This window comes from Podarcis erhardii (genome assembly GCF_964252035.2).
Source record: "Podarcis erhardii genome assembly, chromosome: 6".
NCBI lineage: Eukaryota > Metazoa > Chordata > Lepidosauria > Squamata > Lacertidae > Podarcis > Podarcis erhardii.
Window position 1 is genome coordinate 6,832,054 of NC_138510.1, and position 72,089 is coordinate 6,904,142.

The 72,089-nt window shown below is 46.4% G+C and overlaps 1 protein-coding gene across 1 annotated transcript; it reads right to left on the reverse strand.

The window, feature by feature from the left end:
- Window positions 1-28,038: 28,038 nt before the first annotated feature.
- SOX18 (SRY-box transcription factor 18) lies at window positions 28,039-37,400 on the reverse strand. Its single transcript, XM_081866454.1, has 2 exons — window positions 36,581-37,400; window positions 28,039-32,889 (listed from the first exon to the last, which is right to left on the reverse strand). The coding sequence occupies exons 1-2, from the start codon at window positions 37,080-37,082 to the stop codon at window positions 32,006-32,008; spliced, it is 1,386 nt and encodes a 461-aa protein (XP_081722580.1). The 5' UTR covers window positions 37,083-37,400; the 3' UTR covers window positions 28,039-32,005.
- Between the last annotated feature and the right edge of the window lie 34,689 nt (window positions 37,401-72,089).

The window sequence follows — 72,089 nt, forward strand, 5'->3', positions numbered from 1 at the left end:
ATCCAAACTACAAGAAAGAAGATTCCACCTAAACATTAGGAAGAACTTCCTGACAGTAAGAGCTGTTTGACAGTGGAATTTGCTGCCAAGGAGTGTGGTGGAGTCTCCTTCTTTGGAGGTCTTTAAGCAGAGGCTTGACAACCATATGTCAGGAGTGCTCTGATGGTGTTTCCTGCTTGGCAGGGGGTTGGACTCGATGGCCCTTGTGGTCTCTTCCAACTCTATGATTCTATTCTATGATTCTAGGCTCGCTGATCTTTCAGACAAGCCTAAGCTGAATTCTCTCCTCTTAGGCAAAGATCGTAAGACGACCTGGCTGGTAGCCAGATTCTGCGCCCAGATTTGTAGGCACAGATCATCCTCTAGAATAAAATAGCTTACTAGGGAAATGCTGAGGTTGCCTTTTGGGGCGCCTCAGGGTCAATTTTTTATGGTAGCCCAAATCTCAGTTGTACGGGTGTATGTATATATCTCAATTTTAACTCATGAGCTATTGCTGCAATCTGCTCCGATTGTATATTTTATCTTTATGAACGCTGTTTTTATTGTGTTATGTTATGTGATCTGGTCTTTGACCATAATAAATTATCTATCTAAGGAGGAAGAATACGCTGCAACATTTTGTTGCAGACCCCCCTCGCACTGATCTGTTTCTAAAGCACCCTGTCCTGTGGAGTGGGGCCAAGTGACGTCACTCCCATAGAACCCTGAAACACATGCTGATGCTTTCATAGAAGCGGGGCTTGGAATACGATGGGTTCCACATAAATGTTTCATCATTGTAATAATGCTAATGAATGAGTGTGGTGAGGTTGCATTCCCTTCATGTCTTATTTAAGAATGCCTGCAGCTCATAAGAGCCGTGGAGAGACTGAGCGAGCTGCATCCAGGGGGGTCCGAAGGATGCCTCCCCCCGTCTCCTGCTTTGAAGCTTTGACGTATGGCCCTCCCCATGGCAAACATGAGCTTCTCGCATTTGCCACCCCACATGTCTCAGTGGCCTGAGAAGGGATGCTGGAACATGGAGGGCAAAGTCCTTGGGGTAGACCATGGGTAGGCAATCTAAGGCCCGGGGGCTGGATCCAGCCCAATTGCCTTCTTAATCCGCCCCACAGATGGTCCGGGAATCAGCGTGTTTTTACATGAGTAGAAGTACTGTTCTTGGGGGACAGGGGGCGGGCAGGTGTGGAGGACTCCCTGGTCCTGAATGGGGTAACTGTGCCCCTGAAGGACCAGGTGCGCAGCCTGGGAGTCATTCTGGACTCACAGCTGTCCATGGAGGTGCAGGTCAATTCTGTGTCCAGGGCAGCTGTCTACCAGCTCCATCTGGTACGCAGGCTGAGACCCTACCTCCCCAAAGACTGTCTTGCCAGACTGGTGCATGCTCTGGTTATCTCCCGCTTGGACTACTGCAATGCGCTCTACGTGGGGCTACCTTTGAAGGTGACCCGGAAACTGCAATTAAACCAGAATGCAGCAGCTAGACTGGGGAGTGTGAGCGGCCACCGAGACCACATACCACCGGTCTTGAAAGACCTACACTGGCTCCAAACAAAGGTTGGAATGGACCCCTTTCAAAGTGCTTCTTCCCACTCATTTCACCCCTCTGTCCATTTAATTTTGCTGCCTTTGCACCCCTATTTTCTCCACACACCCCTGTCACCCACAGCTCACCCCTAGACTCACCGCATGGCAGATGCGTCCCCTTCTCTACCCTCCCACCCCCTCCTTACTTTCACAGAAACACACATGCACACAAAATTCGTAGAGGAAACAGTTTGCAGTGGGGCAGCTCAGAGAACATAAATGGGGCTGCCACGTCTGAATGGCTGCATGGAATTAGTCTGGGGACCTCAGGTTCTCCCCCACTATCAGAGTCAAGGATCACCGAGTTGTAAGGTACTCCAAGAGGTTATCCAGCCATCCCCAATCTCAGCAGTAACAGCAGCAAAAGAAGAAGTTGATGCTATTCTAGGCTGCATCAACAGAAGATCAAGGGAAGTAATAGTCCCACTCTAACTTGTGTTGGTCAGACTGGGGGATGTGAAACACAAGAGCAGTCAAGTACAACATTCCTAGAGTGAACATGTTTACACATGGGGAGGGATGTTTGTCCAGCCAGCAGGTAAACTTCCTGTTTCCTTCTGGGCTGGGACAGACTTCCTCTGCATGTGACTAGAGGTGGGCATGGCCTCACCTGTGCAGGTAACAACAAAAGCACAGGGCAGGATAGCCATCTCTCTCTGTTTGACTACATGCATTGAAGAAGCAACATCTGCTTAGCCAAAGATGCTTCCAGCCAAGAGAGGACAAAGGGACTGTCTCCTTATGAGATAGTTTCCAGGTGTATGTTACTTTTCTAAGCTAAGTCTGCCTTCTGGGATCTGATTGTGAACAGAATGTGAGTAAACTCTTTTTATACTTTAATAGAAGACATGTCATGTCTTATCTTTTATGAGGGAATAAGAGGGAAATATCAGAACAGTTATTATAGAGGCTTTAGCGAGCCTGAGCAAACGCATCCGCTGCGAGTTTATTTATTTTTTTTTATAATAATTTTTATTGATTTTACAACATAAACAAAAAACAAACAAACATAATGCGACTTCCCCAAACCTCCCCTTCACTGCATCCAAATTTCAAAATTTTTAGCAATTCTTCATCCCATTTTTATATTTAATTCTCTTTAAAAAGAGTTTCTACTTTATAAATTTCGATTTATAGCTGTAATTCTTTGTGTCCAATCCCCTGACATCTTAACATTCCGAAATTTTACAACAATTTTTAAGATAGATTTTAAATTTTTTCCAGTCCTCCTCCACTGTCTCTTTCCTCTGGTCACGGATTCTGCCGGTCATCTCTGCCAGTCCCATAAATTCAGTCACCTTGGTCTGCCATTCTTCCAGAGTAGGTAATTCTTTAGTCTTCCAATACTTCGCCAAAAGGATTCTTGCTGCGGTTGTTGCGTACATAAAAAAGGTCCTATCTTTCTTTGGTACCAATTGGCCGACCATGCCCAGGAGAAAAGCCTCCGGTTTCTTTACAAATGTCCACTTAAGGATTTTCTTAATTTCATTATAGATCATTTCCCAGTAGGCCTTAATCTTTGGGCAGGTCCACCAAAGGTGATAAAAGGTTCCTTCACATTCATTACACTTCCAGCAATTGTTATTGGGCAAATGATATATCTTTGCAAGCTTGACTGGGGTCATGTACCACCTATAGATCATTTTCATTATGTTCTCTTTCAGGGCACTACATGCCGTAAATTTAATACCTGTGGTCCATAACTGCTCCCAGTCAGCAAACATAATATCATGACCAATATCTTGTGCCCACTTAATCATGGCTGATTTAACCGTTTCATCTTGTGTATTCCATTTTAGCAGCAGATTATACATTCTAGACAAATTCTTAGTATTGGGTTCTAACAATTCTGTTTCTAACTTTGACCTCTCCTTCTGAAATCCTAGTTTTCTATCCTGCTTAAAAGTTTCATTAATCTGGTAGTAATGTAACCAATCTCGGACTTTAGGTTTCAATTTCTCAAAACTCTGTAGTTTCAACTTTTCACCATCATATTCTATAATTTCACAATATTTTGGCCAGTCTGTATCCATGTTCAATCTTTTTACCGCCTTAGCTTCCATTGGTGACAGCCACCTGGGGGTTTTACTTTCAAACAAATCTTTATATCGATTCCATACATTATACAATGCTTTCCTAATAATATGATTTTTAAAATTTCTGTGTACCTTTACCTTGTCATACCATAAATATGCATGCCAACCAAAACTATTATCATAACCTTCCAAGTCCAGAATATCTGTATTCTCAAGAAGTAGCCATGGTTTCAGCCAGCAAAAAGCTGCTGCTTCATAATAAAGTTTTAAGTCCGGCAGGGCAAAGCCCCCTCTATCCTTTGCATCAGTCAAAATCTTGAATTTAATTCTGGGTTTTTTGCCCTGCCAGACAAATTTAGATATATCTTTCTGCCACTTCTTGAAACAGTCCATCTTATCTAAAATTTGCAATGTCTGGAACAAAAACAACAATCTCGGCAATACATTCATCTTAATTACAGCAATTCGGCCTAACAAGGAAAGTCTCAATCTTGACCATATATCGAAATCTTTCTTCACTTCAGCCCAGCATTTCTCATAGTTATCTTTAAATAAGTTCACATTCTTAGATGTTAAATTCACCCCCAGATATTTTACCTTTTTAGTAATTTCCAAACCAGTTTCTCTTTGAAAACTATCTTTTTCCCCCACCGTAAGATTTTTTTCCAACACCTTTGTCTTGTGTTTATTCAATTTAAAACCTGCTACCTGACCAAATATTTCAATAAGTTCCAGAACTCTTTTTGTACTAGTTTCTGGCTGTTGTAATGTCAAAACTAAGTCATCTGCAAATGCTCTTAGCTTATAATGTTTAGTTCCGACCTGTATACCTTTAACCAGCTGGTCTCTTCTAATCATATTAAGGAAAACCTCCAGTACCGATATAAACAATAGAGGGGAAATTGGGCATCCCTGTCGTGTCCCTTTCTCTATTGGAATTTCATCCATAACCATACCATTTACAATAAGTTTGGCCTTTTGCTCGGAATAAATTGCACTTATACCATTTTCAAAGTTCTTGCCTACCCCCATTCCTTGGAGATTCCTCTTCATAAAGCTCCAACAAATATTGTCAAAGGCTTTCTCTGCGTCCACAAAAATCAAAACAGCTTTTCTATTTATATCAGTTTCCAAAAGTTCTAGAATATCTATAATATTCCTCACATTGTCTGACAATTGCCTGCCTGGTAGAAAGCCTGTTTGGTCCCTGTGAATCTCCTCTAACAAAACTTTTTTGAATCTTTTTGCTAGAATGTCTGCAAAAATTTTATAATCCACATTCAAAAGTGATATAGGGCGGTAATTCTTAACTTGATGTTTCTCAGTTTCTGTCTTTGGTATAAGTGAGATGAATGCTTCCTTCCACGATTCGGGAGCCTTTTTCCCCTCCAAAATTTGATTGCAGACTTCTTTCAGTGGTTGTATTAACCAGTCCTTCAATACTTTATAATATCTCGCAGTTAGTCCATCTGGTCCTGGTGATTTTCCCAGCTTGATATCCTGGATGGCACTCTCTATTTCTTGATCTGTAATTTTCTCATTTAAACTCCTTCTGTTGTTTTCAGAAATTTTTGATAGTCCGTATTTTCCAATAAATTCTTCTATCTCCTGTTCATTTTTTGGCCCTTGTTTGTATAATTTCTTAAAGAAACTTTGAAAACAATTACTTATCTCATTTGCTGCGAGTTTAAAAGGGGAATGTTACTCTGCTAAACTGTGAACTTGTTAACACAAGTTGGAAAGGCTATAATCAAATAATATATCCTCTCCTGCGTCCCTGAGCATTCCCACACAGACCACACCTGGAATACTGTGTCCAATTCTGGGCACCACAATTGAAGAAGGATATTGATAATCTGCAAAGGAGGGAAACCAAGATGATCATGGGTCTGGAAACCAAGCCTTATGAAGAATGGTTGAAGGAGCTGGGTATGTTTCATCTGGAGAAGACGAGACTGAGAGGAGATATGATAGCCATCTTCAGATATCTCAAGGGCTGTCAGGTGGAAGATGGAGCAAGCTTGTTTCTTCCTGCTCTGGAGGGTAGGACTCGAACCCATGGCTTCAAATTATAAGAAAGGATATTCTGACTAAACACCAGGAAGAACTTTTTGACAGGAAGAAGAAGAAGAAGAAGAAGAAGAAGAAGAAGAAGAAGAAGAAGAAGAATTTGGATTTGATATCCCACTTTCTCACAATCCGAAGGAGTCTCAAAGCGGCTAACATTCTCCTTTCCCTTCCTTCCCCACAACAAACACTCTGTGAGGTGAGTGGGGCTGAGAGACTTCAGAGAAGTGTGACTGGCCCAAGGTCACCCAGCAGCTGCATGTGGAGGAGTGGAGATGTGAACCTGGTTCACCAGATTAGAAGTCCACCCCTCTTTACCACTACACCACACTGGATCCCAGTGTAAGAGCTGTTCGACAGCAGAAAGGACTCCCTTGGGAGGTTGCAGAATCTCCTTCATTGGAGGTTTTAAGCAGAGGTTGGATGGCATCTGCCAGGGATGCTTTAGCTGAGATCCCTGCATTGTAGGGGGCTGGACTAGATGACCCTCGGGGTCCCTTCCAACTCTCAGAGTGGACCCCATGTCTGGCAACTGAGCAGATGCCAGGCCACGTCTGGTGTGGGCCTGTAGTGACCCGGCGCGCACAGCTGTTGCACGGCTAAACGGGGTAATGAATGTTTGTTTTTAATTGCTCTGTGCGTCGATGGTGCTATTGAAATGATTAATAATAGCAGAGTCCCAACTGCGAGAGCCTCAACTTCTGGCACATGTGTCATCATTTCCTTGTTCTTCCAGCCTTGGATCACACCCTTTTCTGTCTACACACATGCGTCTTGGCCCAGGACCGCCAAGTTCCTATCACTTCCCCCCTCCAGCTAGCGTTTGCCAAGACTCTCGAGCTGTGTGGTTATTGTGTAACGTGGACAAACATTTGCGACGAGTGAGGCCGGGACCACCAGATATGTCAAAACACTTCACATTTATTTGCTGCATACCATACGTCCGAGCACCTTGAATGCCAAAGACCGATCCCTTCTCTCTGACGGCCGCGACGCCTCCGCGATGAGTATCTCCTGCATCCGCATAGCACAAAATTGGTTTTCTTTTTTAATTTAATGAAAGGGGGATATTTCGAAAGCGCAAAAACGCACACACAAACAACGGGTGGAAAATGTACATGTGTTCCATATGGGAGGTTTGGCCAGTGGACAGCAGCCAAAGTGAGAAAGAGAGGGGGGGGTATTATTTTTTTTAAGCCACGTTCCTCAAAACTGTTGGCTGGATCTCTTCCCAGAATGGTCCCATTGTAGCCTCGACCAGCTTTCCTTGATGGGTTTCAGGCAGTCGGCAAGGTTTTGGCTCCAGCAGGAACATAAACCTTTGCCAGGGTTTATCCCCACAGCGCTCAAAGAAGAGAAGGTCATGTTGCCCCTGCCAGATCCCACATCCTCTCACGATCACCCCCAGGAGGGATGTGCCTAGGGCAAGGAGGGAGACACAGGCCCGCCAGGTGTCCCTCTTTTCCAGGGACTGTCCCAGATTTATAGAAGCCGTCCCAGTTTCTGATTTGATCCCAGAATGTCCTGCTTTCCCTTAGGACGTCCCTATTTTCACTGGAGAAATGTTGGAGGGTATGGAGTTATGTGACCTATGAGTCAAGGAAATAAGAAACTGTGCAACCTCTAGAGGACAACGGAAAGCAGCCCCGTATTGTTGTTGTTTAGTTGTGTCTAACTCTTCATGACCCCATGGACCAGAGCACGCCAGGCACTCCTGTCTTCCACTGCCTCCCGCAGGTTGGTCCCGCCCCTTGCTGTGGCGATGGGGCTTGAATAACTCAGAGAAGCTATGAGCTATGCCGTGCAGGGCCACCCAAGAAGGACAGGTCATAGTGGAGAGTTTTGACCAAACGTGATCCACCTGGAGCAGGAACCAGCAAGCCACTCCAATATCCCTGCCAAGAAAACTCCATGGACAAAGACAACAGCCCCGTATAGGGAAGTTTTTTTAAAAAAAGTTTAATGTTTTATTATGTTTTTGTATATGTTGGAAGCTTCCCAGAGTGGCTGCAGCAACCCAGTCAGATGGGTGGGGTTTAAATAAGAAAATGATGATGATGATGATGGAATAGCATGCCCGTATTTTCATCGGAGAAATGTTGGAGGGGATGGAGACATTGACCCTCAAAAGCACAATGCAAAATACCAGGGGGACTTGATTTGATTTAATATTTGCATGTTACTATTTCTTCTTGCAGGACGCGGGTGGCGCTGTGGGTTAAACCACAGAGCCTAGGACTTGCCGATCAGAAGGTCGGCAGTTTGAATCCCCGCGAGGGGGTGAGCTCCCGTTGCTCAGTCCCAGCTCCTGCCAACCTAGCAGTTCGAAAGCACGTCAAAGTGCAAGTAGATAAATAGGTACCACTCTGGCAGGAAGGTAAACGGCGTTTCCGTACGCTGCTCTGGTTCGCCAGAAGCGGCTTAGTCATGCTGGCCTCATGACCCGGATGCTGTCTGCGGACAAACGCCGGCTCCCTCGGCCAATAAAGGGAGATGAGTGCCGCAACCACGACTGGACCTAATGGTCCCTTTACCTTATTCCTTCTTAAAAATAATATTATTTATTTTTGATGGTTTTGAGTGACACTCATCTATATAATTTGGAAAGTGGTTTGTCTGTCTGTTCTCTATGAATTCAGATGCCTCTCAAGATATTGTTGCCAAGAAATTGGCATAAGGGTTCCAGGGATGAGGGTAGGGGTCTTACAGAGAAGCGGACACGGAGCAATGGTTCCAAACTACAAGAAAGAAAGAAGATTCCACCTAAACATTAGGAAGAACTTCCTGACAGTAAGAGCTGTTCGACAGTGGAATTTGCTGCCAAGGAGTGTGGTGGAGTCTCCTTCTTTGGAGGTCTTTAAGCAGAGGCTTGACAACCATATGTCAGGAGTGCTCTGATGGTGTTTCCTGCTTGGCAGGGGGTTGGACTCGATGGCCCTTGTGGTCTCTTCCAACTCTATGATTCTATGATTGTATGATAAAACTTTGAATGATACTTTTATGGGCCTGAACAACAATTTCTGCCTAAAGGAGTCCATTCTTATGCATCCAGTTGCTTCAAACTGCATGATATTAATATCTGCAATAGTGGCCAACCAGATGCCTGGGGAAAACCTGCAAGCGGAATTTGAGCTCAAGAGCCACTCTCCCATCCTGCATTTTGCCTCCCATCATAAAAGCAAAACATAGCCATCCAGGCAAGCAGCCATTGGCAGCCTTTTCTAGGGGTGTAGCCAAGCTGCTGAATGTGGGCGTGAAGGAAGCCCTAAAGGATGAGGAATGGAATTCCCTCTTCCTCCACAATGTTGACCTCATTCCCAAGAACGACCACAATCTCTACATCTGTGGCCCGTGGAGTCCCAAGCACGTCTCTGTCACCATGAACAAATTTGGCTACAACCTCCCATATTTGCAATACTTTGGCAGTGTGTCGGCCCTTACCCCGGACCAGTACCTAAAGATCAACGGCTTCCCCAATGTGTACTGGGGCTGGGGAGGTGAGGACGACGACATCACCACTAGGGTGCGCCTGGTCGGCATGAAGATCTCATGGCCTCCTGTCTCTGTCGGCCACTACAAGATGGTGAAGCATAAGGGAGATAAAGGCAACGAGGAGAATCCACACAGGTTTGACCTGCTGATCAGTACGCATCGGGGTGTAGCGTGAGGAGAGCCAGGGGGGCCATAGTCCTGGTTACATAATTTTGAGGGAGTGCAAGCTAGGTGCCCCCATGCAGGGATCTCTGCCCTGCCCACCGCCAGGGGTTTCTGGACCCTGGAGCCAGGTTGGTCTTGCCACTGCGCCACCAGCCCCCTCCCTGAATGGCCACCTGGCCAGCACTGGGGGGATGTGCCTGCAAAGGGCTGCGTCAGCTGGCCCAATCCAGAGCAAGGACAAAGCACCACTACCTAAAATTAGGTAGGGAGGGCGGGTGTTCGGCAGCCCGAAGCAAGTGCCCCCAATTACGTCGCACTGCCGCTTTTATAGGCGCCAGGAATCACACAATCCATCCTGAATGGCCCAAACAGCCTGGCGCGATCCCAGGGCCCGACTATTAAGGCTTGGGACAAGCCCATAAACAACATAAAGCATGGGTACCTTAGGGGCCTGTGCGCAACCAGGATCCTAATTAAGGAGGATCCAATTAAGGAGGATCCAGTTGGTTAAACCACAGAGCCTAGGACTTGCCGATCAGAAGGTCGGCGGTTCGAGTCCCCGCAACGGGGTGAGCTCCCGTTGCTCGGTCCCTGCTCCTGCCAACCGAGAAGTTCGAAAGCACGTCAAAGTGCAAGTAGATAAATCGGTACCGGTTCAGCGGGAAGATAAACAGAGTTTCCGTGCGCTGCTCTGGTTTGCCAGAAGTGGATTAGTCATGCTGGCCACATGACCCAGAAGCTGTACGCCGGCTCTGTCGGCCAGTAAAGTGAGATGACCCCAGAGTCATCCGCGACTGGACCTGACGGTCAGGGGTCCCTTTACCTTTATTTATACCCCACCCATCTGGCTGGGTTTCCCCAGCCACTCTGGGTGGCTCCCAACAGAATATTAAAAATGCGATAAAACATCAAACATTAAAAACTTCCCCAAACAGGGCTGTCTTCAGATGTCTTCTAAAAGTCTGCAACCCCAAAGTCGTCCGCGACTGGACGTAATGGTCAGGGGTCCCTTTACTTTTACATTTATCTACCCTGCACCTCCTGACGTTCAGTTTCACAATCTAGTGCAGGAACAGTTGGCAGGCAGCAAAGAGGGAGATCCCCGGCCGTGTCCTGCCTTAAGTATGGCAGGCCATACCCCCGAGCCAGCTGATTGGCTGGCCAGAGGGTAACACGGCCGGGAATCCCCCCAATTGCACGGGGCTGCAACCCCACCTCCTCCTTAGGCGGTAGCGGCTTTGCAGCCTCAGCTGATACCACCCTGCTCTCACCTACAGCCATTGTGCAGATGCAATGAAACCTCCCTGGCCCTCTGGAGAGGCAGGCAGGCAGGCAGGCACCCTCAGTCTCAGCAGACCCCATTAAAATCACCGCAGCTCCTCAAGGAATCCAACCCATGTGCACGCATGGATGTGCGTGCTTGCATTTTATTTTCAGACCCAGCGAAGTAGCTGGGAGGTCCCCATCAATACCGGAGTGTGCATTTCATGGGAAACCTTCCCTGCCAGATGCCAGAGTAATGGGCCTATAATAGACACGAGGACAGGGAGGAGAAGGGGGCCTTCTTGTGCAGTGGACTAATGAAAGCCCTCTCCTTTCCAAGAATCCACCAGATAAAAGATGGAGAGACCAGCACTTATTTGTTCCTACGGAAAGAGCAGACGATGTGACATCTCCACAACTAAGGTGCCTGAACTAAGGATGGATTGATCGGTAAATTTCAGTTTCTCTCATTGTCTCAGTTCTCCAACCTTTCATTCAGTTCTCCACATTTTTATATGACTTTGCAATATTGCTTTAAATATTCACTAGCCTTTTAATTTCTCATAATATATGCATTTTTCACATTTTTGTATGCAGTTTTTTTCTAAATTTGCAAATATATGCAAAGCTCTTTTCCCTAATATAATGCAATTTTGTATCCCCTCCCCCAATACATGCATTTTTTATATCAAGACTTTACCCTACTATAAGCATTTTTGGACGCTCTTCTTCAGGGGTCGACAACCTAAGGCCCATGGGGGGCATTTAACCAGCCCATGGACCTCTGCCACCCACTTGGGGACCCCCACCACCTGCTAGGTCGGCTCCTGTGCGCCGCGCTAAACCAGCATGGAGCAGAGCGGGGACCACCTTCTGCAATGCTGGCCGGCTTCCCACTGGCTGGTGAAGAGGAATGGGTGTCTCTCAGTCCTGCTGTGACAAGCTTTCCTCTCCCCTGGTCTCTCAGAACCAGGAGAGGTATGAAGAGGGCGTAGGAGACGTTAGTGTCACACAGGCATATTCTCAGATTCGTTGGGGGAAACCCTGGGCAAGGAGGGGACTTGGCAGAGACCTTCAATCTCAGCAACTGCTTCATGCAGGCAAGACCTGCTGAGGAAGTGTTGCCGTTCTCATTAGGCGTGACACTCCTGTGCCGATCTCGTTTTTGCCAATGAAGAGTTAACTCCGACTTGCTTGGAGTGATCTACTGCTGACTCGCTCCTGTCAACAGGGCCATTTCACCCAGATGACACTGACCTGCCCCACACCTGAAGCCAAGACACGGTAGCAAAGGGACATGTACTGAAATGCACTCCTGGTTGCTCTTTGGCAAGCAAGGTCAACAGCAAGCCCTGCTGGAATCGGCTGCCCTAACTCCATCTGTGAAGCTGACCTCTGCCGAAAGCAGGGCTTGCTGTAAGCGCAGATCAGTTGACCGATGCTTCCGGTGAGCCTCTCGGGGATCGGCTGCAGTTTGGAATTCCCAGGCGGAAGTGCGATGGTGCGAGCAATCCCTGTCCAAATCAGGGCTTGCTGGGTTTTTGCTAAGCCAATGTGCCAGCCCATTGGGTGAAAAGCACAGTGTTTGAGGTGCTTTGAAAGCGGGCATCAAGAGATGAAGCCAGGCAGATGTGGTCATCGTTTACGGAGAAAAGATAGCTCACCTTTTTGGATGCTCTTGCAAAGGCTTTCCGGGTTGTCAACAAGAAAGTTCTGAGAAGAACCAGATGCCTTTGAGCCAAATAGATTTCCATCCATCCACTCTTTTTAAGCCTGCGCCTTAGCCATCCCCTAAAACAGTTGACAGAATAGATCTGTGCTTTTTTTTTTTTTTTAAAGGCACCTGTCAAATACCTTCTCCATCTTTCCGCAGTAACGACCTGTTAAGAGCTGAATGCAGTCATACTGCCTGCATTAGCCCATCAGGTGCTCCGCTTCAGAGTACTCAAGTCATAAAACCAGGAGAGATTTTGTCCCATAACAGCTGCAGGTAGGACCGTAATGGCAGTTAAATCGCCTGCAAACTATTCTGCCCCATCCCTTTCCACCCTTCCCTGCTTTGCACCTGATCACCACTCAAGAGTTATTACAGAAAACAATAACAATAATAATACCAAAAAAGGCAGGCCTGTTCCCAGAATCCCAGGCACTGTCATAAAATGGGTTTTCCCCGCTTAACAGTCCCTCCTCCGCACCTGCCTGCCTGCTTTCTCCCTCCCTCCATCTATTTTCAGAAGGGACCCCCCCCCTTTCCAGTTGCCAACTTATCAGTGGGAGAAGTCCTCGCCTGCCCCGTGCTTTGATAGGCAGGAACCCAGTACGTTTCTGAGCTCAATTCAAAGTGTTGGTGCTGACCTTTAAAGTTCTAAACAGCCTTGGCCCACTATATCTGAAGAAGCGTCTCCACCTCCATCGTTCTGCCCGGACGCTGAGGTCCAGTGCCAAGGGCCTTCTGGTGGTTCCCTCACTGCGAGAAGCCAAGTTACAGGGAACCAGACAGAAGGCCTTCTTGGTGGTGACACCCGCCCTGTGGAATGCCCTCCCAGCAGATGTCAAGGAAACAAACAACTATCTGACTTTTAAAGACATCTGAAGGCAACCCTGTTTGGGGAAGTTTTTAATGTTTGATGTTTTATCGTGTTTTTAATATTTGCTTGGGAGCCGCCCAGAGTGGCTGGAGAAACCCAGCCAGATGGGTGGGGTATAAATAAACGTAAAGGGACCCCTGACCGTTAGGTCCTGTCATGGATGACTCTGGGGTTGTGACGCTCATCTCGCTTTATTGGCCGAGGCAGCCAGCGTACAGCTTCCGGGTCATGTGGCCAGCATGACTAAGCCGCTTCTGGTGAAACCAGAGCAGCGCATGGAAACGCCGTTTACCTTCCTGCCAGAGCAGTAGCTATTTATCTACTTGCACTTTGACGTGCTTTCAAACTGCTAGGTTGGCAGGAGCAGGAACCGAACAACAGGAGCTCACCCCGTCGCGGGGATTCAAACCGCCAACCTTCTGATCGGCAAGCCCTAGGCTCTGTGGTTTAACCCACAGTGCCACCCGCATCTCAGGGTATAAATAATAAACCATTAAACTAAACTATTAACCTGCCAATTCAGACCAGAGGTGGATTTTTTTGGGGGGGTGACCGGTTCGATCACACTGGGTGCAGAGCCTGAGAGGTGCCATAGGGGGCGCCACAACTATGATGAAGAATGGGAAGTGAGAGGTGTGGGATGGCATTAAATTTTGGTTTCAAGCAGAGGTGCCGCTGAAATTTGAGACCCCAAGGTATGCCACTGATTCTGACAGATCAAGCCACCTAGAGAAGGTTTTATCTCTAAGGGTGTAGGGATGGGTGGATTCCATTCACATTTAATAGAGAACCTACCCAACTTGCACCTTCCAAAACAACATGAGAACCAAAACACAGGTCGGTTTCAGAATTTACATTTCTTCAAATTTTGCAATGCAGTTCTCTGGCCAAGTAACATGTGCAAAAATGCATCTGTTTAGTGTGCATAAAAATGGAGAGATGGGTGAAAAGAACATAGAAAAATGCATTGCATTAGGGGGAAATGCTTGCAAAAATGTGAAGGTTAATTAAAACTGCATATAAAAATGGGTATATTTGGAGAAATTTGCACCAAAATCCTGGTGAGTTTTTACAATGATTTTTTTAAAACAAACAGGAAATTGCTGCAAAACATGGAAAACCGAATTTAACCCTGGGAAAATGAGAGATCAGTTCCTAGTCCAGAGACAGATCAATGATCTGGGAACAGGAAGAGTTGTTTGTGTTTCCGAAACATGAATTTATTGAGCTTTTGATCTTTCTTCAGTGGAAAGTAGTCACGAGAGAGAAATTTGGATCCCTTTCATTTACACTTCCTGAAACGACACATGAACTAAATCACAGCTAGCCTTCGAAAGGTGTACTGCTCCGAATATTGTGACGTAGCTCTCTGACCCAAAAAGGTGTAAGATCAGGGAAAGTCTGCGTAAGGTGCATGCGTTGGTGGAAACAGAATACAAAAATGCATTGCATTGGGGAAAATGTTTTGCAGACACGCATGTTTGGCAGAATTGCGTGGGGGGTTGTCTATTAGGGGAAAGCGGCAATTGGAAAACGAAATTGCAAACTGATGCTGGAATGTGGATAACTGGGAAAGATGAGAAACAGAGAGAAGCCAAAATGGAAAGATCCGTCCGTACCTAAGAAAAGTGAGAGATATTATCCAAAGCGGGGTAGGGGGGTGGGGAAGGGGGGGTCCCCCTCAACCCTAGTACAAAGCATGAGATCATTACATGAGACACGGCAGGGAGGGAAATGAAATTATTTTAGCAACTGGGAACAGCAGCCTCCACACAAAAGCCATTGCTGCAGCAGAACATCCTGTCCTCCAGGAAAACAGGAAGTGTTAAACCTCCATCCTGACATGGCATCCTTTATAGGTTAAGCAAACCCAAAAGGGAACTGACTCCGTCTCTAGGGGCAAATCAAACCGATTGGGGCTGTGATTGCAGAGGGCGCGATAAAAGGTCTCTGGAATGTTTTGTTCCTCCCATACCTTAGGTCCCACGTTAATGGAACCCCGTAGCAACATGCGGCGTGAGAGATCCATCTTGCACAGTGTCAAGACTCCATCTATGGGGTTTTTTTTGGGGGGGGAACTATAGCTCAGTGGCAAAGGGCGAGGTTTTGTGAGCCGAAGGTCCCAGGTTCAGTTCCCGGCATCTCTCGTTAAAAGGGTCAGGTAGCAGGTGGTGGGAAAAACCTCCTTTTTTCCCTCCCAGGCACTCCAGAGAGCCATTGCCAGCCAGAGTAGACAATATGGGGCCGGATGGAGAAACAGCAGGCTTTCCTATATTGCTCAGATCTCTGTTTCAAAAGCCTGCCAAAGTTGTTTGGACAGAGGGGACCTACAGAGGAACATTTGTGACTCTTCAGCCCTTGCCGGACTACAAATCCCATAGTCCCTGATTTAGGATGGACGCAATTCTGGTACTCTCAGCCAATCTGGTTCTCTCTTCCAATCTTGAATTCAGTGCTTCACATTTCTGCAACAATTTGTTTTTTTGTTTTTTTAATGTTTAAAATTTTTAATTTTTACCGACAACCAAAACACGAACAGTGAAACACCCCCCCAGGCGGCTGATACATTGGCTATACATAATCAATAATAACATATTCAAATCAACCATATGTACAATTTTATATACGTTAACACACCTCCATCCACAAGGTTTATTTGACTTTTAACATTTTAATTGCCCCAAATTGTTCAAACCTGCCCAAATAATTCAATATCTTCTCAAACCAATCCTCCTCTTTCTCGCTGACCTTAAACCCTTTCATTCTGTGTATCTTCACTGTTAGATATTCTAAAATTATAATATAATTCAGTTTTTTCCTCCATTGGTTCACCCCTAACTCTTCTGCATTTTTCCAATTACCTTGCTATAACAAGCCTGGCTGCAGTTACCATCAATTTTACCCATTTACATTCCTCTTTTGTTTTTAACTCTGTGCTACTCAGACTAATAAGAACCATTAATTTAGATATTCCCACCTTCCTACCCACAATTCCTGATATTTCTATACCAATCTGTTTCCAAAATTCATTAACTAGCGGACATTCCCACCACATATGACTGTACGTTCCCATCACTCCACATTTCCGCCAACAATTCTTACTTCCAGATTTCTGCAACAATTTGTGACTTTTTTTGGAAGTTTCAGGGGGTTGGACTAGATGACCCTTGAGGTCTCTTCCAACTCTACAATTCTGTGATTCCTACTCATGAAAATTCACCAGGGTTTTAGCGCTCATTTCGCCTAATAAACACATTTTGGTACTCACTTCTGACTAACAATACACACAATTTTGCAAGCAGTTTCCCCAGATATGTCTTTTGTATGCCTTTTTGTCACTAAGATATTCATTTTTATGCACACTTTCTCCCAATATAAAATATCTTTTGGTTGGAGAACTGCATTGTTAAATTCAGATGAGTGCAAATTTCAAAGGATAGCTTCGTTTCAGTAACGCATTGTTTCAGAAAGTGTGGATTTGATAGATTTGCCTTTGAATGGAAGCGAAATTGAATGCGTTACTGAAAATCAAGTTTTACATTGGTATTAAATTTGAATTAACTTGTTAATTTCTTTAAAATTTGGAAAACTAATAAAAAATAATTGCAAAAAAAGAGAGAGAAATTCCATCCAGAAGGTTTGTTGAAATAGGGGAGTTTTCCCACAGAGAGGCAGCATGGCACAGTGGTTAGAGTGTCAGACTAGGAAGATGGAGGACTTTTCGGAGCTAGCCGACCTGACCGGAAGAATCCATGACCAGAAGGAGGAGGAGCATCAGGAAGAATGGAAGAAATTCAAAGACTATTTATCTAAATATGCTAAAATAAATTAAATAGAAATAGTTGCAAAACAATAGTTAGGCTAAGGATCTGAATACGTGAAATTATAAAACAATATGTTTAAAGCTAAGATGAAAAGAGATGAAGATGTTAAGGGGATTAAGTAAATTTTATGAGATATTATTTTGGAAAACCGTTACAATGATATATAATGAAATTCAGTCAAGGGAATTTGAGGAAGTCATTTAACTATGATATTAATATTGGATCAAGTTCAGTTATGATTTGTGTTTGTTTGTTTAAAAATGTGGAAAACTAATAAAAAAAATTTGGGGGAAAATAGAGAGTCAGACTAGGGCCTGGGAGGTCAGGGTTCGAATCTCCACTTGGCCACAAAATTCACTGTGGGACCTTGGGCCAGTCACTGCCTCTCAGTTTAATCTCTACCTCACAGGGCTGCTGTGGGGATTAAATGAGGAGGGGGTAAATCATGTGTACCACCTTGCGATTCTTGTCCCAAGACTCTGCTTTCAGTCAATCCCACAGAGCTTTGATGGGCAACTGCAGGGGTGAGCAAGGCTTACTGGGCATGGGCCGGATCACACCCGCAGAGATCCTTCGTTGGCCAGGCCGGCGCAGCGCGACACCAGGAATTGCATCTGCGGCTGGGCTGGATGAGTCCCAAGCCTGAATTAAGATTGCCGGAAGAAATATCAACAACCTCAGATATGCAGATGACACAACCTTGATGGCAGAAAGTGAGGAGGAATGAAAGAACCTTTTAATGAGGGTGAAAGAGGAGAGCGCAAAATATGGTCTGAAGCTCTACATCGAAAAAACGAAGATCATGGCCACTGGGCCCATCACCTCCTGGCAAATAGAAGGGGAAGAAATGGAGGCAGTGAGAGATTTTACTTTCTTGGGCTCCATGATCACTGCAGATGGTGACAGCAGTCACAAAATTAAAAGACGCCTGCTTCTTGGGAGGAAAGCAATGACAAACCTAGACAGCATCTTAAAAAGCAGAGACATCACCTTGCCAACAAAGGTCCTTATAGTTAAAGCTATTGTTTTCCCAGTAGTGATGTATGGAAGTGAGAGCTAGACCATAAAGAAGGCTGAGTGCTCACTGGAAGGACAGATCCTGAAGCTGAGGCTCCAGTACTTCGAGAACACTGTCCAACCATCTTGTCCTCTGTCGTCCCCTTCTCCTTGTGCCCTCCATCTTTCCTAGCAATCAGGGTCTTTTCCAGGGAGTCTTCTCTTCTCATGAGGTGGCCAAAGTATTGGAGCCTCAGCTTCACGATCTGTCCTTCCAGTGAGCACTCAGGGCTGATTTCCTTAAGAATGGAGAGGTTTGATCTTCTTGCAGTCCATGGGACTCTCAAGAGTCTCCTCCAGCACCAGAATTCAAAAGCATCAATTCTTTGGCGATCAGCCTTCTTTATGGTCCAGCTCTCACTTCCATACATCACTACTGGGAAAACCATAGCTTTAACTATACGGACCTTTGTTGGCAAGGAGTTGTAGTCCCCAAACATCTGGAGGGTCGAGTTTGCCTATGCCCGTCCTGAACGTAATGCATTATTGCATGTTATCATCATCATCATCATCAATGACAAACCTAGACAGTATCTTAAAAAGCAGAGACATCACCTTGCCAACAAAGGTCCATATAGTAAAAGCTATGATTTTTTCAGTAGTGATGTATGGAAGTGAGAGCTGCAAGAAGATCAAACCTGCACGAAGACTCTGAAGGAAATCAGCCCTGAGTGCTCACTGGAAGGACAGATCCTGAAGCTGAGGCTCCAGTACTTTGGCCACCTCATGAGAAGAGAAGACTCCCTGGAAAAGACCCTGATGCTAGGAAAGATGGAGGGCACAAGGAGAAGGGGACGACAGAGGACAAGATGGTTGGACAGTGTTCTCGAAGGTACCAGCATGAGTCTGACCAAACTGTGGGAGGCAGTGGAAGACAGGAGTGCCTGGCGTGCTCTGGTCCAGGGGGTCACAAAGAGTCGGACACGACTAAACGACTAAACAACATGTACGTAGCCGAAAATCTTCTGCACATGCCCAGATGCCGGAAATCGCCCCTGCATAGAAGCAATTTTTTGTGTCTGTGCATGTGCAGAAGTGAGTTCCGGGGCCACGGAACAGAGTCCCTGTGCTGTGTTGCGCTCGCCAAGCAGGTGGCTCGGTTCAGGGGCAGCTCGTGGGCTGGTTAAACGGCCTCCAAGGGCCACGTCCGGGCCATGGGCCTTAGGTTGCTGGCCCCTGGGCAAATGGGACATCCTTTTCCCCCTACGGATTGTCTCTGCCACTTAGCCTGGAATTTCTGCTTTTCATGTGCATCGTGGGGGCTGGCGGTAAATGCAAAGACCAGTTAATTGCTTCACTTGCGAGAGCTGAAGGTCCCTGAGTTTGATACCTAAGTATTCTAGCAGGGGCTGTTGGCGTCCTAAACCTCAAGTGCCCATTAAAAGCGCAGGAGCACATGTTACGAGCAGTAATGCAATGCTGCAGAAATGGTTCACAAAGGCAGAGTCCCCCCGCCATCAAGCGATTAACTACAAAAGTGAGTCATTGCCAAGAAGCTATAAAAAGACCCAGGGTCAGAAGAACTGGAAGGGGGGGGGGTCTCAGAGGCTTACTTTAGTCTTGTCTGAAACATGCCTCTGTGTGAGCTGTTTTGGCCGTTCTTCTTCATCCCCCCCCCCCCATTTCCCGATCATAACAAGGAGAAGGGGACGACAGAGGACGAGATGGTGGGACAGTGTTCTCGAAGCTACCAGCGTGAGTTTGACCAAACTGCGGGAGGCAGTGGAAGATAGGAGTGCCTGGAGTGCTCTGGTCCAGGGAATCACGAAGAATTGGACACAACTAAATGACTAAACAACAACAACAATGTTTTCTGCGGCTAGAGCAGTGTGACCATTTTTCTTGTTGCCCTTTTCCTGCCCCAGTTGTTTTCATACAGATGTATTTTCATACAGATGTATTTGTTTTCATACAGATGTATGCTTTTATGGACACACAAAAACGTGGTTTCTGCACCTTTGCATTTTGCTCACAGCAACACACTGCACCATGGGTTTTGTATTCTTAAGGGACGGATTCACAAACAGAGTTTCCCATGCCTTTGTAATTTGCTGATCGTCACACGCTGCATCATGGACTTTGTAGTCCATATAGCATCAAGACTACAAAATCCAGCTTCTTGTTCTTGTTCCTGATGTTGCAATAAATCCTTTTTTTTAAAAAAAAAAAAAGACTACAAAATCCAATGTAACAATTCGTAAACAGCAGATCTTGTACATTTTATTGCAAGACGATGAGAGAAATTCCTGAAAGCATGAGTGACGGATGCCACAGAGGCAATGCCTATTTCAGCAAAAACTTTCTGTTTTTTTTTAAAACACTGTTCCACAACAGCAGAACTCTGTATCTTGTCTAGGGAGACATTGGTAAGGATTGCCTTCAGGCTCCTTGACATAGAAGAGCAGCGTCTGATTTGGGCTCAAGATAAGAGACTCTCAGAATTTGATCCACAGATCACCTGCCCCATCATGCGTGCAACACAAGATCTGGTGGTGGGTTTGCTAACGAGACAAGACTTAAAGGCAAAAACAGAGAGCGGGGCCTTTCCTCATCCGTCTATCAGTGGCGAGAGACTGGATGAAGAACATGAGTCCCCTGAATCCATGGTTGGTCAGAGAAGAATGGATGGAGGCAGGATCCTGTGGAAAAACAAGGCAGGTCTTTATTTTTCTGTTGCAAGGAGGTCAGAGAAGACCCAGAACAAAGATGTACAAGGCTCCTCTAAAGGCTTTTGACATTGTCCAACCCCTCACCCAAAGACCACCCTAAAAGCATCATCTATACATCACAAGATGTGGTCTAAATCAGAAATTTGAGTGTGGCTTCTCTACTGTCTGCCAAGATGCCTGATAATGTTTTACTGATTGCATTACCCGGGCAGTCTGGCCATTCTTTTGAGATGGTAAATACTTTAGTTCTTGGATATGGGTCCCAGGCCCACCCTGTTCAGACACAAATATGCCCTTAAGGCAGGATTTGAAGGATTTGTAAGTGAAAAGAATGACTGGGAAAGGTTTCTCCAAGATATCTCCTTCTGCAGAGGAAATATTTAGAAAATCTAAGGTTGCTTTCGGGATTGTTCTGTGTGCTAAAATAATGTGTAATTTTCTCAGGGAATGTTTCCCAAATCTTGAAAGGCGAAGGATTGATTTTCTGTGGAGTGTATGTCTGCTATGTGTGCGCACCCTAAGAATTTATGACAGAAGGGACCCCAGCCCCCTGCATAGCATCTACCAACTAGATGGCTTCAGGAAGCTAGTAGGTTTTAAAATTTTTATTTTTATTAGTTTTAAAATGACTATGAAACCACAGAGATCAGTAAACAATCACAAAAATTCAATAACATGTCCAATTGAAAGCAAGGCATGCAAAACCCAGTCGGTAGAGCATGAGATTCTTAATCTTAGGGTCATGGGTTCTTTTTTAAAAATAAGTTTTTTTATTGACTATTTTTACATAACAAATTATTTCAACAATGGTATTTCCCCCCCATTCTTCCCCTCCTATCTCCCCCACATACTCCCCTCCCCCCTCCGACTTCCCTCAGTTCCTCTTTCTGATTTATTAACACATATTATTCTCTGCATGTTATAAAAATGTAAAAATCTCTAAGTTATCCGTCTATTATATTAACAAATAAATTTGTGTCCATTTATTCAAAGCCTGCCAAGGAGTCCAGTTCATTTTGTTGTTTCTTTAAGCACTTTGTAAAAGGTTCCCATTCTTCTTTGAAGTCACAGTTGTCCTTATCGCGCAATTTGTACGTCAACTTTGCCAGTTCCACATAGTCCATCAATTTCTCTTGCCACAGTTCTTTTGTCAGGATTTCTCCATTCTTCCATTCTTGTGCTATTAAGACTTGCCCCCATTGTTGCATACATAAATATGTTCTTCACTTTCCTTGGCAGGTCTTTTCCTACAATCCCTAACAAAAATGCTTCTGGCTTTTTTACAAATGTTAATTTGAACATTGTCTTCAACTCATTATATATCATTTTCCTTTTTTGAAAAAAATTTCTCTGCAATCCCACCACATATGATAAAAAGTCCCTTCTTTTCCCTTGCATTTCCAACATATATTTGAACCAGTTTTATACATTTTTGCTATCTGTACTGGTGTTATGTACCATCTATACATCATTTTCATGTAATTTTCTTTCAATAAAGAACAGTCTGTAAAATTTAAATCGGTTTTCCACAGTCTTTCCCAATCTTCAAACAATATATTATGACCTATATCTTGTGCCCATTTAATCATGACTGGTTTCACCTCTTCATCTTTTGTTTCCCATTCTAAAGGTAAAGGTAAAGTACCCCTGCCCGTACGGGCCAGTCTTGCCAGACTCTAGGGTTGTGCGCTCATCTCACTCTATAGGCCAGGGGCCAGCGCTGTCCGCAGACACTTCCGGGTCACATGGCCAGCGTGACAAGCTGCATCTGGGGAGCCAGCGCAGCACACGGAACGCCGTTTACCTTCCCGCTGGTAAGCGGTCCCTATTTATCTACTTGCACCTAAGGGTGCTTTCGAACTGCTAGGTTGGCAGGCGCTGGGACCGAACGACGGGAGCGCACCCCGCCGCGGGGATTCGAACCGCCGACCATGCGATCGGCAAGTCCTAGGCGCTGAGGTTTTACCCACAGCGCCACCCGCGTCCCATGTTTCCCATTCTAGCAGAATACAATCTCCGCCCTTCAGCAGCTTTGCCTTCCAGGGTTCTGGGTTCGAGCCCCACGTTGGGCAAAAGATTCCTGCATTGCAGGGGGTTGGACTAGATGACCCTCGTGGTCCCTTCAAAAATCTACAATCCTATGAACCTATTAAATTTCTGTAGGTGTCGTGGGGAGAGATACTTGTAAATTCGAAACTATGCTGTATGAAATAAAATCCCACTAGAATGAATAGGAGGGACACGGGTGGCACTGTGGGTTAAACCACAGAGCCTAGGATTTGCCAATCAGGAGGTCGGCGGTTCAAATCCCCGCGACGGGGTGAGCTCCCATTGCTCGGTCCATGCTCCTGCCAACCTAGCAGTTCAAAAGCACGGCAAAGTGCAAGTAGATAAATAGGTACCACTCCAGCGGGAAGGTAAACGGCGTTTCCGTGCGCTGCTCTGGTTTGCCAGAAGCGGCTTAGTCATGCTGGCCACATGACCTGAAAGCTGTACGCTTGCTCCCTCGGCCAATAAAGCGAGATGAGCGCCGCAACCCCAGAGTCGGACACGACTGGACCTAATGGTCAGGGGTCCCTTTACCTTTACTTTATACTGAGTGGAAATGATGGGAATTGCATTGCCCCTTAGAGACCCATAACCTGTGTGTTATTTCCCCGCCCCAAAAGAACTAAAATCCCGATATGAGGATAGATTCAGGAAGCTGGTAGTTTAGTTTAGTGGCATATGCTTCAGAGGGACAATATAGCCAGCATGTTCAGCAGCCAATGATAGCTTTAAAATCCATGAATTTATCTAATCTTCTTACAGCTGTCCAAGTGAGTGGATTTAGATAAGATTGGCTCTGTGAATCTTGGTGTCATTTACATTACTCACTTTATCAGAGCCAACCCCAAAGTTGCAAAATCACGATGCAAAAGCTTTTCGAGTTTTATGTATGTGTTTGAAATTATTTACAACCTGCTCTTCATCGATTTCCAGAGCAAGGATCGGCATTAAAATACAATAAAAGGATCTTTATGATACAATATCTTTACTGTCGTTGTCCCATACAGAACAACGGAATTGGAAAATCTACATAAGACATTCAAAAACCAACAAGAACCAACAATAGCCTGCTATCCCAGCTATCCCAACCTGGTTAGCCCCCTAAAAACTCTGAAACCCCATTATTAAATACAATGTACTCCCATAGAGACTCCTCATACTGTGTTTAAAACCAAAAGGCAATTTATAATAAAAACAGACAATATGCGTCAATCAGGCGAGGGAACTTTTTTTTTTTTTTGCAAATGCATGGAATGAGCAGCCATTTTCACCTGGTGTCAAAACTCTGTCTATGTCAGTGCACTTTGCACCTGTGGGTGGGGAGGGCAAATACAGTGGTACCTCGGGTTACAGACGTTTCAGGTTACAGACTCCGCTAACCCAGAAATAGTACCTCGGGTTAAGAAATTTGCTTCAGGATGAGAACAGAAATTGTGCTCCGCCGGCGCGGCGGCAGCGGTAGGGCCCATTAGCTAAAGTGGTGCTTCAGGTTAAGAACAGTTTCAGGTTAAGAACGGACCTCCGGAACGAATTAAGTACTTAACCCGAGGTACCACTGTACAGAGTCGGAGTGTCACAGTTGCAACACACCTTAACTCAGAGGACTGTGGACCCAGGAGTAGAGATGCAGGAGAAATTCGGTTCCGTTTGCATTGAAAGGCGAACCTACCTACAACACAGGGAACTGAAACACACCCATCCTTCAAAATCTCTACGTGTTGTGATGCCATTTCCCAGCCAAATAATGTATAGGAAAATGCACGTGCCAGGGTAAAGCCTGCATAAATACGCACTGATTAGAGAAAACATGAGAAAATAGAGAGAAATTGCTTTGAGCAAAAGCGGATTGGAAAATGTGATACGTGGAGCCGTCTTTCCTATTGGGCTTACTGGCGCATTGTGCCAGGGCTCTGGCCTCTCAGGAGCGTCTCAGCAAGTGGGGGAGCTGCGCGGCTTTGCCAGAGGCCTCCCCTTTCCCTGCACGCCCACAAGCTGTTCCCCGTCAACCACTAAGAACCAGTGTGGTGTAGTGGTTAAGAGTGGTAGACTCGTAATCTGGGGAACCGGGTTCGCGTCTCCGCTCCTCCACGTGCAGCTGCTGGGTGACCTTGGGCCAGTCACACTTCTCTGAAGTCTCTCAGCTCCACTCACCTCACAGAGTGTTTGTTGTGGGGGAGGAAGGGAAAGGGAGAATGTTAGCCGCTTTGCGACTCTTTCGGGTAGTGATAAAGCGGGATATCAAATCCAAACTCCTCCTCCTCCTCCTCCTCCTTCTTCTTCTATGGCTTCTATAGGAGCTTCCTGCAGCCAATGGGAAGCCAGCCAGCATCACGGAAGGCGGTCCCTGCTCTGCTCCACGCCAGTTTAGTGTGGTGTACGGGAGCCAACCAAGCAGGTGGCGGGTGTCCTCGGGCCGGTTTAATAATAATAATAATAATAATAATAATAATAATAATAATAATAATAATAATAATATATTATTTATACTTCACCCATCTAGCTGAGTTTCCCCAGCCACTCTGGGCAGCTTCCAATCGAGTGTTGAAAACAACACAGCATTAAATATTAAAAACTTCCCTAAACTTCCCTAAATGACCCCCATGGGCTGGTTAAATGACCCCCATGGGCTGCTTGTGCCCCATGGGCCTTAGGTTGCTGACCTCTGATCTAGAGCTTCTAGACTGGTTCTGAGCCATCTAGAGAGCTCCAAAACTCTTCACCAGAAGACATCTCATCTCATGAAGCGTTCTGGAGATCTGAAAAACTTGTACGCTATTTTGCAACGTTTTGGTTGGTTCCAACAGAGGTGTTGGATCTTGGAGTTCACAAACACGGACCAACTCATCTGCCTTATATTGACGACACTTTGTTCTCCATATCACTAGATGATCTCACTCAGCGGCGCTCCCTCTCCCTCTCTCTCTACACACAAACATATATACTGCATGGTGCCAGCCAGATGGGTAGGAACAGAGCCAGGATAAAGCCAGGTTGCTCAGTTCGGCAGCTGGTCCAAGAGAAAAAAATATATGCAGGACTTGACAAAACGCCAAGAAGTCCATTAGGCTGTACAGGAGTTTGGCATCCCACTCTTGATTTTTAGATGTAATTACATGCCAATGGAGGCATGCCAGTAATCAACTTCCTTTCCCTCTGGGAAGTTGGCAACTTGACATAGATGAGAGCAAGGCTCAAGGAGGCCCCGGCAGTGGCAAGAAGCCACGGGCCTCTTTAATACGTATTGGAGAGGGCAGGGCTTCTGGTTCCAGGGCGGGGCTTCCCCGCAAAACGGAGAGCCCAGGCGCTTCTCCTTCTACGATGAACCCACCTAATGGGGCTGGGAATTCTAGTTGGTGAAAGGGACTAGCAGCATGGTTTCCTCAGCCATCGTTCAAGACGATCGCCTTTCCTGTGAGTGGCCGAGAAGGGGAACGAATGGACATGTGTGCGTTTCTCCTTTGTACCTCAGGAAGTGATCGCATAGCAATAACCTGCAAGAAATGTCAAGAGCTGGTCTTTCCCCCTCCCAGTCCCAAAACCCACCTCCTTCCTTCCAGATTTGTTTCTGGGGACTATAATGTCATTCGGCCTTTATAAGGCCATTTCCTGACATAGTCATTTGCAGGGATATACACAGGATGTTTCCTATTTCTTTACAAAGCTGGGGGTGGGAGGGGGAAGCAAACGCCAACCTTTCTGTCTCCAATTGGATGCCCCAACCATGGCAAAGGGCCAGTCCTCCTGTTTTGCTGGTGATGTAACTTTCCCCTTCTCAATCCTTTACCTCCCTTGGCCTTGTTAACAGGCTGCAAATGGAAACGAAATTTGTCACCCGTCATTTTGACTGGAACCTGCCTCCAAATCGGTATTTGAAAACTAAAGTGTGCTTTGCAAGTGTTGAAAACCCAATCCTTTACACTGATGGAGTTTTCCTTTTAAAACTTCTCTAAAGTGAGTACGGTTGGTTTAAAGATCACCCACACACCCCGCCCCCCCCCCGCCACTCAACATCTTTTTGCCAACAGCAACAATAAGAGAGAAAGAGAAAGAAAGGGGACTCATAAAAAATAAAATAAAAACCTTCCCTGGCGAAGAAAAAATCTGTTTTAAATCATCTCCATCATTCAATGAACAGATGTCATTAGCATTTTTCTGCAATGGACTGACATTTTCCTTTCTAGATATATTCTAAGCACATTCACGGGGGATTTTTTTTTAAAAAAAAAAGCCAATGTGTAGCTTGATTAATTGGATGGGGTTAAAATATGACAAAGAAGGAGTGGAAATATTTCGGGCAAAAGAAGAAAGAAAGGAAGAAAATCTACTTCAAGGGGCTGTTTTGGAACCGGAGTTTTAGCATACATTGTGTACAAAAACACAGCAGAAATATGGAGGGAGAGAACAGAGTGAGGATTGGTAATAACGAATAAGGTCGTTGTGAAAAATTCACAAGGTAAAAATGGCTAACTGCTTTGCCCAATGGAAGCACCAAAAGAAAGGCTAACCACCCATCAGGCGACGGAGAGTAGTCTTGGGAAACATCTTGCAACATCAAAGACAGCATAGCCCAAGTGAAATTAAGTTTGCATTGCTATGGAATTAAGTTCTATTGATCGGGACTTAATTGCCCATTCCCCAGAGTGTTTTCATGAGCAACAGCAAGCCCTGTTCCTTGAATTCCCTGTCTTTGGAAACTGGATGAAAGCACCGCATGAACCAAGAATCTACAGCTGATTTTTCAAAAAGAGCTTTCTTCTCCATATACAGCATTAGCGGTGATGATGAGCAAGTGAAGCACAGGAGACTGAAAGGCATTCCTGGTGCAAAAAAACAATAATAATGCTCAAAGACATTTCTGTGCCAGAGAAACAATGTGCTTGAAACGGGGGACATGCGTCCTCCAGTGCATCAGCAACATAACAAAAGATGATGTGATGAGATCTTAAGCTAGCACTGCAAACAATCACAATAATGTTTAGGGCAGGGAAGAGGCTGGGTGGGAAACCAACTGGCTGCGACCCAAGCCCTTTGACGTCACCGTCTTATGTGTCAGGCTGTAAACAAAGCATCAGAACACATGCGAGGAGCCATATTAGCACGGCGAAATCAACAGAACTAAGCAGGGTTTTAATATTATTCCCAATTTCTGCAGGCTCCGACGTGCAAATGCAGAGCCCCTTTAGTGCAGCTTGTGCGCAGTTGTGTTAACGAAACCCAAAAAACCACACACAGACATGTCAAGAAAAGGATATCACGTCGTTTTATTAGAGGACTGAGGGTTGTTCCCCGCCTCCTCAAATCTGAGAACAGATGGCACGTCCGACGAAACACATCGGCAGCTTACACAACATTGGGAAAACAGGCACGTACGCGGGATTGCATTGGCAACTGAGCCTGGATCAAACCCACTCTCTCCTATCTTTCCTATAGAGAAGGCCTTTCCCCTCACACACAAACACACCCTTGCCCAGTGCTTAGTGGGAGGTGTTCCCTTGAAACCAATGCGCAGTCTAAACAGGAATCGACTGCCAGAGAAATCTGGAAATGGTTGGGGACAACATTTATTGGGGGGGAGAAACATGTGTTCACATAGCAAGCACATGAGAGCCAAGAAATTAGGAAAATATGTCTTAACAATTAACCAGCCAGCAACATTATTTGGGAAGGTCCTCTGCACAAACTCTAGCAGGGTCCTTGTGTAGCTGCCAATTCATTTCGACGGGGTTTTATACAGATCCCCCCCCCCACACACACCATGGCATCGAGTCTCCTTGGTCTTGCGGCTTTCGAAAATGCTCTCCTTATCCCCCCAAAATTCCAGAAAATTGTTGTGCGCAATTTTACGACTTAAAACTGCCCCTCGCTCCTCTGTTCTTTAGATTTGTTTTAATTCGGTTGCTACATAAATGCTTTCCGTGACACAGATACCCTTTGATTTATTACCAAAAGAGACAGAAAAGACATTCGGTAGTATAAAATGCCTTAACAAATTAAATATCATTTATAGATAGATAGATAAGATATAAAAAAAGACTTAGTAAAAATATAGTCCTATGGTTCAAACGAAAGATAATAATCTTGATACAGTGAAAAATGTGCCTGTTTGGCACCCCTAAACTAGTCTCTGTCCCATAACAATCATTGCAAAAGAATCACTCCCGGTTTTGAACACCTTATTAGGGCTCATCCTTACTCACCTCCCCATGATTTCTAGGCATAGGGTCACACTTCCCAGTCCATTTCAGAGTGCTTTTCTTTCTTTCTTTCTTTCTTTCTTTCTTTCTTTCTTTCTTTCTTTCTTTCTTTCTTTCTTTCTCTTTCTTTCTCTTTCTTTCTCTCTCTCTCCCCCCCCCCATCTGCTTTCCCCAAGAAAATTGGATCCATACTGCTGATTAGGAGCAAATGGCAATTCGGGTTTTCTGCAAATTGCCATTTGCTCTGATTCAGTGGTAAAGAGCGGGTTTTCGCAGGGAAAGCAAAAATAATATTAATAAAAAGCTGTTGGACACAGACCTGGAAAGTGTGGACCTCTGCTTAGGAATGCGGAGCGTAGGTCAGTGTGGATAAGCCCTGACTTTCTTCTTAAGCCTTAATAACCTAACTCTGAAAGTGCTGGTTCTCCAGGCATGGCGTAGACCTTGGGGAAAGTGGAAGGCTGGAAGTTACACCTCCATCCTGAAAACAGGGGCTGCAGTGGCTCAGCATCAAAGCATCTGCTTGCATGAAAAAAGGTCCCAGGTGTAATTGCCTGCATTCCCAGGCAGAGGCCTCCCCTCTGAAACCCAGTCAACATGGGCAGTACTGAGATGGGCCAGTAGTCTGATTTGGTCTGAAGCAGCTTCCTGTTTTGGGAAGGGCCGTAAGCCAGTGGCAGAACATCTGCTTTGCAAGACAATGGTCCCGGTTTCAGTCCTGGGTGCCACCAGCTCACAGGATCCCAGAGGAGCGGGGAAAGATTCTTGCCCTGAGCCCTTGAATTACGGCCACCAGTCAGAGATGGCAGTGGGCTAGTGGCTTGGATCTCACATGGCAGCTTCAAACGCACCTCCACCCCAACGCTTCCATCAGTGTGATTGCAAAGAGCATGGGTTTACATGCGCAAAGCTTAGCAGAGCTTCTTCAATGGGATTTACGCAGAGGTTCACAGGGAAGCTGAGTCGAAGCAGCTTCTGTGAGCTTTCTGATAGGGATGCTTGTAATTACTTGAAATTATATGAAAAAGCGTCCGGGGGAAATTAACTCGAGAATGGATTTCTAAAATACTTGGAAGCTACTGAAATCAGTGGGTTGGCTTTGAAGTGAACGGGCACAATCTGGGTAAAGCTATGCCAGCCTAAAAGGACCATCTGTCAATTTTATTTTATTTTTATGGCTTTTTCAAGCCTTTCTCTTCATCACACTTGCATACCACTTTAACCAGTCTTAAAACCCTCCCTCGTCACAATTTGGCTACTTCCCTGCCTTGATGCCCATCCCCTTTTATGGAAGGTCTCAAACCGCACTGCCGTCAGTGCTTCCCCCTCCTGCAAAAGCCAGTTCAATCCAACCTGTTTTAGGCATGACTATAGCTTTACCCCACGACGGTGCCCTCGGGGTGCAACGCAGAAGTGTGACAGTGAAAGGATTTATTTATTTATTTTGCCATGCGCTCTGTTGGGTTGCAGACTGCCCACTCGCCACCAGATCCCAGCATGTTCTAGGACTTCAAATCGGACAGCTTGCAATTCAGGCGGCTAGCCTGCTTTAGAAGAACGACAAACCTTGCTTCACTGCTAAAAAAACAACCCAGATGTCGAGAGCCACTGCTCCCCACCCTGCTTCCCCAGTTACGCAGACTTACAGTACAGACATCTTAAACACTGGAAGAGATCAAATGCACCAGAGAACCAGGCTCCTGAACTTTTCCCAGCAATCCAGAGGGAAAGGATTTCAGCATCTTGAGGCTTGTCATGTTATAATGCTGCAGGCGCGAGGAAAAGCTGCACCCACGGTAATTCCCTCCGGGGCAATAAAAGGTCCAGAAAAACTGTCCGCCCTCACACATTTCAGCACCCTATGAATTCAGTTTCCTTCTGCTTTGCAACAGTCTATCTCGTTGTGCTACATAGCAATACAGTATATCAGTGGTTCAGCATTATTATTTTTAAAAACAAAAAACCCAAGCAATGCATTTAATGAGATAATCTAAATATTGCAATGTTGACAGGCAAGGGGAGAGGGTTTGGAAGGCTGATGCAAAAGAAGGCACTTGTGGGGATATATAGGTGGGCACTGTTATCTCAGCTAGATGAATGTCGGGTCTTGCAGAGGGACTCTGAGATGATTTGCACATTACGCTGAACAAGGAAGGGGGCAGGGTCCCGTGTTTTAGGGCCCCCAACCCAGTGCTTCAGCTAAAAATGTGCAAGGCAGGGAATCTAAGGGCACTTTCACACAGAGCAAAGTCGAGCCGGCCACATCCAGTCCCTTGCTCCCAGATGAGCACGATGCACACATGTCTGCTCCGCAAACACATCTGTGACATGCACACGTCACACATGCTCTGCAGCACGGGAGAGAATGAAAAATCCTGACAGTGACACTCATGGGTTTATGCTGAAAGACCTTCAGTGGACACTAATAATAATAATAATAAATCTGTTTAAGTGGGAAGAGGCCCTTAAATGCAGAAAACTCCACAAGCTTCAGGGGTGAGGTTCCCAAGCCCTGCTTGGGACGCAACAGTAGAAGGGCAAATAGTTTCTCTGCAGCAATTCTCCGCAGCAACAGTTTCAAAGTTCCTGCAGATGTTTTCCACTCACTCCTCGGCAGATTGGCCCTTGTTTCTCAAAGGACGGGCACATTAGCTGAGCTGGGCTGTCTCTCAGCAGGTAAGAATAAATTTGTTAGAAGGACAATGTGCCCCACAGGGATGGGAAACCAAGCTGCTCTCATTTGGAGCAAACCAAAAAAGAGGTTAGCACCTGCGCATTATGCCTTTCCCTAAGGGTACGTGTAGGTTTTGAGCTTCTGTCAAATTCATACTGGTTTAACCGGCACAGCTTCGCTCAAAGGGTCCTGGGAATTGTGGTTAGGAGACGGAATTCAGGTACAAGATCCCCATGGTTCCCCCTTGCAGGTTCCCAGGGTTCCCTGGGGGAAGGGAAATGACGGTTAAACTGGGCTCAGCCTTGAACCCCTCTCCCCTTGCTGAACACACAAGCACAGCCCTACCCAGTGATACAGGTGCTGTAATAGACAGCGCTGCTGGCATCGGACAGGGCCGATATCAAGCTGCTCTCCTCGCAGGAGAGGCTCCGCGGAGTCACTTTGGACATGGAGACATGGTAGGCAAACCCCGAAGGATCGGGACGAGTCCTGCTCATATTCAAATACTGGTCAAACTCGTTGCGGTCCACTTCTGTCCAGAGCTCGTTGGGGTTCAAGTGCTCCACGCCGTCGAGGTGGTGAGATTCAGGCGGCGGGGAGAGCTGGCCCAGGTGGGCTGAAAGCCCGTTGGCGGCTCCGGCGCATATTTGGTTGTAGTACATACCAGGTGGGTGGGGAGTCCTCATGGCATCAGCCAGGTGAGGTGGGTTCTGCGGGTAGCCCATGGGCATGTTCCTCCCCAGGTTTTTCTCCGGGGTAAACTCCATCTGGGGAGGTGGAGGAGGAGGAGGAGGAGGAGGGTGGTGGTAGCCTCGGAAGGACATCACGCCACAGTCGTCCTGCATGTGTGGAGGGAAAAAGGCAGGCTCTGTCTGCTCCAAGACGTCCAGAGGAGACATCTCAGGGGTTGGCAAGCCGTAGTTCTCCATATCAGAGCTCACCGAGCGGAGTTCTCTGAAGTGGTTGAGCGGAGGAGGCTGGGCATGGCCCGGGTGCCCGATGGCGCCACCAGCCCGGTGGTTCATGGCAAAGCCGTCGCCGCAAGGCTGGGAGAGATTGTGCAGGAGGATGTTGGGCTCCATCCTCTTGATTTTCTTGGCTTGCTTCTTCCTCCTGGGGCGGTACTTGTAGTTGGGGTGATCCTGCAGGTGCTGGATCCTCAGTCTCTCTGCCTCTTCCACAAAGGGGCGCTTGTCGTTGGCGCTGAGCGCTTTCCACGACTGGCCTGGAGGGGGTCCGGAAAGGAAAAACACAGGCGTGAAGCTACAGCAGAAACAGGGGAGAATTAAGGGCTCCGGCAGATCAAGGGTTCGAGTCCTTCACCTGCTTCAGAAGCCCAAACTATTGCTCACGTAATAATTGCAGCATACAAAGGACGTTAAACAATATGCAGTATTTGCATTAATGCATGGGTAGGCAAACTAAGGCGTGGAGGCCGGATTCGGCCCGATCGGCTTCTCAATCCAGCCTGCAGACTCACCGTGTTTTTACCTAAGTAGAATGTGTGCTTTAATTTAAAATGCATCTCTGGGTTATTTGTGGGGCATAGGAATTCGTTCATTTTTCCCCTTCAAAATATAGTCCTGCCCCCCCCCCCGCAAGATCTGAGGGACAGTGGACCGGCCCCCTGCTGAAAAAGTTTGCTGACCCCTGCATTAACGTATCTCACATTGGGAAGTAGGATGCTGTTGTTGTTTTTAAACCATACATGTCCAATCACCAAAAGGTCATCTTGTCAGCCCCTGTCCACCTTGGGGACATTAGATTCCAGTTTTTTCACCATGTGTCTTAACCATGCCAGACCCGAGAGAGGAGAGAAAGAGAGAGAGAGAGAGGGAGGGAGGGAGGGAGAGAAACAAACAAACAAACAAACAAACAAACAAACAAACAGAGAGAGAGTATGCCAAGAAGGTACAGTAGATCCTCTGGGAGATCATAGCTCCAAGTCCCTGATATGTTCGTGATCTCTTGGTATGATCCATGAGAAGAACCCCAAAATCCACAAAAACATTATTAAGACCATCCAAGATGTCACAAGATGGTGAGCTATCTCATCAGCCTGGATGCCAAGTAAAATAGGGTGTGGGGAAGGCGATCAAGCTTATCATTCAGTCCGATGGAGAGTTTTGGAGAACCTGAGAGTGCATTCACTATTCTGGAACGTTTTCATGGGTTCTGATAAAGTTACCACCCTGTTGTGACTTTTGATGTGATGGAGATTCCACTTCGACTAGAAACATCTCTCTCTTTCCCTGCTCTTCCTTACTTGCTCTCTCTCACACACACACACACTCACAAGGTAGTTAAAGAGGGGGGAAACCAAAGTGCAGATTTTTGATAAGAGTGCATTATGTTGCTTTCACACAGCCATAGTGATGGCAGCTTCTTTGCAAGTGATTTTTTGTATTACTCTTGTCTACTCTGAAATGCAAATGTGATACCCACATTGCAGAACAATAGGCTTTCAGTTTAGAAAGGGCTCTCTCCCACATTCCTTCCCATAGTAATTAACGTCCATACATGGCATATATGGCTAGAGGACCCTGGACACTTTGCAAGGGGATGGCTAGCTAAGGTATATAATATATGAAATTATTTTTAAGGAGCCTGTCTCTCTCATTTCTAGATAGGTGTTCAGGAAAAGGGTGGGGGAATAAGAGAACTAATGAGTTCTTTTTTCCTTGACCGCTTCCAAGGACAAGGGGAAATGGCATTTTGTCTGGGCGGTATCCAATGTGCTTTGTCTGTTAGTGCAAGGATTTTTGCTTGTGCAACAGAACTCCCCTATCTTGCCCCCTCAGTGCACATCCTGTGCCCTCTCCAAATCTGCCCCAGTGGATTGGGAGAACCCCCAAAACAAATTTGAGGGAGGAAGTTCCATTGTGAAAGCATCCATGCTTGAACAAATGGAACAAGTTACTTAACCCCTTTCCATTCTATTTGTTGCAAATTTGATAATCACTTTTTATTCTGTGTAATAAGAAATTTTGGTGAATTTGACCATGGTTTTACTGCAGATGTAGCGACTGCTGTTTAGCTTTGTACTGAACTCAGTACAGATGCAAAACACCCTGCCCAGGGCTGAGCTCAGAAGAAACCAGTTCTGGCTTTCTGCAATAGAAGCTGCAGTGCATAGTGCTGATTGCCCAGTGCTTGTAATGTCACAAACACTCCCCCCAACGAACCCTACAGCCCTTTTGCGTCCCTCTAGATACTTTATTTCAACCAAGTCAAACAAATGCATGCCGACACATGCACTATCTCTCTATTCCTCCTAATAGCCTATCCTTCAATAAAATTAGCACAAGAAGCTTGTGGTTTGTTGTTGTGAATGAGTCGATTTGCTCTTACCTTGCAATAAGGGGGGGTGGGGAAGGGCCAGAGCATCTGCCTCGCATGCAGAATGCCCCAAGTTCAATCCCTGGCATTTCCAGATAGGGCTAGGAGAGACCCCCCCCCCCAAAGTCCTGGATAGCTGCTGCCAGTCTGTGTAGACAGTACTGAGATAGATGGACCAATGATTCAGGGTGTGGCAGCTTCCTACGTTGTATAAATTTGGGTTTGTGGTAGAAATGTGATAGACCGACCATTACCTTTTGTATCTCGGATTCTTGGGGACCCTTCTAAGTGCAATCTTCTTCCCCCTCTCTGCATCCCTCCCCATACACACCTCCCAAATGAAGATGCAATGTCCCGCATCATCAGACGAAGCAACAGAAGCCAAAAAGCTTCTAAATGTGTTCATCTTTCAGGGCCTCTTATCACTCACTGACTGCGGATCTTTTTATCCCGAAGAAGTGAAATTAGTAAAAGGGTGCAAAGGGAAAATATTCTTCTAGTCTTTGAACTGTATCCTTTCGGGAGAAGAGGGGACTGAGAGCAACGTTTCATAGAATAACACCCAATGCGTTTCAGTTTTAAAACCACACGCTTGGCCAGAATGCACATTTGATTTAAGAATGACTGTCTTTGGCTGCTTTCTCAGCTTTGTGAGAAACATTTGCAAGCATGTGCAGTAATACTGCAAGAGGGAAGTGATCTGCCCATGTGTTCCCCTGCTGTAGGTGCAGCAGATGGGTAAATTATCTGGATTAAAGTCACAATCCTATAGCCCTTTATCTGGGAATGAGCCACACTGCAACTGACTTCTGGGTACACATGTGCAGGATTGTACTGCAAATGACCTGCAGAGAGGGGCTGCTGAGAAAGGTTGCACCATAAGAGAGAGCTTCCTCAAAATAAATTTAAAAAGAGAGAGCTTCCTTCCTCATGGCTGCTACTCTCCCCTCTCCCAAACTCCTTTTTGACCCTTACAAGAATTGCACTGTTCAGACGGATGTCCCCACAGAGCCCACCAGCAGAACAAAAGGCAGCAGCCACCTCTGTTCCTGTTTGCCCCCAGCCTCCGATCTTACTCCAAGGTAAACTGCCTTGGAACATGCAAGCTCCATTTCTCAGGTATGTGTGAGAGATAGAGAGAGGTGCCTCTGCTCAAGAGTCTAGATTGCTAGTTATGTCTTCCTGTAGGATAGTTCCCACTCCAGTTGTCAACCCCCCCACTAGAAAACCCTCAGCATCTCATTGCTACTGAGCATGCTTGGTCTTTGCAGGGTCTTTTCTGGAGGGCCCCCATTATAGGTGGTTGCTAAAAAGGATTTCTGAAATCTCAGGTCTTCCTTCAACACCTGAGTGTGCTCTCAGAGGGAGGGAGAAGCCTTTCAAGCCTGACTGGGGGGGGGGGAGGCTGCCCCCCTAAATAAATAAAAATCAACAAAAATACTTAACTAACTGAGGTGCTGTTCCCCTAAGATTCCGCTTCCCTATGAATCTGTCCAAAGCCACTTTAGCTCCTGGTGTTCATCATCCCCACATCTGGTGGCAATGAGTCCCACAGTGCACTCACACACCCCGCTTACCCAGCATCTTGCTCAGCACCGCGTTGTGCAGGTCCGGATTCTGCTGGGCCAGCCGCTTCCTCTCGTCCTTGGCCCACACCATGAAGGCGTTCATGGGGCGCCGGATGCGGGAATCCTCGGCGCTCTTGCCGTCGGACGGACGGCCCGAGCCGGCGCCGTAGCCATAGCCGGCGTCGGGGCTGGGAGAACGGCTCGAGGCAGCCGAGGTGCCCAAGAGCGCGCCGCCGGGGTCGCCTCCCCCGATGGGCGCCGCTGCGCCTGGGCGAAATCCGAAGGCCGGCTCCGGGCTGGGGGTCCGGCTGGAGACGGCGGGCTCGGCGGCCCGGCTGTGCTGCGCGAAGGCGCGCCCGGGATCAGAGGCAGCGGCGGCGGGAGGAGGTGGAGGCGGCGGAGGCGGAGGCGGCGGTGGCGCAGCGGCTGCTCCCGCGACGGCTCCCCATGAAAAGTCGCCTCTGGCTTGGGGTATCTCCTCTCTACAGAAACTAGGCTCAGATATATTCATTCCAGCTAGACGGACCTTTTGGGATCACAAGGCGAGCAGAAAAAGAAGAAAAAAAACGGACAACAAGAAGAGAATCGGGTTCCCTTCTCCAAGGAAAGAAGACGACGCGAGCGAAGGGAATCAGCGGCTCGAAATGCGCAAAGGAACCAGAGAAGAAGGCAGGATTCGGCCCGAGCTAAGGGCTGTGGCTTGGTTCGCCCCCTCCAAAAAAAGGAGGGCAAGAAGCACGCGCTGGAAAGGATGCTCCCGTCCGAGGGGCCACATTATAAAGGCTGCGCTTCCCATCCGAGGGAGGGCGACGGCAAAGGAGGAGGGGTTAGACGGGCCCGCTAGGAACACCCCCGACGGAGGAGGGCAATGGACGCGCCGTTTCATTCTGCGCTCCCCCCTCTCGGCAAAGGAAATCGGGGAAATTGCTCCCCCCGCTCCCCCGACTTTCCTCTCCCTCCTGCCGGATTAAGTGGCGAGGAGGCAATTCCGTTTGCGCAAACCTCAGGCGCGCAGCAGCGCCTCCTCCGAGCTAGTCAGACGCGAACGTCCCCCTGCGAAGTGGGCGACAGGGATTTTTTTGGGTGCCGCTGGCCGGGGGGTGGGGAGAGAAGGGGTGGTTTGTTTAGCCTTGCTTTGATTTCCTAACACCCCCCTCTTTTTTATGTGTATAATCCCTTTGTGCACGCACACCCTTTGGAAAAGAAGATAAGCCGCAGCCAAATAAAGTTGGCTCCTAGGCGCACGTGGTCGAGGCAAACGCTGCAAGAGAGCGTCGGGAGAGGTCCCTTTGCGTGGAGAAAGACTCGCTTGGGTGGGGGTGATTCTCAGTGCAGGTGGGGGGGGGAGAGGAGGTGGAGGAGCCGAGACCCCTCTTTGAAAGGGGGTCTGGAAATGGTTTGAAAAGTGCTGTCTTTTCACGGTGGTTTAGTGCGCGCAGACGCGTTTCCTTGCTGGAAGCAAAGTTAGATTGTAAGCTCTTCGGGGCAGGTCCGTTAGGCTGGAAAGCAGGGCTGCGGAATCTTTTCTTTCCGCCCCGAGGGCCGCATTTCCTTCTGGAGGGGGCCACATGCGAATGGTGGGCGGAGCCAGAGGCAAAAATGGGCGGGGACACGAATATAAATATTACCTTTGTATGGTAGACTCGTTTGTACACAGCCACACCCCTCCATCCATACAAGCGAGAGGCAGCGTCACAGATCAAGGGCGGCGAATGCTAGCCAAGGAGGGGGAGGGGCTGGTGGGAGGTGTGGCCTCGGGAGGGGGCGGGGCCTGATGTTCCCCACCTCTGCTGTAAAGCAAATCACGTTAAGTGCTGATGGATAGTCCTTGTACTAAACGCTTACGCTACAATTCAGTGCACCTTTGCAAGGGGCTAAATGGGTCTTAATGCGCCTACTAAGTGAGAGTGGGACTTGCTTTAGGATTGTGCTCATAGGTGTCAAAATAAAACGGGAAGAGAAGACAGCAAGCCCCACCAAAGTGAGAAAAATAGTACCTGAACAATCATTCTCGTGTCTCAGGAACTACAAATGCTAAAAACACTTTTTTTAAAAAAAACTGGGAATCTCACAATCTTTTTTAGAGGGGCCTGCTCCCCCTTTCCGTTCCTGGAGATGCTCAGGACTGTACTGTCAATTTCCGGAGCTGTTGAGTGAAGCTCTACTTGGAATTGATTGGTTGATTGATTGATTGATTGATTGACTGAATTTACAGTGGTACCTCGGGTTACATACGCTTCAGGTTACAGACTCCGCTAACCCAGAAATAGTACCTCGGGTTAAGAACTTTGCTTCAGGATGAGAACAGAAATCGTGTTCCGGTGGCATGGCAGCAGCAGGAGGCCCCATTACCTAAAGTGGTGCTTCAGGTTAAGAACAGTTTCAGGTTAAGAATGGACCTCCGGAACGAATTAAGTACTTAACCCGAGGTACCACTGTATATACCGCCCTATACCCATAGATCTCATGGTGGTTCACACAACAAAATCAAAATACCAAACCACAAAATATATAATCAAAATAAAAACAACAACCCGATATCCCCCAACCCCCCCATGTTTATTATTTATTTGTTGAATTTATTTATTTATATCCCGCCTTTCAGTCAAATGATTCCAAGTTCAGTTTACACCAGATTGCTGGAATGCTCAGAGATGTGCAAGCCTGCAGCCCCTGATCCTCCAGTCGATGGATGAGGCCAAGCTGGTTTTCCTCCTTTGAGTGATGTTCTCCCTGGAGTTTCTCTATGGTCCTTCATCCCTTGGTCAGAATGTGCCTCCTTCTAGCACTGCAGTCCCTCGAAACCCAGGACATGGTGAGACTGTGGAACTCACTCCCACATGATTTGGTGATGGCCATCGACTTGGATGGCTTTGAAAGAGGATTGGACAAGTTCAAGGAGGGTCAGGCTATCATTGGCAACTAGACACAATGGCTTGTTCTGCTTCTGCTGTTGAAGGCAGTGGGCGTCCGAATGTCAGGTGTTCCCAGAAAATTGGTGTGCAGCTGGTGAATTAAAGGGGAAGGGCTTCCAGGTTAAGAGGTGAGGTTGTACAGGAACACAGAAAGCTGCATTATCTTGAGTATTTTTATACCAATCAGTGCTGGCTACATTGACCAGCAGGGATGCGGGTGGCACTGTGGGTTAAACCACAGAGCCTAGGACTTGCTGATCAGAAAGCTGGCAGTTCAAATCCCTGTGACGGGGTGAGCTCCCGTTGCTCTGTCCCTTCTCCTGCCCACCTAGCAGTTCAAAAGCACATCCAAGTGCAAGTAGATAAATAGGTACCGCTCCGGCGGGAAGGTAAATGGTGTTTCCGTGCGCTGCTCTGGTTCGCCAGAAGCGGCTTCGTCATGCTGGCCACATGACCCGGAAGCTGTACGCTGGCTCCCTCAGCCAATAAAGCAAGATGAGTGCCGCAACCCCAGAGTCGGTCACGACTGGACCTAATGGTCAGGGGTCCCTTTACCTTTACCTTACATTGACCAGCAAGGGATATTCCCAGCCCATTATACAATATTTATATTTATACCCCATATTTCCTCCAAGCAGCTCAAGTTGGTGTACACAATTCTTTGTTTCCCCATTATATCTTCACAGCAACCCTGTGAGGTAGATTAAGCTGAGAGATGGTGACTGGGAAAGTGGGGATTTGAATCTCCCAAGTGCTAGTCCAGCACTCTAACCATTTCACTATACTGGCTGTCTTACACTGGTGCTCCCTTAAGACTCTCTTATTACTATTAAATGTATAGCCCAAGCACATCTTTGCTTAAAAATAATTAAAAATAAAAGTGTGTTTAAAACACTTAAACAGAAACACAATAAAACACTCAATTTATTTTATTTTATTTTTTAAAAAAGCAGATGTAACCAAATCACATGTCTGGATAGGTCTGCTGAAACAAGGAACTTTTCAGTAGCTGTCTAAATGGACACAGTGATGGCGCCTGCCTGTCAACAGGCAGGGAGTTCCACAGATGCTGAGGGTTGGACCCGCATACCCTCCAACATTTCTCTGATGAAAATAGGGACGTCCCATTCCATAATGATACGTTTTACTATTTATACCCCACACATCTCACGGGTTGCCCCAGCCACTCTGGGCAGCTTCCAACATATATAAAATCATAATAAAACATTAATTTTTTTTAAAAAAAAAACCTTCCCTGTACAAGATTGCCTTCTGATGGCTCAGGGGTTGGATAACTCCATAGCCTCCAACATTTCTCTGATGAAAATAGGGACATCCTAAGGCAAAGTGGGACATTCTGGGATCAAATCAGAAACCGGGATGGCTTCTTTAAATCAGGAAAAAAAGCACACCAAGAACTCAGGCCAATTTAAGTTTCAATAGTGGGAGTGGTCCCTACTCGCAAATCAATAGCAACAAAAACTAATCCATTCAAAAGTATTTATTCTGACAAGGATTACAGACTCAAACAGAGATTACAGACTCAAACAGAGATTACAAACTCTAACTCATAAAAATATGCATAACAATAATTCATTACAGAATTAGAGATAAGAGTTTATGAGTAGAGATAAGTTCATGTTAGTCCAAATTCGTCGTGGAGGCCTTAGTTTCAATCACTGAGCAGAAGTCAGAAGTCAGTTATGTATTCACCTTCATCAGCTAGAAGTATCAAATATTACATGAAAATACATTTAAACTCTAAATTATCACACATTATAATTTATATAACTGTATTATATAAATTAATACCCCTCCCCACCTTCTCCCTATATAGAAGGGTCTGGTGACTTCTGTTTCAGTGTATCTGAAGAAGTGTGCATGCACACGAAAGCTCATACCAAGAACTAACTTAGTTGGTCTTTAAGGTGCTACTGGAAGGAATTTTTTTATTTTGTTTTGTATTATATAACATTTGGTTAGTGTAAGTTTGAAGACTTTCGGATAAATATATCCTGTTATTTTCTATGTTTCTCAAGGATAACAACTGAAAATAATCACTATTAATAATAGTTACCTGTGTTGAATCAAATTGAAAACTCTAAGGCAGCATATAATCATATGATTCCTCACCTACATGTGGGTAGGTGAGGAATGGGGGGTGGGGTGGGGGGTGGTTCGGGGTCTGGACTTGGGACCTCCTGCATGCCCAGCTGGTATTCTGCCACAGAGCTATGGCCCTTTTCCAGACTTTCGCGTCTGGGCCCCTTGTTCTGGAAATGGATTGCTGTTTCAGGACAGAGAAAAAGAAGCCAGGATATCCTTACCAGTTAAGTGTGCTGCAGGAAGTAGCCTGCCTCCATTTGAGGTCAGGGCCAAAAGCCCCATTGATCTTGGTGGGTCCTGATGGCACTTGCGCTCATCTGCATGGGAACCCTTGGAAAGCACGCTTGCCTGGGAGCAAGTCCCACTGAATTCAACAGGACCCACTTCGGAATGAACGTGCAACCGATTGTGCCCGCAAGAAGGGAGTGCAGGATGGCTGCTGACACTCAGAGATCAAAAGGAAGAAGCTAAAATGTAATGACTGTGTGGGAATCCTATTTCTTGATCCCATCCTGCCACCATGTTTGATCAGGGCTCTAGGCCCAGGGCCCAGATACAGAAATTAAAGTCAATTGCTTAATCAACTAGATACGTTTGACTAAAATTGCATTGACAGAAAAAGGTGTTGCTGTTCTTGGTTTTAAATGGCCCAGGTTTATGTTGCATCACCTCCTGGGTCAGAGTGAAGGGGGAGGAATGATGCCTTTTCTGCAAAAGTGCTAGCCACCTGCAATTTTTAAAAGTTTATATTAAAAAGAATCTTTTTTAAACAAAACAAAACCATGCTTCCTGCTTTGGGGGGATGCATTTTCAGTTGAAGAAGGCTGATCGCCGAAGAATTGATTCTTTTGAATTATGGCGCTGGAGGAGACTCATGAGAGTCCCATGGACTCAAGAAGATCAAACCTCTCCATTCTTAAGGAAATCAGCCCTGAGTGCTCACTGGAAGGACAGATCCTGAAGCTGAGGCTCCAATACTTGGCCACCTCATGAGAAGAGAAGACTCCCTGGAAAAGACCCTGATGTTGGGAAAGATGGAGGGCACAAGGAGAAGGGGACGATAGAGGACGAGATGGTTGGACACTGTTTTTGAAGCTACTGACATGAGTTTGACCAAACTGCGGGAGGCAGTGGAAGACAGGAGGGCCTGGTGTGCTCTGGTCCATGGGGTCATGAAGAGTTGGACATGACTAAACGACTAAACAACAACAACATTTTCAGTTGATTCAGAAATAAATTCGAAAACTGCTTAACCAAGTAATCAATTAAAGGTTGCAGCCTTGAGCATAACAATGTGCATCTGGGCATGTGCGGAATGCCTTTTCCCTCACTGCCAAATGACAGGAGAGATGCCATTTGTGTAGCGCAATAGCTCTTGCTGCCTCCTCAACCCACCACGTTTTCTCTGACCAAAGGTGCCAACTCCCTGGGGCCCCGGGTGTCTGAGCACCCACAAAATTCCCCATGATGGAGCCGGGCACCCACAGATTATGGTGCTGGGGCCATGCACATTGCATGGCATCCACAGCCCTGGGCACCTATAGTCGTGTGGCCAAGCTGGCACTCATGTCTCTGACTATGTGTTGTGTTTCCATTGGAAGGCAGGAAGTGCACAGAATTCAAACTACAAAGCTTTATTTAGTTTAATTTTATTTTTTTAAAAAGCTTCTAGTAGCTTAGTCGGTAGAGCTTGATACTTTTAGTTTCATGGTTGTGGGTTTGAGCCCCACACTGGGCAACAAAATCCCACATTGCAGGGGGTTGAACTAGATGGTCCTTGTGATCCCTTCGAACTTTATAGTTTTATGGTTCTGTGATTCCAGTCCTTATGGATCAAAGATTCAGTGTGTCCCTCCTCACAATCCCCCTCCCTACGTGCCTAGGATTAAAAGCGAAACAAAATCCCCTGATGTGGTTTAAAAATCAAGTAATGTGCTGCTTAAACTTTCCAAACCCAATTGCTCTTGTGAAAGGCAGAGAAAATTAGCTTCGGGCGGGGCGTGGGCTCCCTGTGATAAGAGTGCGTAGAGATATCGTCTGGCATAGATTGTGATGGTTTTGCAGAATTTAGATGGCTTTTAAAGGGAGCCAGAGTCATGGAGCTAAATGAATTCTAGCTAAACGGAGCCCTAACTTCAGAAGCAACATAACTCTGGGATTGCAGCTGCAGGGGAGCAAACAACGGGGAGTTTTTGTTGCCGCTTTCATGCTCTACTTGCGGGTTCCCAGAAGCATCTGGCTGGGCACTCTTCAAAACAGGATGCCGAAGGCTGGGCTGATCTGATCTAGCATGTCACTGCTTGGGTTCTTAAAGACTTACAAACTTCAGATCTCTTTTGCCCCGTGGAAATGGCCTGATCAGATAAACAGGTCTACCCAAAAGAGCTGGTATCATAAAACTAATCAGCTGTGTCAAGTAGTTGCCATTATAACAATGTATGGCAGTTCGGCAAGGGATGTTTTTTGCGCGTGTTTACTCGGAAGCCACCCTCGCTGATAGCAAGGGAATGGTGTCGAAGGAAAAGCATCTGGGATTTTTGAAGAGCGGGGTGTTTTTGCAGCCATTGCTGCGGTTCACCTCCAGACTGCAAGGGAACGGGTTAAATTTGCATTGCCTCGGAGTTTCCCTTCGGAGAGGCAGCCAAAGGATGCCTTTCGCAAGCAAAGGTTCTCTTCTCCAGTTCCTTCCAAAAAATAGCTTCCCCCCGCCCCACACCAATGTCTGCAAACACACCCCAGATCCCAGCTTGAAATCTGAAACTTTGCATTGGCTGGAATGGGGGCACTGGGTTGTGCAAGAGACTGGCGGTGGGAGATTGCACGCTATAGTTTGGGGAGCGCGAGTGTGTGTTATGTCTGGAACTGATTTTGGAAAATCCGATCTGCATTTAACCCTAAACAAAACAATAGCCATTCCCCCCCCCTCTCTCTCTCTGGTTTACTCTTCTTCCAGACGAAAACAGCGGGCGCTTTGAGCTGCATTTCTTTGCTGTCTTGGGAGTTCTAAATGTTGGTTGGAGCGCACACGATGCGCTCTCCCTCTCCTGCTTCAGATCCTATCTGGTCGGTAGAGAGATGTAGACCACGTTTGCATCCACGAGGTTGGTGGTTCAGTCCTTAGTTAAACTACAGAGCCAAAGGCTTGCCGATCAGAAGGTTGGCGGTTCGAATCCCCGTGACAGGGTGAGCTCCAGTTGCTGGTCCCTGCTCCTAGCAGTTCGAAAGCATGTCAAAGTGCAAGTAGATAAATAGGTACCGCTCCTGCGGGAAGGTAAACAGCGTTTCCGTGCGCTGCTCTGGTTCGCCAGAAGCGGCTTAGTCATGCTGGCCACATGACCTGAAAGCTGTATGCCGGCTCCCTCGGCCATTAAAGCAAGATGAGTGCCGCAACCCCAGAGTTGTCCGCGACTGGACCTAATGGTCAGGGGTACCTTTACCTTTCACTGCTGCTTAAAAGGAGAGGTTGGATGTCCATCTGTCAGGGATTCTTTAGCTGTAATTCCTGCATTGCAGGGGTTGGACTAGATGACCCTCGGATCCCTTCCAAACCTTACAATTTTTAATCTTTGTTGGAAGCCACTCAGAGTGGCTGGAGAAACCCAGCCAGATGGGCGGGGTACAAATAATATATTATTATTATTATTATTATTATTATTATTATTATTATTATTATTACAATTCTATCATTCAACAACAACAATAGTAGTAGTAGGGATATATTTATACCCCGCCCATCCGGCTGGGTTTCCCCAGCCACTCTGGGCAGCTCCCAACAAATTAAAAACAATATAAAACATCAAACATTAAAAAACTTCCCCAAACAGGGTTGCCTTCAGATGTCTTCTAAAAGCCAGATAGTGTTTTATTTCCTTGACATTTGATGGGAGGGCGTTCCACAGGGCGGGCGCCAACACCGAGAAGGCCCTCTGCCTGGTTCTATGACTTCATTTTTTTTTTTTAATAATTTTTATTAGTTTTCACAACAATAAACAAGAAAAAAGAAAACAAACACAACACAGAAAAAACAAATAAACATAAAACATGACTTCCCCATACCTCCTTTTCACTGCATCCTTATTCCAAAAGATTTTTTAGCAACCCTTTAATCAATTTTTCTATTGGTTCTCTTTAAGTTTCCATAAAATTATTATTTACAGCTGTAATTCTCTGTTTCTCACCCCTTAACATCTTAACAGTCCTCAATTTTGCAGCAGTTTTTAAGATATACTTTAAATTTTTTCCAGTCCTCTTCCACCGCCTCTTTCCTCTGGTCACGGATTCTGCCGGTCATCTCTGCCAGTCCCATAAATTCGGTCACCTTTGTCTGCCATTCCTCCAGAGTAGGTAGTTCTTGCGTCTTCCAATACTTTGCTAAAAGAATTCTTGCCGCTGTAGTTGCATACATAAAGAATGTCCTATCCTTCTTTGGTACCAATTGGCCCACCATGCCCAAGAGAAAAGCTTCCGGTTTCTTTAAAAACGTCCACTTAAGGACTTTCTTAATTTCATTATAGATCATTTCCCAGTAGGCTTTAATCCTTGGGCAGGTCCACCAAAGGTGGTAGAAGGTTCCTTCCGACTCATTGCTTTTCCAGCAATTGTTATTGGGCAAATGGTAAATCTTTGCAAGCTTGACTGGGGTCATGTACCACCTATATATCATTTTCATTATGTTCTCTTTTAAGGCACTACATGCCGTAAACTTAATACCAGTGGTCCATAACTGTTCCCAGTCAGCAAACATGATGTCATGACCTATATCCTGTGCCCATTTAATCATAGCTGATTTAACCGTTTCTTCTTGTGTATTCCATTTCAGCAGCAAGTTATACATTCTAGACAAATTCTTAGTATTGGGTTCTAACAGTTCTGTTTCTAACTTTGACCTCTCCTTCTGGAATCCTAATTTCCTGTCTTGCTTAAATGTCTCATTTATCTGATGGTAGTGCAACCAATCTCGAACTCTATGCTTTAGCTTATCATAACTCTGAATTTTTAGCTTTTCACCCTCTTGTTCTAAAATTTCAGAATATTTTGGCCAGTCAGGGTCCATATTAAGTTTTTTCACTGCCTTAGCGTCCATTGGTGACAACCACCTGGGGGTTTTACTTTCCAACAAATCTTTGTATCGATTCCAGACATTATACAGTGCTTTCCTAACAATATGGTTTTTAAAACCTCTATGCACCTTTACCTTGTCATACCATATATATGCATGCCAACCAAAGTTATTGTCATACCCTTCCAAATCCAAAATGTCTGTATCCTCAAGAAGTAGCCATTGCTTCAACCAGCAGAAAGCTGCTGCTTCGTAGTAAAGTCTTAAGTCCGGCAGAGCAAAACCCCCTCTATCTTTTGCATCCGTTAAAATCTTAAATTTTATTCTGGGCTTTTTGCCCTGCCAGACAAATTTTGATATATCTTTCTGCCACTTCTTGAAACAGTCCATCTTGTCCAAAATCTGTAAGGTTTGAAATAAAAACAACATTCTTGGCAATACATTCATCTTAATGGTAGCAATTCGGCCTAACAAGGAAAGTCTCAACCTTGACCATATTTCTAGATCTTTCTTCACTTCTGTCCAGCATTTTTCATAATTGTCTTTAAATAAATTCACATTCTTAGATGTTAGGTTTACCCCCAGGTATTTCACTTTTTTCGCTATTTCCAAACCAGTTTCACTCTGAAATCTCTCTTTTTCTTCCATTGTTAAATTTTTTTCCAACACTTTTGTTTTCTGTTTATTCAATTTAAATCCTGCTACATGACCAAATATCTCAATTAGTTCCAATACTCTTTTAGTACTAACATCTGGCTGTTGCAAAGTTAACACTAGATCATCTGCAAAAGCCCTTAATTTATAGTGTTTAGCTCCGACCTGTATCCCTTTAACCAGCTGGTCCTCTCTAATCATGTTTAACAAAACCTCCAGGACAGATATAAATAATAGAGGGGATATTGGGCACCCCTGTCGTGTGCCTTTTTCTATTGATATTTCGTCCATCACCACACCGTTCACAATTAATTTAGCTTTTTGTTCAGAATATATTGCGCCTATACCATTTTCAAAACCTTGGCCTACCCCCATCTATGACTATGGTTCTATGACTTCAAGTGCCAGTGTTGGAAAAGGGGCCTCTTGTGGTCGAGTGGCAGTGCACCTGCTTTGCATGCAGAAGGTCACAGGTTCAATCTCCAGCATCTCCAGGTAGGGCTGGAAATGTCCTGTCTGAAACTGTCCTGACAGTAAGAGCTGTTCGACAGTGGAATTTGCTGCCAAGGAGTGTGGTGGAGTCTCCTTCTTTGGAGGTCTTTAAGCAGAGGCTTGACAACCATATGTCAGGAGTGCTCTGATGGTGTTTCCTGCTTGGCAGGGGGTTGGACTCGATGGCCCTTGTGGTCTCTTCCAACTCTATGATTCTATGATTCTATGAAACCCCAGACAGCAGCTGCCAGTCATTGTAGGCACTTCTGAGCTAGGCGGATCAAAGCTGTCCTGCTTTAAAGAGATCAAGGCTCTGTGCAGCTCAATTTTGGTTCAAGAAGGGAGAGCAGGAGAGCAAAAGATGTCATTTCACATGGGCATCTTTTGCAGCAAAAATTGGCACAGCGCTACAATAATCAAAATGATTGCATTTAGATGTGTGCTTGGGTGTGTTTACCTACATCAACGTTGTTTTACTTGTTTTCCTCTCCCCTCCTCCTCCCTGTTTCCTTTTGCACAGTGTATTTTTTATTGTAAGCCACAGGACTGTATAGAATGCAGGGCTTAATAAACTGTAGGCACAATAAATATTAATTTGCTGATTCATTCATTCTCTGAATGTAGGGGAAAACACTAGAAGTCGGCCGTCAGCGTTGAGTGAGGTCTCCAAAAACTGGTAGTCAATTTTCGTGCCTCTAGGTGGCGATTCATCCTTGAAGAGCAGAGAGCTCTAATCTCCTATCGACTCCTTATTTCCTTTCCACCCATGGAAGTGTTTTTTGCTGACCAAAGGACAAGGTGGTATAAATATAGAATGATGTAGATTTGAGAGGGAAACCTTGCAGATGAGGCATGGCGGCATGCAAAGGCCATTTCATGGGAATGTTTATATCTGTCTCACTCCACTCGTTTAATCGCAGCTGAAGGTCTATGCCGATAAAAGCAGGATGTCTTTTTGCAAATTTAGAAAGCGGGACAGGAAAAGACCCCCTGAAGGGTTTACCTTGGGGGCGGGGGTGGGAGTGCCACGCATTGACCATCATGAGCTTACGCAGTTATGCTGCTCCAGCAAAAGTTGTAGCTGTGCTTTTCCTTGTGAGATCTGGAAAGCAATAAAAAACAGTAGCCGATGTGGATAGGCAGGAAAATTCTACCCCTAAAGGACAATGGAAGAGAACTATGCCCACTTGGGTAGGTCTAGCCCAGGGGTTGTCAATGTGGTCGCTACTGCCCACTAGTGGGTGTATCAGGATTCTAGGTAGGCGGGAAGGGGTTCTATGGCACAAGCTGAATCCTCCTTCCATCGAGCACTGGTGGGCGGTAAGGAAATTTTGCCATCAAGAAAGATGCATTAGTGGGCGGTAGGTATAAAAAGATTGACTACCCCTGGTCTAGCCAATGACTTAGATCCCAAATATCTGAAAGACTGACTCCTTCCCTACAGACCATTCTGGGGACCGTCTTGGTAGTTTCACCAAGTTCAGGTAGTGGTTGCCCCAGAGAGGATATGTTCTCTGGAAGCACATAAGTTCTTTGTTGTTGTTGTTTAGTGATTTAGTTGTGTCTGATTCTTTGTGACCCCATGGACCAGAGCACGCCAGGCACTCCTGTCTTCCACTGCCTCCCGCACTTTGGTCAAACTCATGCTGGTAGCTTCGAGAACACTGTCCAACCATCTCGTCCTCTGTCATCCCCTTTTCCTTGTGCCCTCCATCTTTCCCAACATCAGGGTCTTTTCCAGGGAGTCTTCTCTTCTCATGAGGTGGCCAAAGTACTGGAGCCTCAGCTTCAGGATCTGTCCTTCCAGTGAGCACTCTGGGCTGATTTCCTTAAGAATGGAGAGGTTTGATCTTCTTGCAGTCCATGGGGCTCTCAAGAGTCTCCTCCAGCACCACAATTCAAAAGCATCAATTCTTTGGCAATCATCCTTCTTTATGGTCCAGTTCTCACTTCCATACATCACTACTGGGAAAACCATGGCTTTAACTATACAGACCTTTGTTGGCAAGGTGATGTCTCTGCTTTTTAAGATGCTATCTAGGTTTGTCATTGCTTTTCTCCCAAGAACCTAAGTTCTTAGAATCATAGAACCACGAAGGTCATTTAGCCCAGCCCCCTGCAATGCAGGAATCTTTTGCCCAAGGTGGGGCTTGAACCCGTAGCCCTGAGATTAAGTCTCACGCTCTACCAGACTGAGCTCTTCAGAAAGCTAGCTTTGTGGAACTTCCTCTGCACAGAGGAGCATCTGGCTTCATCACGGTACAGTTTTCAGCAAAGGCTGATGATGCACTTATTTTTCTGGCCTTTGGCCCCTGGGATGTGTATTTTCAGAGCCCACCCTATTCCTGTGACTGCCAACTGTTCTAATGGTTTTTAATTCTGAATTTTAAATTGTTCTAACCCTCCCTGGGACTTGCTGATGAAGGGCAGGGGATCAGTAAATCAGGTTACTTTCCAAGATGGGGAGAAGGAATGAAGGGAACTCAAGATCACACCATATTTAATAGTGAAAAGCTCACTGTGTAGCGACTTTTCCTTATCACTCTACCATGCTGAAGTTTTCTCATGGAGATAGTCAGCTTCTGTGTTTCACTGTGTTGCAGTACCTTTGCTCTTTGCCAGACCCCTGAAAAGACAGTGCCTTGATGGGAGCTTGGGAGGTAAACGATTAGGTGACTGCAGAGAGACACTATGAGGCCGATGCCAAGGTCTGGGGTAGGAATGTTGTTGTTGTTTAGTCATTTAGTCGTGTCCGACTCTTCGTGACCCCCTGGACCAGAGCACGCCAGGCACTTCTGTCTTCCACTGCCTCCTGCAGTTTGGTCAAACTCATGCTGGTCGCTTCGAGAGCACTATCCAACCATCTCGTCCTCTGTCGTCCCCTTCTTCTTGTGCCCTCCATCTTTCCCAATATCAGGGTCTTTTCCAGGGAGTCTTCTCTTCTCATGAGGTGGCCAAAGTATTGGAGCCTCAGCTTCAGGATCTGTCCTTCCAGTGAGCACTCAGGGCTGATTTCCTTCAGAATGGATAGTTTTGATCTTCTTGCAGTCCATGGGACTCTCAAGAGTCTCCTCCAGCACCAGAATTCAAAAGCATCAATTCTTCGGCGATCAGCCTTCTTTATGGTCCAGCTCTCACTTCCATACATCACTAGGGATAGGAATAGCAGACCACAGACTCTGGAGCTCCCACAGAGAACCACGGTAAATTCTTTGATTTAAAGAATTTATATACCACTTAATCATTAGCATTTCTAAGCAGTTTACATAAAAATAAACCTTACACAGACAGAACACAGCAATAGAATTACAGTGGTACCTCTGGTTGTGAACAGGATCCGTTCCGGAGGCTCATTCGCAACATGAAAAGACCACAACCTGAAGTGCCGTATCTGTGCAGGTGTGCGGTGCGATTTGGTGCTTGTGCACATGCGCCAAGAGCGATTTAGCATGTCTGCGCATGCGCAAGCGGTGAAACCAGGAAGTAACCCTTTCCGGTACTTCCAGGTTGCTGCGGGACGCAACCTGAAAAAACATAACATGAAGCAAACGTAACATGAGGTATGACTGTATATCATAATACTGAACATAAGAAAAAATTGTTGTTGTTGTTGTTCTTCTTCTTCTTCTTAATATGCTGCTTATTTGCCAAAGCAAGCAGTATATTAAGAATAATTAATTAAGAAAATAAAAGCAGTTACCAGAAATGCATATAATTAAAATACCCAATAAAACCATTTAATCAAAATGTTAAAATAAATACCCACAATTTGCAATAAAACAAGCTCATTAATGCAGCGCAACAATTAAAACAGGAGGTTCAAGTCCAGAGAACAGGGGAATGCTTGTCTAAATAGCGTTTTTGAGAGCCGGCCGAATGCCAATACTGATGGGGCCTCTCCTATTTCAGGAGGAGATGACTTAGACAGCTCCAGAACACAAGTGAGTGTAAAAAGCAGACTGAATCATGCTCTGTCCACTGAATGTCACAGATATCTGGCAAATCCCTCCGGGGGAAAAAAAGTAATCTGAGTCACAGAGAGGAATGTTGCAAACCACATGAAGATGGGACATTTGCCAGTCACTGGGAATGTGATCCATAAATTCAGATCCAAAGATATCTCTGCCCTACTTTAGTTTTTGTTAATTGCATATACATCCTGCATTTCCACCAAAGAGTTCAAAGGAGCACACCATGTTCTCCCTCCATCCCCAATTTTATCCTAGCACAACAAACCCTGTGAGGTAGTTTGGACTAAGATAGTAGTCCGTGTGGTGGTCTCCAGATGCTGTCAGACTACAACTCCCATCATCCCCAGCCAACATGGCCAATGCTGAGGGATGATGGGAGTTGGAGTCCAGTAACCTTGAGAGGGCACCATATCAGCTAAGACATGATCCAAAGCCACTATGTCAGCTTTGTGGCTGAGTTGGGATTTTATGTTTGGGCCTTGCCTGTGATTTGCCAGACATTGCTAGACCACAACCCCCTCACCCCTCACAATTGCCTATGCTGGCTGGGGATGATGGGATCTGGAGTCTGACAAAGTTTTGAGGGTTGCAAGTTTCCCATCTTTTTGCCAACCAGTACATTGTACCACACTGGTCCTCAGTTTACTTCCCTTTATTTCCTTTGGGTGCCCAAATCTCCAATATGTAGATCTATAATTGCTGAGGCTGCTGCTGGATTCTGATTCACTGAGGGTTTGGGGTGGTTTCCCAGGTTCTGGTTAAAGTGAACCAGTTTCGAGGGTCAGATCTTGAATCTGGCCATTTTGGTGGGGTCTGTTCCAGAAACTGAAGGCTGTTAATGATAGCTTCTCAGCTTATATGGTGTGAAAATGCATCAGTTCCATTCCATTTGACCCCAGTGTTGGAGGGTACGCAACAGGAAGTGGGGCAGGGGGAAGATATGACAGCTATCTTCAATTATCTGAAGGGCTGTCCCATGGAAGAAGGAACAAGCTTGTTTTCTCCTGCTCTGGAGGGTAGGACTCAAACCAATGGCTTGAAGTTACAAGAAAGGAGATTCCGAATAAACGTCAGGAAGAACTTTCTGACAGTAAGAGCTGTTCACCAGTGGAACGGTCTCCCTTGGGAGGTTGTGGGCTCTCCTTCCTTGGAGATTTTTGAGCTGAAGTTGGATGGCCATCTGCCATGGATGCTTTAGCTAAAATTCCTGCATTGCAGGGGGTTGGACTAGAGGACCCTTGAATCCCTTCCAACTTTACAATTCTATGAATCTTTGTCTTCCATCAGGTCCTGGTGCAACAGCATTTCGGAAGTTGTTTCCCCTTTCCTGGTGCATACCCTCGGGTAAGAATAAGAATAAGAATAAGAATAAGAATATATTATTTATACCCCGCCCATTTGGCTGGGTTTCCCCAGCCACTCTGGGCAGCTTCCAACAGAATATTAAAATACAATAGTCTATTAAACATTAAAAGCTTCCCTAAACAGGGCTGCCTTCAGATGTCTTCTAAAAGTCTGGTCTTCTCTTTGACATCTGGTGGGAGGGCGTTCCACAGGGTGGGTGCCACTACCAAGAAGGCGCTCAGCACTGGACCTCAGTGTCCGGGCAGAACGATGGGGGTGGAGATGCTCCTTCAGGTATACTGGACCGAGGCCGTTTAGGGCTTTAAAGGTCAGCACCAACACTTTGAATAATAATAATAATAATTTTATTATTTGTATGCCGCCGATCTGGCTGGGTTGCCCATGCACCAGAAGCGGTTTAGTCATGCTGTCCACATGACCCGGAAAAGCTGTCTGCGGACAAACGCAGGCTCCCTTGGCCTGAAAGCGCTGGATCTCAATGAAATTATGATGTGCTTGCGCCACATAAACTCGCATTTATGCAAACCCGAGCGTTTCCAGGCCTTTGACCGCCTGAAGTGACTATCTCAGGCCCACCCAAATGAGCCGAAATAGCCGCAGGTCAAAAGGTCAGTGATTGTTTAGCCCAATGGGGCTGGCTACGTGAATGGCCCCCGAAGCGGCCTCCGCCCTCGTCCGACGCGGCCTTCCGCCCCGAGAGAGAGGGAAAGCGGTCCAAGTTTCTCGGACAGTGAGCTCGGGGCGTGACATAAACACACAGCCCCGTGTCTTAACAATTAGCTCAGCGGGCCGACCTCTTAACTTTCACTGGGGACTGAGCTCTGCTGCACTCCACTCCAACCCCCAGTGTCTAGACACACAAGCCGCGCTCGATCCTGTCCACACACACTGGGAGTCCGCTTTGGACAAAGGGAAGCCAGCGAACAAAGACAGGCCTGACGGGCAGGTGGGTGAGAAAAGGCAGACGGGCGGCGAAATCTGGCGGCGGTGGAGGAGGACGGGACACAGGGAAGCGTTGGGGGCAGGGAAGCGGGACGGCTGCCTCCGACCTTCGAGCTTCTCACCCTTTGTATTTGCAGCGTTGCACAGAGGGAGGAAATGTTGGATATCCCTGGACAGAGATAAGATCGCTGTAAAAGCCATCTGGGTGACCTCTCCCATCACCCTCCTCAGCAGAGCTGGCGTCTGGCAAGCTGGACGGCCGCCCAGGGGCCTGTTGCTCTCCCTCCCTCAATCTGCATAATATACACAGGTTTTTTATTGGAGTCGCCGATCCCACTTCGCCTTTCTTTCTCGCCCCCCCCCCTCCAACAAACACTCCATGAGCGCACACCGCGTTTCTCTTTATAGACTCTTGTGTCTCCGAGAGCCAGGGCCACGCCTTGGCTAGAGGAAGTGTGGCTGCCCAGGAGGTAGACTCGACGGCTTAGCACTCTTTGAAACACAAAATGCTTTATGGTGCGGTGTGCTCTCTCTTTCACACACAAAAACACACACACTTGCCTCCTTCTCCTCCATCTCTCCTGAGCTCTGGATTGTTTCTTAAGGCGGCTGAGTCAGGGCACGAGAAACGGCAAAATAATAATATCTAATAAATGATTTTTTTTTTCCAAATCCCAGTTAGTCATTCCGCTCTGTTGTGGCCACTTTGGATTAGAAAGAAGTTGGAAGTAGAAGCATAGTCGAACTGCCTGCAGTGAACTATATAGAATGGCCCTTTTTTAAAAAAAAGAGTGTAAATAATATTAATTTTATTAATCACACTGATTAATAGATACAAGAAAAGAGATTCCGACTAAAACATACCTGTTTGACAGTGGAACAGTCTCTATTCCATGCAGACGTTGGCTGGCCATCTGTCATGGATGCTTTAGCTGAGATTCCTGCATTGCAGGGGGTTGGACTAGATGAACCTTGAGGCCCCATCAAACTCTACAATTTAGTGATTATAAGATGTCTCACCTTTCCTGCAAAGAGCTCAAAGTGACATGCATAGACCCCCTCCTCTCTGTTTAATCCACGCCCTATGGGAGTGTGGTGTAGTGCTTAAGAGTGGTGGACTCGTAATCTGGTGAACCGGGTTTGCTTCCCCGCTCCTCCACATGCAGCTGCTGGGTGACCTTGGGCCAGTCACACTTCTCTGAAGTCTCTCAGCCCCACTCACCTCACAGAGTGTTTGTTGTGGGGGAGGAAGGGAAAGGAGAATGTTAGCCGCTTTGAGACTCCTTAGGGTAGTGATAAAGCAGGATATCAAATCCAAACTCTTCTTCTTCTTCTTCATGACCAAATGGGGGATTTGAACCCTGGTCTCCTAAAGTAGGGTTGCCATATTTCAAACAGTGGAAAACGGCAAAAATGGTATGCCGACATGGGCTGCCATACACCCGGATTTTCCCAGACATTTCCCCTGATTTCTGCCTGGACATGGCTTCTGACTGCAGTATTCCAGGTTTGTCCAGGATAATCCGGACATTCAACAACCCTACCAAAGGTCCTAGTCCGGCACTTTAACCATGACACCACACAGACTCACTATGTGGCTGATCCGAGCTCTAAGGCCTGAAGTAAGCCTGGGATGAGGAACGGCTTGCAGAGAATTGTCTTTGAGGGGGATTTCTGGGTGGGTGAAGACATAAACGTATCCCTTCCTTCTCTCACCAACTGGCCGATTGTCCCTGAAAATGCCCCAGACACCACATTCATGTTTGCATTTGCTGCGGTCGTGTGTTGTGCGGCTTTCTGTGTAGCTTATGAAAAGGGCGCACAAGCCATGGGCTGTGGCTCTCGGACAAAATGAAAGGAAGGAAAAGAAGCAAGCAAGCAAGGAAATAAAGAACAACACAGCCTCTGCCAGGCAGCCTTCATCCCAGCCAGATGGCTGCTCTGGCCTCAAGGTTCAAGATATTTTAAGCACAAGGGCAACAGAGCCCCCAATAAGCAACTTTGCTTCCATTTTTTTTCTGGGTGGTTGTTTTATAAATGAGTTTCAAAAATAATGATTGTGAGCTATTTGAGGTCATGTTTTAGAGGAAAGCTTTATGTGTCGTTGAAAATAAAATGATAAATAGGACCAGATGGTTCCGTATGAAGGATTGCTTGTAGTTTAAGTGGGACTTTGTGGCATCCGTGCATTTGCTTTGAGAGCGCATGCTCAGGAGAACGTCTCACTGGGCTGAGCTCTGGGATGTTCAAATGAGTTTATCAGAAAGTAAGTTCTATTTCCCAACTCCCCTACAGTTGCACGGCAGGTTCAAGGAGCCCTGGGAAATATAATTTCCCCGGTGCTACCGACAAATGTCAGTAGAACTAGGAAGATTTCGTTTTCCGGGTCTCCTTTGTACCTGGCATGCAGCTACTGCAGTGTCTCACATGGGAAGTGATTGGGAGATGGAGACAGAAAGTCTTTCATCCCTTTTTCAACAATCAGAACATAAACTAAGGGAAGATGGGACATAGGAAGAAGGTTGGAGGTACACAAGTGAAAGTTAGAGAGGGAGGAAACTATTAAGGGGTTACCGATGATTATGATGTATATAGATCCTGTGAAATAGAAGAAAACGAACCGAAGTGGAAGAAAACAATACTGCATATGACAGGGCAGAATGGAAAATGATGCCATCTTGCATCCCGATTCCCAGACAACATGTTTCTTGAGCGTTCATCCTGATCTGTCTGCAAAAAGTTTGTGGGGATATTAGACAGCACCGGTTCTCTATTGAATGCTCATCCTGATTTGTTCGTGGGAAGATTCGGTGACATTGCACCAAGCAAATGTTATCTCATGCTTTCTAGTGCCTTTCCCCATCACTTTCCTTATTGCAAAAAGTCTGGGAGGGGTGGGAGTTGATTTGTTGCACAAGACCCCAAAATAAACTTTAGCTGCACATCCTGGATTTGCCAGTTTTGCAGCTGAATCCAACTAAAAAATAGCAATAGTCTGGAAATGCCTGGCATCTCAGGCAAAGGCAAGGCTCAAGCCCTTCTCCCAAGCTAGCTTTCCATGTGAAGGGATCTTCTCGCATGGAGGACCTGTCGGCCATGTTGTTCCTCTCTCCTGGTGTTATGTACTGAGTTGAATAAGATCCAAAATGCAGCAGTCTGATTGGCCCTAGAACAATAGGATTCAGAATGCAGCAGTCTGATTGGCCCTAGAACACTAGGATCCAGAACGCAGCAGTCTGATTGGTTCACAGGAGCCACCCAATCCAGCTCCAGGTGGAAGTGAATCCGCAGCCTGATTGGCCTACAGGTGAATCCCGGAATTAGCCAATCACATGGGGCCCATTGTGCAAATAATGTATATAAAGAAGACATCCTGGGGGAACTTCCATTCCTCCTCACCACTATGAGCTGAATAAAGAGCATGAAATCCACTCTCGACTCCGAGTATATTTCACCCCGCCCCCGCACACTCTGGAATGGTACAGTCCAGACACAGATTTACCACCCCTTTGAAAAATAGACCCAGGGTGTTTGGTGTGTGTATGTGTGTGTGGTTTGGACGGAGTCACTTCTACGTGACTGTGGGAGGTATTAGGCAGCCCTGGATGTGTGCATCAGCCTGCTTTTCAACCAGCCTGTTTTCTTGCTGTTTATTGCAAGGCTCGAGAGGATTTACGGCAGTGACAACACATCATTTCCAGAGGAGAGTGTTACACTCCCAGCAACCATTTCCAGATGCCCAGAAGCATGTTTTCTTTTTTGGTTGTTGTTGTTGGTTTCAGCATTAAGGAATTACCTCAACGCAATGCGGCCTGCGTGCCAAAGGCATGAACAGGACTCCTCAACCGGCCATGCTGAGGAAAGCAGCTGGCTTCAGTACGCAATTTATTGTCTTGATTATAGCTCTACGTTCAAGAGCATTTCCTTGCTAAGTGAATGTCTGCTGGAGCTCAGGAGGAGAGGGGAGGGTGGCTGGCTGGAAACACAGCAGAGAGGAGATGCCCATTTGCACCCCCCCCAAACCTTTTATCCGTGGCACTGTGGGTTAAACCACAGAGCCTAGGACTTGCCGATCAGAAGGTCGGCGGTTCGAATCCCCACGATGGGGTGAGCTCCCATTGCTCGGTCCCTGCTCCTGCCAACCTAGCAGTTCGAAAGCATGTCAAAGTGCAAGTAGATAAATAGGTACTGCTCCTGCGGGAAGGTAAACGGCTTTTCCGTGCTCTGCTGTGGTTTGCCAGAAGTGGCTTAGTCATGCTGGCCACATGACCTGGAAGCTGTATGCCGGGTCCCTCGGCCAATAAAGCGAGATGAGCGCCGCAACCCCAGAGTCAGTCACGACTAGACCTAACGGTCAAGGGTCCCTTTACCTTTACTATTTGCAGAAATAACTTCTCAAGCCACTGGATGCAGGGACTTCCCAGTAGTGGCACCCTAGATTAGGATGTTCTATGCAGGGATGCCCCACTGCTGCTGACATGGTTATCCTTTCAGTGCCATGTTTTAATGCCCCCTGGTTTCCAATGGATTTACTTCTGCTAAAGGGCCAGATGAACTAGACCTCTTTGCTAGATGCAAAGCCTCTCTGTAGGCAATTTTTGGTGGCATCAGTGTAACCTTTGTCCTCCGCTGAGTCTGTCCCATGAAGCGCTCTGCTCTCTTCCTGGCAGCAGCAGCAGAGGGGTCTCTCACGGCCGGCATTGTCAGAGGGTCATTCAGGAAACGTACACAATGTCAGGACATTTTAACACTGACCTCACCGCTTTATGACTCTTCAAGCTTCCTCCAGCGGAAACCGAGTTCTTTGAGATGGAAACCTGATGCAGAGATGTTGCCAGGGGGTCTGGGAGAGATTCACCCTGCATGAATCGCTCCACAAAGGCTCTGGCTGCTTCTGTGTTGGACCCGGGGGGGGGGTTACCAAGAGGCGTGGTCAGAGTCCGGTCCTGGGTCAAGGGTCTGGAGACTGTCCACCAAGGGTGAAGCAGGGTCCAAAGCAAGAAGCCGGGCATGGTCAGGAACTCCGGAAGAACAGGTCTGGGTGCTGGCAGAAACAGGTTTCCAACGACGTTGCTCCCGCAACCTGGGACTGGGCTGACTGGCCTTTATCTCCTCTGAGGCATAGGGTGGTCCCAGCCCACAGGTTACCCGCCTCTCCCGGCCTTAAGGCAAGCACTCCTCCTGCGAGAACTTAGTTCCCTCCACCTCTCTGCCCTGAGCCTCTGCAGCTCAGGAGAGGCTGGAGGGTTATTGGACACAGGGGCAACCTCACCTTCCCCTGACAGGGCTGGGAGAGGTGCACCTGCAGGCAATGGGTCCTCAATCACCTCCGGAGCCAGAGCGGATTCACCTGGTGCCTGCTCCTGAGGACCTGGCACAGGTGCAGGCCCTTCAGATTCAAGCCCCTGCCCCAGCTCAGCCGGCCCTGGAGGCGGGGACTCCTGTGCAGGCTGGGATTCCTCAGGTTCAGCCTCTGAATCAGATTCCCTGGCCATCACAGCTTCTGTGTGCTCAAAACGTGGGCAGCCCCCAATGTACCTCTTTGCATCCCTCGTTGAAGGCATGCAGGCAATCTTCAACTCCTTGGCCTTGGCCTTCTAGAATACTGGAACTCAGAAGGTTTATCAAAACCTGGCAAAGAACCACCAGTTCTTCCTTGAGAATAGGCGAGGAGGAGGAGACCCGACAGAAGGTTATAAAAGTGGGTAGAGTCCCTAGACGCAATCAAAAAACAATGGGAGGATGACATAAGCTATGAGATTAACCCCACGCAATGGACCAAAATGTGGTCTAAACCCCCTTTAAATCTATATCAACGAAAAGAAAATAGCTGTGCTGATCCCGGGGGGAAGGTTACCGTAGGCGAAGTCAAAGTCCGGTCCTGGGTCACTAGCCTGGAATCAGTCCACAAGGAGCGGGGCGGGGTCCGAAACAGGAAGCCAGGTGGGGACAGGAGCACTGAAGAGACAGGTCTGGGTCCGGGCAGGAACAGGAACTCCACAACGACGTTGCTCCCACAACCTGGGACCGGGCCGACTGGCCTTTATCTGTTCTGAGGCCAGGGGCGGTCCCGGCCCCCAGGAGACCCGCCTCTCTTGGCCTTAAGGCGAGCACTCCTCCTGGGAGCAACCAGTTCCCTTCGCCTCTCTGCCCTGAGTCTCTGCAGTTCAGGAGAGGCTAAAGGGTTACTGGGCCCAGGGGGAGACTCACCTGCAGGCACTGAGTCCTCAACCACCTCTGGAGCCAGAGTGGGATCACCTGGTGCCTGAGGATCTAACACAGGTGCAGGCGCTTCAGAATCCAAGCCCTGCCCCAATTCAGCTGGCCCTGGAGGCGGGGACTCCTGTGCAGGCTGGGATTCCTCTGGTTCAGCCTCTGAATCGGAATCCCAGGCCATCACAATAGCTCACTCTAAAACTCACCTACAGGTGGTACCTAACACCAAGAAAACTAGCGCTAATACACCCAGGAACCTCACCAAAATGCTGGAGAGGGTGCACCTCCACAGGCACATACCTCCACATGTCGTGGGAGTGCCCCAAAATCTAACTACTCTGGACAACAACCATACAAGAAATAAGTAAAATAAGCATTAGAAATCACCCCAGAATTGACCTTACTAAACATCTTCCAAGACAATAATGCCCACTTACACCACAAAGAACTCATAACCCACCTACTTTCAGCATCCAGAAGCATCATAGCCAGACACTGGAGAGACCTGTCAGGAGTAAACACGGACCAATGGTACCGAATAGTATGGGAAACAACCCTACTAGAAAAATTAACCAATAAACTGAAACTGACACGGGGACAAATAGAAGAAGACACCTTCACCCCGGTATGGCTCCCCTTTATCACACACACTGCCCAACAAGACAACGACAAAAATCCACCAACAGCATACAAATCAATATGGCTAACCTGATCCAAAACACCCACCCACCCCACTCACACATGAAAACAAAGACCACCACAGCCAACCACAAATGAACAGCCACACCCCAGGCCAACCCCAACGTCTCTCACCATCAAAGGAAGACAAGCGAACAGCAGAGAACCTGCACAAGCAACACTGACACAAAACCCCACATATAGTAAGTAAAATAGAAACGTCGCCACCCAACCCCCCCATCTTCCCCCCCTCCACCCCTTTTCTTCCTAATGTCTCAACAAATGAAACTGATTTGTAAAAATGTTACATGGGGGGGGAATACGAGAGAGAGACATTACAAACACTTTTGTAAATCAAGAAAATCTTTAATAAAAAAACAATAAAAAATAAAAGTGGGTAGAGCAATGCTTTTCTCACTCTATCGTAGCAATAGAACTTGCGTACACTCATTCAGGGCATTGTTAAACTGTGGAACTCACTCTCACATGGCCAGCAACTTGGATGGCTTTCAAAGAGGAATGGGCAAATTCTTGGAAGAAAAGGCCACAATGACTGGTAGCCATCAATAGCCATGCTCTGCCTCCATGGTCTGGAGACAGACATGCATCTGAAAACCATTGGCTGGAAACTGCAGAAATTCAAAATTGGGCAGCGCAAGTCAGGGCCATGGAGGGGCTAGCATAACAGTGGCACTTGATTCCGTTCTGTTTATGAATCACTTCCCATAAAATATCTTGAAGCGATTCCACAGTGAAAACATCAACAAGAAAAGCAACTCCATGCACAAAAACAGTTGAAAGCAATTTTGCATGTAAAAAAGCAACTTCAAATCCAATACAGATGCAGAATGGGAAAAGGATTTCCACTGGAATGGCTTGTCGAAAAAGCAAGTTCTGAGAGAGGTACCAAAAAAGCAGTGGAGATGGCACCAGTCTCCTGGGCAATGAGAGGAATTAAAAAAACTAGGTGCACCCACCCTGAAGGCCCTATTCCCATGCCATGTGGAACAGGTTTCTTTTGAGGAGCACAGTGATCCACTGAGCATACAAGGGGTAAGATGATATTTCAGGTATTCTGCTCCCAGGCTGAATCAGGGTTTTGTACCTTGATGTCAGCTCCTTGAACTTAGCTTGCAATTCTTTCAAACAGTTGTAGCACGGTGGTTAGTGTGCTCCAGGAAGCAATCAAGCGGCTGCATTTTCATACCCATCAACTGCCCTAGAAAAACTGGCACATCTTGTTTTTCCACACAAGAATATGGTGGCAATTTTGGACACCTTGCTCTTGTGCAATTTCCTGCTGAGATCTCAGTCTGTGATCTCGCGCGGTGTCCCAAAATGTGTGTTTTGGGGCACCATGCCTTTCCCGGGTCCACAATCTCACGTGGGTCACGCAACTCAGGCAGGATTTCAGACCCAGGAGATGGAGTCTTGGATTTGGGCCATGTTGCGTTGGAAGGTATGCATTTTGCACCAGATCCAGCTTACAAACCAATGTCAATGGCCAGATTGCAATGCACAGAGTGATACAGAATGCAATGTACTAATGCAGCCTGAAAGTTACCCACGGGTGCACAAAAGTGGTTTTTACTGCTGGCCACAGCTGGCAAAATGCACAGCTAGCCACTGAGGTCACTGGGCCTTTAGTGACAGAGATGGATTCAGGAGCACCCCTGGACTATATTGGTAGAAATGGGGTTCATTTTCACCATCTTATTAGGAATTTGGTTGCTTCCAGAAGATGGGCAGGAATCAAGGATTGAGTTCCGTCAGTGGAAGTCCACACAAGCACTTCTGCTTGTATAGCAGGGTCTGGAATGGCTTCAAATTGGATGTGGGACCACGTGTTGAGATTCCTGCATTGCAGGGGGCTGGGCTGGATGACCCTTGAGTGCCTTCCAACTCTAAAGGTTGGACAGTTAAGTCCAGTCAAAGGCAACTATGGGGTGCAGCGCTCATCTCGCTTTTCAGGCCGAGGGGGCCGCCATTTATCCACAGACAGCTTTCTGGGTCAAGTGGCCAGCATGACTAAACCGCTTCTTGCGCAACAGAACACTGTGACAAATGCCAGAGCACATGGAAATGCCATGAGACCTAGGACCTAGACCTAGGACCCTCATACCTATGGGACCGCCTCTCCTGGTATGTCCCATGGAGGACCTTACGGTCTTCAAACAAGAACATCTTGGAGATCCTGGGCCACAGGGAGGTTAGGCTGGCCTCAACCAGAGCCAGGGCTTTTTCAGCCTGGTGGAACAGCTCTGTCTTGCAGGCCCTGCGGAAAGATGTCAAGTCCCACAGGGCCTGCAAGACAGAGCTGTTCCACCAGGCCTTTGGCCAAGGCACAGTCTGACCCCCTCCTTCAGTAATCCTCACAGAGCTCTAGCCCAATGGTTGCCATTAATTTGATTTTGAATTAATTTCAGAATGCATTTCACTTAATTGATTGTGATTTTATGTAAACTGTGTTACTTTTATTGTTGTTAGCCGCTATGAGCCCGGCTTCGGCTGGGGAGGGCGGGATATAAACAATTTATTATTATTATTATTATTATTATTATTATTATTATTATTATTATTATTATTTACCTTCCCGCAGCAGCACCTATTTATTTACTTGCGCTGGTGTGATTTTGAACTGCAGAGGCTGAGACAATGCAACAGGAGCTCACCCCGTCATGCAGATTCAAACTGCCAACCTTTCGATCAGCAAGCCCAAGAGGTTCAGTGGTTTAGACCGGAGCACCACCCGCGTTCCTCTTTCAGCTCTACAGTTCTATGATTCTACTCTTGTAATCCTGCAACAGGGCTCCCTCACACCCACTCTTCCCACCCCCGTTCTTTGCCCTCTTCTTATTGGTGGGACCAAGGGGTGTGGAAGCAATTTGATTCGGTTCACATTGAAAGGTGAATCTACGCAATCTGCACTTTCTGAAACAATCTGTGATTTGAAACACAGCCTTCCTTTCACATTCACACTTCTCTGCAGTTTGCATCGCAGTTCTCCAGCCAAGAAATGTGTAAAACGATGCTTAAATCACATACAGTATGGGAATGCATGTACCAGTGAAAATAATGTACAAAAATGTATTTTTTTGGCCACTGCTTCAAGGGCACACTTAGACCCTCATGGGCCGGAGCCCAGCAGAGGAGAGGTGTGAGAGTGGAGCTGGGGCTGGCTGGCAGTGTTGATCTGTTGCATGAGTAAGCTGCCTCCGCAGTTCCCTCGGGCGCCAGAGTTAGGCCCCGAAGGCGTGGCTTCCCTCCCCATGGATCTGACCTCAGAGAGGGAGTCTGTTGTTGGGGTTCCTGATTGAGCCCTCTCAAAAAAACCACAGCCCCCCACGATATGCCACTGTTCCTGCCAACACCCTTTGTGTAAACCTTCATCATTTCATTTCATTTCGCTTTTAATTCGCCTTTCTATCTTACTATGCACAAGGTCGTATACAAGCTGAGGAAACAACAAAATAGACAGAAAAGATCATACACGTAATAGCAATCTGATCCAATACAGTACATCAAATAAAGCAATATTCAATAATCCATTACAATATAATAGTAAACAGTAAGAGTAAGGTAAAGGTAAAGGGACCCCTGACCATTAGGTCTAGTTGTGGACAACTCTGGGGTTGAGGCGCTCATCTCGCTTTACTGGCTGAGGGAGCCAGCGTACAGCTTCCGGGTCATGTGGCCAGCATGACTAAGCCTCTTCTGGCGAACCAGAGCAGTGCATGGAAACGCCATTTACCTTCCTGCCGGAACGGTACCTATTTATCTACTTGCACTTTGACGTGCTTTCGAACTGCTTGGTTGGCAGGAGCTGGGACCAAGCAATGGGAGCTCACCCTTTCATGGGGATTTGAACCACTGATCTTCTGATCAGCAAGCCCTAGGCTCTGTGGTTTAACCCACAGCGCCACCCGCGTCCCTAAACAGTAAGATTAAATATCAGCAAATAATAATTAATCAGTTAACACATCAATTACAATAAAATTAATAAACTATTATCAATAAAAATAACAGCAAGGCACAATGCATAAAATACCATGAAGCATGCAAAACCATGTAAAAGCATCAAACTGAGAAACAAGGAGACACAACTTATAAAATATTTTTTAAAAAAATACCCCCGAACTCCTCCCTTCCCAGCTGCTTTTGCTGTTCTCAAAGTCATCGTCACTCTTCCTGCAACTGCTCTTTGCAACACCCACCAAGGTAGAAACCCTTCTAAATTTTGCTAAAAGCAAGCAACCCACTTGGTATGGAACAAAGAGTCATGCAACTTGGATGAAATACGCAAAATGCATGCATGCGTTAAAAAAAGAAGAAGTGCCCGTGTCATTGGTTTTCTTGGAAATACAACGGCCTGACCAAAAAAATAATAATGCCAAAAGGGAGGTCATCCATCTGCCTGGAGCACTGTTTGAATGGAGCCAGGATTGCAGGGGGAAAGAATGGGAGAGCTCTCCCCTCCGTTCAGATGTGTGTGATCTAAATAATCTGGGATGCCTCCATCTGGGAAAGGTTTTCTGTTCCTCCCCAGTGCTTGAGGTCCTTGATGTGTTATAACTTATAACAGACCATTACCTCACTGGTTCACTGCAGATGGCTGCAGTCTGAAAACCTTTATTCTACGATGGCTGGCTCTTACATCCCTTTCATCAAACTCATTTTTTGGGTGGAGAGGGCTTAATTCTTTAATTTTGCCTCCCCGCAACCCTGTCTTCTCCCAAGTTTTGTCTGACTCATAAGGATGCGATGGAACCAAGGATCTTTCTGACGTTTCGTATATCCGGATCGTATTGCAGAGTCATTAATTAGAAATATTAAGCTGGAAGGACGGGTTTATATTTTGTCAGTTTGTTCTTTCGATATTCGCTTTAGGAAGGAAAATCCATTGAAATGCAAAAAACCTCCTTCATATGGGAGCGGGGTGGGGGAAATCTTCCCACCAAACAAAAAAGCACCATGTTCTGTAAGTTAAAGTTTAGTCAAACCCCTCTGCAGATGAATAATGCTCTCTGTAATGTCGAAGGGAGTTGATGCTCATGATAAAAGATAGATCAGAGGTTATGTAATCATAGAACTGTAGAGTTGGAAGGGAACCCAAAGGTCATCCAGTCCAACCCCTGCAATGCAAGGGATTTGCCACAATGAGGGCTCTAATGAAAGCATATTTTATTCTGATACCCTTCAATCTATAGTCCACCAGCTGCACGAATGCAGTGTTTTCACCAAAAGAAATCTGCCTCACCATAGTGAATCATCATCCACATTTTGTCATACTGAGAGTGAGAGAAACATAGGATTGTAGAGCTGAAAGGGGACCCTGAGGGTCATCTAGTCCAACGCCCTGCAATGCAGGAATCCTGTCCACTTCTGTCCTGGGTGTGCTCGAACCACCAACCTTCTGGTTAGCAGCCCAATGCACTGACCCATTGCTTCAGACCACTGGGGTCCAAGATAAAAGACACTCGACTGAACAGGAAGTCCCATTCATTTCAATAGGTCTACTCTAAGGAGGACTAAGATTGGATCAAAAGTATTACTGTATTGTTGTTGTTTAGTTGTTTAGTCGTGTCCGACTCTTTGTGACCCCATGGACCAGAGTACGCCAGGCACTTCTGTCTTCCGCTGCCTCCCGCAGTTTGGTCAAACTCATGCTGGCAGCTTCGAGAACACTGTCCAGCCATCTCGGCCTCTGTCGTCCCTTTCTTCTTGCGCCCTCAATCTTTCCCCAAATCAGGGTCTTTTCCAGAGAATTTTCTCTTCTCATGAGGTGGCCAAAGGATTGGAGTCTCAGCTTCAGGATCTGTCCTTCCAGTGAGCACTCAGGGCTGATTTCCTTAAGAATGGAGAGGTTTGATCTTCTTGCAGTCCATGGGACTCTCAAGAGTCTCCTCCAGCACCATAATTCAAAAGCATCAATTCTTTGGCGATCAGCCTTCTTTATGGTCCAGCTCTCACTTCCATACATCACTACTGGGAAAACCATAGCTTTAACTATACGGACCTTTGTTGGCAAGGAGTTGTAGTCCCAAAACATCTGGAGGGTCGAGTTTGCCTATGCCTGCCCTGAACGTAATGCATTACTGCATGTTATTTTCACAAACAGGTGCATTCTAATGCATAATTTCCTCTAATACAGGCTTGCTCACTGAAGAACAGCAGTGTGGACTTTGAAGGACAGCTGTAGTTTGGTTCGCACAGTGGTTGATGAGACTCATTGTTGTGGGTTCAAGTCCCATGTTGGGCAAAAGATTCCTGCATTGCAGGGAGTTGGACCAGATGATCCTAGTGGTCATCTTTATGATTCTATGATCCGGAGTTTCTTGTTAATATGCCAAGAAAATTGAATTTGTCCACATCTCAGCTCCCTGTGGCCTTTGGAAACAACTGAAAACCTTGTAATTTCACTGTGCATTTGTGCACTGCGTTCAAACTGACCCCCTGTCCCCCCACTTTCTGCTGATATTACATTGTAAAGGTAAAGGTAAAGGGACCCCTGACCGTTAGGTCCAGTCGTGGCCGACTCTGGGGTTGCGGTGCTCATCTTGCTTTATTGGCCGAGGGAGCCGGCGTACAGCTTCCGGGTCATGTGGCCAGCATGACTAAGCAGCTTCTGGCGAACCAGAGCAGCGCACGGAAATGCCGTTTACCTTCCTGCTGGAGCGGTACCTATTTATCTACTTGCACTTTGACATGCTTTCGAACTGCTAGGTGGGCAGGAGCTGGGACCGAGCAATGGGAGCTTACCCCTTCGCGGGGATTCAAACTGTTGACCTTCTGATCAGCAAGTCCTAGGCTCTGTGGTTTAACCCACAGTGCCACCCGCCTCCCTTATGTTACATTGTGGCTTTTCAAAATTCAGTCTGCTATTATTTTATGATTAGCCATTTTTTTGGATTGACAGTTGCCTTGGAGGGATCCCATTCTGGGCCCAAAAGGTAAGGCATATTGGGGGGGGGGGGGATACAACAGCAAACAAAATCAATCCAACAGGTCCTGCTTGGTGGGCTGCAACCCAATAAAAACACAAGTTGCAATAAACATGGCAGTCTCCAAGGTGCATAAGCAACATAAAGACCTGAAACACAAAAACAGTACTGTATTGAACAAATATATATCACAAAATAAAAAATGGTTGCAATTTATTTAGTTAAAATTAAGCAACAGGGTGTGATATATATCACTAGCTCCATTTTTCTGTCCTGTCCGATTAATCCAGCATCCTTGGGAAGAGGGCTAACACCACATCAACAGCAAGCTCTTCTTATGAGGGCACCAGGTTGGGGAACGCTGTTGAGAAGTTTCTGGTCTGAGAATGTAGCTGGAAGATGGACAGAGCAGCCGAGAGGCCATCACTCCAGGTCTGTCGCCTCTTTATAAATAACACTCATCCAAGGGGCAGGATGTGTGTCAGGGCCGTTTTGATAGAGTGTGTCTTTCCGGCTTAAAGAGAAACAAGGGTCTCTTTTTTTCCTGGTGAGATTGCTTTGAAACCAAAGCCCTCTCTTTCCTTTTATTTTTGGACCTTGGCAGAAGCCTTCAGAGAAAGGTTCTTGCAGAGAAAACACTTTTCCTTTCCACAGGCGCTGTGGTCTGGGTGTGGGCGCTGGCACAGCAACACATACGCAGATGAGATAACGTAGGTCCCTTTATTTTAAAAGCCCAGAATTTCCACAGGGCGTTTGTGTGTTTGGGGACAGTTTGTACATGCACTCGGTTTGCTCAGGGCTTTAGGGCTTGTGCCCTAAATGTGGACAGAGTGGGTTGAAGGAAAGAATCGTGTTGAAGGCAAGGCAAAAGTTCTGTCTTTGGTGTCAAGTCTCTCCAGGGCTGTTCAGACATGCAGGGCATCTCTTCACAAAGTTACAGGTGGGCATGTGTGAATGGGCTCACTCTCACAACTAATACCGTGTTAGTATGGAGAACGTAGCAAAATTTCCGAGTGCTGCCATGAAGCTACGTCATTAAAAGACCTGAGAGGTGCCTTTTAACGTTATTGTATCTGTATAGTTTTATCTCCTTTTATGAACAAGTGCCAGTTTTATGCTTTGACCCATGTATTTTTGTATTCTCTGCATGCAAATAAAGGAAACTGATTGACTGACAATAGTTTGTATGTAATATGCTTGCAGTTACATGCATGTTGCATTTTTCTTAAGGGTTCAAAGTCCTTCTCACATCCCTTCTTTCAAAACAGCCTTGTATGACAGGCCAGTAGCCTTATGCCCATAATACAGACTGGAGCGGAATGAAGACTGAGGCTGAGAGAAACTGGGAGCCTGTGGACTTGCTGGCTGATGAGGATGGAGGACATTAAAAAATGCAGGCCCAAGAAGAGTTCTCAATATCCCCATCCCCCTGAATGTCCTATTGCAGAGCTGGGGAATCTTTTCCAGCCTGAGGATTACTCTCCTTTCTGGGCAACTTTTCAGGGGCCACATGCAAGTAGTAGGCAGGGCCATATGCAAAATTGGGCTCCATGATGTTGGTGTGATGCTGCCTAATCCACCACAAACAGCATGTATGCTATGCTCTTTGAGTGTTCACAAACGTTATCTCAGCAATCTTTACTACACCACTGTAGGTTAGGCAAATATCTATATCTATCTATCTATCTATCTATCTATCTATCTATCTATCTATCATCTCTCTCTCTCTCTCTCTCTCTCTCTCTCTCATTGTGCTGGTATGGAGGCTGTCTGTCAAAGCTGAAGCGGGGTCCAAGGCAGGGAGTCAGGTGAGGTCAGGAACTCTGGCAGGAGAGCAGGACAGATCTATCTATCTATCTATCTATCTATCTATCTATCTATCTATCTATCTCTATCTATCATCAATCAATATCAATCATCCATCTATGTAGTATCTGTGTGTCTATCTATGGCTTTTATATCCCACAAAAGTGGGATATAACTTTGCAAAATCCCCAGGGCACAAAACAGATAAAAACAGAGCAATTAGAAAATAAAACCAACAGGCACTTTCAGAATGTTGCTACTTTCAGGTGCGATTCAATCACAGACTGGCAAATTCAGGTTCATTGGGTGGTCTTGCTCAACAAAAGAACAGACTATTTACAATAAGGAAAGTGAGGGAGAAATGGCATGGAAAGTGTGGAATAAGACTTTGAGGCAATGCCATCTAACCTCCTTGCAAAATGAGTCAGAGTGAACGCTCACTTAATAGCCAACAGCTTCTGGTCTCCGTGCAAACAAATTTAATAGATAATAATAAACAAATGAAGATGAATGCTCAGTAAACAAGTTATCTGGAAGCACCAAATGATAAGCTAAATTAGAGGAACAATTAAAACAAACAAACAAAAAAATATAGTTGAAACAGTGAAATTCACAAAATTGTTGGATTAAAACCAGCTTTGGTTACACAATAGCTGTGTCATCCTGGGACATTTGCCTGGCACCAGAAAGATGCCAAGGTCAGTGCGGGGCCAGCCCCCCAGGGCAGGAATACTAGAGTTGTGGGGCCACCACTGAGAAGGCCATTTTATTGGTCACCACTCACCTGACCTCAGGTGGCAGGAGACATAGAGGAGACATTGCCCTTTGGGTACCCAGCCTCTAAACTGTTTTAAGTACATTGTATTCTGCTTGGAAACAGACCAGCAGCCAGTGCGGTTCTGAATCCTGGCAAGATATCCCTGTTATGTATTCAGTGGTCTGTGTTTGCCTGAGCTTAAGTCTGGACTAAGGAATCTCAGCTCCTGTGTTCTGATTCGATACATGATGTCCAATCACAGGACATTTCAGGATTTGGGCCTCTGCCATTGGCCCTTGAACTCTGAGCTGTGATTCGCAGCTTGGAAGTTTAGATAGCCAATCACGTTGGGAGTGGGAGTGGCCCAGGCTTTCAGGAATGTATATAAGCAGTTGTTTTGCCCCTGTTTCCCAGTTATGTGGTTCAAGAAAGGTTCTTGCTGTTATCACTGTGTCTTGCCTCGTGGGAACCCACCTACACTTCACAGGGGATGAGGGTGGGCTGCTAGGCTAGGTATGCAGCCCTGGCAATCCCCCTATCTGTGAATCCCAGCTGGTCATCTTGCAGCTACATATGGGACAAGCAGCCATTTATGAGCAGTCTGCAAAGGCAGCAGCACAAACAATGCATTGCAGCTGCCTAATCTCAAAAGGACTAGAGCACTGATAACCTGGGCCAGGTTATCTCCATTGAGGAAATACACCAACCTTAGCAGGTGAAAGATGCACAGGTGCTGCTTGGGCAAACAGAAACAGAGCTGGATCGATGATCTCTTCCCAACTGCAAAATCAGAACTTTTTAGGGGGAGAACGCAGATGATGGGAGCTGTTGTCCAACAACATCTAGGGGCACCAGGTTGGGGATCATAGACTCATAGAGTTGGAAGGGACTCTGAGGATCATGTAGTCCAACCCCCTGCAATGCAGAAATATGCAACTGTCCCATGCAGGGCTCGAACCTGCAACCTTGGCATTATCAGCACCGCACTCTAACCAACTGAGATGTTTGGTGTAGACAGTACTGCACTAGGTGGACTTGGGTGTGAGGCTGTGTTCCTGCATTTTCATGACCTGATGCAAAGTCTATGGGATTCACAGTGGAAGTGGAGAAATGTACCCATCATCTGTGGTTGAAGATCTGTGGCTGAAGCTGGTTTTTGTGTGTGTGTGTTTTTAAAAAGGAGAAAAATAAATAAATGTAAAGTCCGACTCCCTGCCCTCTGGACCTGGGATATGCTAGAGGTGAAGGAATAAAGTCCTGAGAGCTTATCTGATGGAGCGTGAGCCTTGCCAAAGCTTCTTGCTATCAGCTGGAGACACATGTGCAATTGGCAAGGCTTCTGGGAAGGAACAATACAAACAGTCTTCATTGTGGAGTCAACAATGATGGGAGAAGGAGCCCGTGAGCTGTGGGCGGTCTGCGAGGCACACTGCAGGCGATTCCAAGCCAGGAAGATGCTGTCAAAATCAAAAACAGGGGATAGCAGATTTCTGGAGCGTGGCTTTTTTCCTCTTTTTTTTGTTTTGTTCCCAAAGGAAAAAGTCGTACTTTGGGAATGGCCAATAGTACAAAAGCATCAGGAGTATGTCTACATTAAAAAGAGTTTATAGTTGCTG

What these genes read in the sequence shown, in the direction of transcription:
- SOX18 (XM_081866454.1), bottom strand. Translation starts at nt 37,082, where the DNA reads ATGAATATATCTGAGCCTAGTTTCTGTAGAGAGGAGATACCCCAAGCC. An exon ending in GGTGCTGAGCAAGATGCTGG is followed by an intron (nt 32,890 to 36,580) that starts GTAAGCGGGGTG and finishes GACCCCCTCCAG; the next exon opens with GCCAGTCGTGGAAAGCGCTC.